Consider the following 60,948-nt stretch of genomic DNA (forward strand, 5'->3'; position numbering starts at 1 on the left):
TTAGGGCCAAAGCTGAGTACCTTTCGCACTCCTGGAGGCAAGGAGATGTCACCAATGACATGAAGAGGTAGGCTTTGGGTTCTTGTCTTGCGAGGAGTGATAGATCTAAGATGCTTTAGGGTGAGTCGCCACAGAGACTCAGTTGTACGATCCGTCAGGATGGAGTACTCGAGCCACACTCTTCCTCCATAGGGTGGACTCGCTTGGTTGTGCAAAAACACGTACAAACTGTTCCTATAAAGTCTTGCCTGTCGATACCACTCAGCTTGTAGAATCTTGCAAAGCCTTCTGCCGTGGCCTACGGACGGGGTAAAACCTCCGAACAGGACCTTGACTTCTGGAGGTAGAAGGTGTACTCGGAGGCAATAACTGAATGTCCGCGCTTGGCAAATACCAATAGCAATAAGGGTGACCAGGACGTTGGGATGCAAATGGTAAAACTGAACGGAGCCCGATGTACTAGAAATGAACTTGGTCAATACTTCAGCTTGGGCGAGTTGGTTAAACATGCTAATACTTCGCAGCGCACAACAGACAACACACCATCAAAACAGATACACACAAAGAAACAACACTCACACAGCGCTGACTGTCAACTCTCGGATATATTAATCTTCGTTCTTATCTTTCACCCTTACGCACTAAAAAAGAAGAAGAAATAAATGTTAACCACGGAAGAACAGCGAAAGAAAAATAAAAAGAAAGGGGAAAGATTAATATAGGAAAGAAAGATGGAAAGAAATGGAAGAAAATAAGATCTAGTCCTACTACAGTAAAATTACTGAGGAGGTTTTCCTAAATAATATAACTCTTTTCTTGATAAGCTAATCGACGGGGTACTAACGCATACTCCGTCTAGCAGGTCTATGCTCGCGGCTTCGATGATTTCTCGAGTTAGTTTGTTGTTGCTTCGTCCCAGTACTGTGCAATTGCCCAGAAGGGGGGAACATCCACAATCTCTACAATGAATGCCCAGATGGCCTGAGTTAGCGTTAATGGCGTTGCAGTTATGTTCCCGGAGCCTGTCATTGAGACAGCGCCCCGTCTGCCCAACGTAACACTTCCCGCACGTAAGAGGGAACGAATATATCACTCCCTCTGCACAGGAAACGAACTTGGTCTTGTGATTTTTCGTGCAGCACTCTGTTCGAATAGGCGGCCCATTCACCCGCTTGCACAGGCTGGAAAGTCTCTGCGGAGCTGAGAAAACCACGTCGACGTTGACTCTGCTAGCTACTTTTTTAAGCTTGTGTGACATGTTGTGAATATAGGGCACTATAACAGGCCTTGTAGTGCGTTCTCTTTTTCGGTAGTTAGAAGCTTCGGCTTGCTTGACCTCCTTAAGTAGGCATTCAGAGACTGAAATTAATATCGACAAAGGGTATCCTGCTGAAACCAAGCGAGTTGTTTGCGTTTTGAAGCTCATGTCGGTCATGTGCACGCAGGATTTCTTGAGGGAGTTTTTTAGGCAAAGTTTTGCAATGCCTCGTTTAACAAGTTTCGAGTGTGCGGAACTATGATGAAGTAGTGGCTTTTTTGCCCTCGGTTCATAAGACCAGCAGATGTGACAGTTTTTAAGGAACAATCGAAGGTCTAAGAATCTTATGGAATGCTCGACCGGAAGTTCGTGGGTAAGTTTTAACGGATCAAGGTATTTCTGGAAGGTAGAAAGAACATCGGCCACCAAGGTGGGGAAGGTGCGACTGTTACTGTCAAGAAAAACCAAGTAGTCATCCACGTAACGAAAAACACGCACTATTTTAGAACTGTCTAAGTTTTGCTGTAAGATTCTGTTGTGGAATGCCAGAAAGAGGTCGCTGAGCACAGGAGCTATACAGGACCCTATACATATTCCTGTTTTTTGTAAATATGTTGATCCATTCCAGGTGGCGAAGGTAGGATGCAAATAGGTCGATATTAGGTCCAGGAAACCCTTAATGGACACCCCTGCTGCATTTCGGAAGGCTATTACACCAAAGGAGTCAACACTGTCCTCTATGCACATCAGGAGCCGATCTTGAGGTAGGGCATAATAGAGATCCTTTACATCAATAGAAAAAGCCATGAGTCGTCTGTCCTTTGGTTCTTGAAGAAATTGCAAGACGTCATCCGAGCTTCTAATCAAATACGGATCATTTATGTCAAGAAGGTTTAGTTTTTCTTGAAGGAACAAAGCGATGGATTTTTGCCACGTGCCTCTTTCAGACACAATCACCCTGAGGGGGCACTCGGTTTTATGTGTTTTGGCATTGAAGAAAATCTCAAGGCTAGACAGTTTTTTACGGTCAATGGATGAAGCAAGTTGCTTCAGGTCCAGCGAATTACATAATTGCTTGGCTCTGCTTTTGATTGTACTTAAGGAAATGTCATAATGGCACTGAAAAACGGACTCTACGGCTGCACAGGCCTTAGTGCCAAACTCGCTTTTATGCATGAGCACGAAACCACCTTCTTTGTCCGCAGGAAGAAGAGATAGGCTATGCTCTTTTAAGTATGCTTCGACCTTCTTTATGGACAGTGGTCTTACCGGATGTTTATGATGTGAAAGAACGTCTACACCTTCTGAAATGCACCGATCAACGTCAGTGAGAGAGGCTCTCTGAGATACCTGCCGGACCAAAGATAACAGCTCAGGTGCCGACTTGCGGGGTTCAACCGCAAACTTAGGGCCAAAGCTGAGTACCTTTCGCACTCCTGGAGGCAAGGAGATGTCACCAATGACATGAAGAGGTAGGCTTTGGGTTCTTGTCTTGCGAGGAGTGATAGATCTAAGATGCTTTAGGGTGAGTCGCCACAGAGACTCAGTTGTACGATCCGTCAGGATGGAGTACTCGCGCCACACTCTTCCTCCATAGGGTGGACTCGCTTGGTTGTGCAAAAACACGTTCAAACTGTTCCTATAAAGTAGTAAAGTAAAGTAAGCGAGTACTCCATCCTGACGGATCGTACAACTGAGTCTCTGTGGCGACTCACCCTAAAGCATCTTAGATCTATCACTCCTCGCAAGACAAGAACCCAAAGCCTACCTCTTCATGTCATTGGTGACATCTCCTTGCCTCCAGGAGTGCGAAAGGTACTCAGCTTTGGCCCTAAGTTTGCGGTTGAACCCCGCAAGTCGGCACCTGAGCTGTTATCTTTGGTCCGGCAGGTATCTCAGAGAGCCTCTCTCACTGACGTTGATCGGTGCATTTCAGAAGGTGTAGACGTTCTTTCACATCATAAACATCCGGTAAGACCACTGTCCATAAAGAAGGTCGAAGCATACTTAAAAGAGCATAGCCTATCTCTTCTTCCTGCGGACAAAGAAGGTGGTTTCGTGCTCATGCATAAAAGCGAGTTTGGCACTAAGGCCTGTGCAGCCGTAGAGTCCGTTTTTCAGTGCCATTATGACATTTCCTTAAGTACAATCAAAAGCAGAGCCAAGCAATTATGTAATTCGCTGGACCTGAAGCAACTTGCTTCATCCATTGACCGTAAAAAACTGTCTAGCCTTGAGATTTTCTTCAATGCCAAAACACATAAAACCGAGTGCCCCCTCAGGGTGATTGTGTCTGAAAGAGGCACGTGGCAAAAATCCATCGCTTTGTTCCTTCAAGAAAAACTAAACCTTCTTGACATAAATGATCCGTATTTGATTAGAAGCTCGGATGACGTCTTGCAATTTCTTCAAGAACCAAAGGACAGACGACTCATGGCTTTTTCTATTGATGTAAAGGATCTCTATTATGCCCTACCTCAAGATCGGCTCCTGATGTGCATAGAGGACAGTGTTGACTCCTTTGGTGTAATAGCCTTCCAAAATGCAGCAGGGGTGTCCATTAAGGGTTTCCTGGACCTAATATCGACCTATTTGCATTCTACCTTTGCCACCTGGAATGGATCAACATATTTACAAAAAACAGGAATATGTATAGGGTCCTGTATAGCTCCTGTGCTCAGCGACCTCTTTCTGGCATTCCACAACAGAATCTTACAGCAAAACTTAGACAGTTCTAAAATAGTGCGTGTTTTTCGTTACGTGGATGACTACTTGGTTTTTCTTGACAGTAACAGTCGCACCTTCCCCACCTTGGTGGCCGATGTTCTTTCTACCTTCCAGAAATACCTTGATCCGTTAAAACTTACCCACGAACTTCCGGTCGAGCATTCCATAAGATTCTTAGACCTTCGATTGTTCCTTAAAAACTGTCACATCTGCTGGTCTTATGAACCGAGGGCAAAAAAGCCACTACTTCATCATAGTTCCGCACACTCGAAACTTGTTAAACGAGGCATTGCAAAACTTTGCCTAAAAAACTCCCTCAAGAAATCCTGCGTGCACATGACCGACATGAGCTTCAAAACGCAAACAACTCGCTTGGTTTCAGCAGGATACCCTTTGTCGATATTAATTTCAGTCTCTGAATGCCTACTTAAGGAGGTCAAGCAAGCCGAAGCTTCTAACTACCGAAAAAGAGAACGCACTACAAGGCCTGTTATAGTGCCCTATATTCACAACATGTCACACAAGCTTAAAAAAGTAGCTAGCAGAGTCAACGTCGACGTGGTTTTCTCAGCTCCGCAGAGACTTTCCAGCCTGTGCAAGCGGGTGAATGGGCCGCCTATTCGAACAGAGTGCTGCACGAAAAATCACAAGACCAAGTTCGTTTCCTGTGCAGAGGGAGTGATATATTCGTTCCCTCTTACGTGCGGGAAGTGTTACGTTGGGCAGACGGGGCGCTGTCTCAATGACAGGCTCCGGGAACATAACTGCAACGCCATTAACGCTAACTCAGGCCATCTGGGCATTCATTGTAGAGATTGTGGATGTTCCCCCCTTCTGGGCAATTGCACAGTACTGGGACGAAGCAACAACAAACTAACTCGAGAAATCATCGAAGCCGCGAGCATAGACCTGCTAGACGGAGTATGCGTTAGTACCCCGTCGATTAGCTTATCAAGAAAAGAGTTATATTATTTAGGAAAACCTCCTCAGTAATTTTACTGTAGTAGGACTAGATCTTATTTTCTTCCATTTCTTTCCATCTTTCTTTCCTATATTAATCTTTCCCCTTTCTTTTTATTTTTCTTTCGCTGTTCTTCCGTGGTTAACATTTATTTCTTCTTCTTTTTTAGTGCGTAAGGGTGAAAGATAAGAACGAAGATTAATATATCCGAGAGTTGACAGTCAGCGCTGTGTGAGTGTTGTTTCTTTGTGTGTATCTGTTTTGATGGTGTGTTGTCTGTTGTGCGCTGCGAAGTATTAGCATGTTTAACCAACTCGCCCAAGCTGAAGTATTGACCAAGTTCATTTCTAGTGCATCGGGCTCCGTTCAGTTTTACCATTTGCATCCCAACGTCCTGGTCACCCTTATTGCTATTGGTATTTGCCAAGCGCGGACATTCAGTTATTGCCTCCGAGTACACCTTCTACCTCCAGAAGTCAAGGTCCCGTTCGGAGGTTTTACCCCGTCCGTAGGCCACGGCAGAAGGCTTTGCAAGATTCTACAAGCTGAGTGGTATCGACAGGCAAGACTTTATTGGAACAGTTTGTACGTGTTTTTGCACAACCAAGCGAGTCCACCCTATGGAGGAAGAGTGTGGCGCGAGTACTCCATCCTGACGGATCGTACAACTGAGTCTCTGTGGCGACTCACCCTAAAGCATCTTAGATCTATCACTCCTCGCAAGACAAGAACCCAAAGCGTACCTCTTCATGTCATTGGTGACATCTCCTTGCCTCCAGGAGTGCGAAAGGTACTCAGCTTTGGCCCTAAGTTTGCGGTTGAACCCCGCAAGTCGGCACCTGAGCTGTTATCTTTGGTCCGGCAGGTATCTCAGAGAGCCTCTCTCACTGACGTTGATCGGTGCATTTCAGAAGGTGTAGACGTTCTTTCACATCATAAACATCCGGTAAGACCACTGTCCATAAAGAAGGTCGAAGCATACTTAAAAGAGCATAGCCTATCTCTTCTTCCTGCGGACAAAGAAGGTGGTTTCGTGCTCATGCATAAAAGCGAGTTTGGCACTAAGGCCTGTGCAGCCGTAGAGTCCGTTTTTCAGTGCCATTATGACATTTCCTTAAGTACAATCAAAAGCAGAGCCAAGCAATTATGTAATTCGCTGGACCTGAAGCAACTTGCTTCATCCATTGACCGTAAAAAACTGTCTAGCCTTGAGATTTTCTTCAATGCCAAAACACATAAAACCGAGTGCCCCCTCAGGGTGATTGTGTCTGAAAGAGGCACGTGGCAAAAATCCATCGCTTTGTTCCTTCAAGAAAAACTAAACCTTCTTGACATAAATGATCCGTATTTGATTAGAAGCTCGGATGACGTCTTGCAATTTCTTCAAGAACCAAAGGACAGACGACTCATGGCTTTTTCTATTGATGTAAAGGATCTCTATTATGCCCTACCTCAAGATCGGCTCCTGATGTGCATAGAGGACAGTGTTGACTCCTTTGGTGTAATAGCCTTCCAAAATGCAGCAGGGGTGTCCATTAAGGGTTTCCTGGACCTAATATCGACCTATTTGCATTCTACCTTTGCCACCTGGAATGGATCAACATATTTACAAAAAACAGGAATATGTATAGGGTCCTGTATAGCTCCTGTGCTCAGCGACCTCTTTCTGGCATTCCACAACAGAATCTTACAGCAAAACTTAGACAGTTCTAAAATAGTGCGTGTTTTTCGTTACGTGGATGACTACTTGGTTTTTCTTGACAGTAACAGTCGCACCTTCCCCACCTTGGTGGCCGATGTTCTTTCTACCTTCCAGAAATACCTTGATCCGTTAAAACTTACCCACGAACTTCCGGTCGAGCATTCCATAAGATTCTTAGACCTTCGATTGTTCCTTAAAAACTGTCACATCTGCTGGTCTTATGAACCGAGGGCAAAAAAAGCCACTACTTCATCATAGTTCCGCACACTCGAAACTTGTTAAACGAGGCATTGCAAAACTTTGCCTAAAAAACTCCCTCAAGAAATCCTGCGTGCACATGACCGACATGAGCTTCAAAACGCAAACAACTCGCTTGGTTTCAGCAGGATACCCTTTGTCGATATTAATTTCAGTCTCTGAATGCCTACTTAAGGAGGTCAAGCAAGCCGAAGCTTCTAACTACCGAAAAAGAGAACGCACTACAAGGCCTGTTATAGTGCCCTATATTCACAACATGTCACACAAGCTTAAAAAAGTAGCTAGCAGAGTCAACGTCGACGTGGTTTTCTCAGCTCCGCAGAGACTTTCCAGCCTGTGCAAGCGGGTGAATGGGCCGCCTATTCGAACAGAGTGCTGCACGAAAAATCACAAGACCAAGTTCGTTTCCTGTGCAGAGGGAGTGATATATTCGTTCCCTCTTACGTGCGGGAAGTGTTACGTTGGGCAGACGGGGCGCTGTCTCAATGACAGGCTCCGGGAACATAACTGCAACGCCATTAACGCTAACTCAGGCCATCTGGGCATTCATTGTAGAGATTGTGGATGTTCCCCCCTTCTGGGCAATTGCACAGTACTGGGACGAAGCAACAACAAACTAACTCGAGAAATCATCGAAGCCGCGAGCATAGACCTGCTAGACGGAGTATGCGTTAGTACCCCGTCGATTAGCTTATCAAGAAAAGAGTTATATTATTTAGGAAAACCTCCTCAGTAATTTTACTGTAGTAGGACTAGATCTTATTTTCTTCCATTTCTTTCCATCTTTCTTTCCTATATTAATCTTTCCCCTTTCTTTTTATTTTTCTTTCGCTGTTCTTCCGTGGTTAACATTTATTTCTTCTTCTTTTTTAGTGCGTAAGGGTGAAAGATAAGAACGAAGATTAATATATCCGAGAGTTGACAGTCAGCGCTGTGTGAGTGTTGTTTCTTTGTGTGTATCTGTTTTGATGGTGTGTTGTCTGTTGTGCGCTGCGAAGTATTAGCATGTTTAACCAACTCGCCCAAGCTGAAGTATTGACCAAGTTCATTTCTAGTACATCGGGCTCCGTTCAGTTTTACCATTTGCATCCCAACGTCCTGGTCACCCTTATTGCTATTGGTATTTGCCAAGCGCGGACATTCAGTTATTGCCTCCGAGTACACCTTCTACCTCCAGAAGTCAAGGTCCTGTTCGGAGGTTTTACCCCGTCCGTAGGCCACGGCAGAAGGCTTTGCAAGATTCTACAAGCTGAGTGGTATCGACAGGCAAGACTTTATAGGAACAGTTTGTACGTGTTTTTGCACAACCAAGCGAGTCCACCCTATGGAGGAAGAGTGTGGCGCGAGTACTCCATCCTGACGGATCGTACAACTGAGTCTCTGTGGCGACTCACCCTAAAGCATCTTAGATCTATCACTCCTCGCAAGACAAGAACCCAAAGCCTACCTCTTCATGTCATTGGTGACATCTCCTTGCCTCCAGGAGTGCGAAAGGTACTCAGCTTTGGCCCTAAGTTTGCGGTTGAACCCCGCAAGTCGGCACCTGAGCTGTTATCTTTGGTCCGGCAGGTATCTCAGAGAGCCTCTCTCACTGACGTTGATCGGTGCATTTCAGAAGGTGTAGACGTTCTTTCACATCATAAACATCCGGTAAGACCACTGTCCATAAAGAAGGTCGAAGCATACTTAAAAGAGCATAGCCTATCTCTTCTTCCTGCGGACAAAGAAGGTGGTTTCGTGCTCATGCATAAAAGCGAGTTTGGCACTAAGGCCTGTGCAGCCGTAGAGTCCGTTTTTCAGTGCCATTATGACATTTCCTTAAGTACAATCAAAAGCAGAGCCAAGCAATTATGTAATTCGCTGGACCTGAAGCAACTTGCTTCATCCATTGACCGTAAAAAACTGTCTAGCCTTGAGATTTTCTTCAATGCCAAAACACATAAAACCGAGTGCCCCCTCAGGGTGATTGTGTCTGAAAGAGGCACGTGGCAAAAATCCATCGCTTTGTTCCTTCAAGAAAAACTAAACCTTCTTGACATAAATGATCCGTATTTGATTAGAAGCTCGGATGACGTCTTGCAATTTCTCCAAGAACCAAAGGACAGACGACTCATGGCTTTTTCTATTGATGTAAAGGATCTCTATTATGCCCTACCTCAAGATCGGCTCCTGATGTGCATAGAGGACAGTGTTGACTCCTTTGGTGTAATAGCCTTCCAAAATGCAGCAGGGGTGTCCATTAAGGGTTTCCTGGACCTAATATCGACCTATTTGCATTCTACCTTTGCCACCTGGAATGGATCAACATATTTACAAAAAACAGGAATATGTATAGGGTCCTGTATAGCTCCTGTGCTCAGCGACCTCTTTCTGGCATTCCACAACAGAATCTTACAGCAAAACTTAGACAGTTCTAAAATAGTGCGTGTTTTTCGTTACGTGGATGACTACTTGGTTTTTCTTGACAGTAACAGTCGCACCTTCCCCACCTTGGTGGCCGATGTTCTTTCTACCTTCCAGAAATACCTTGATCCGTTAAAACTTACCCACGAACTTCCGGTCGAGCATTCCATAAGATTCTTAGACCTTCGATTGTTCCTTAAAAACTGTCACATCTGCTGGTCTTATGAACCGAGGGCAAAAAAGCCACTACTTCATCATAGTTCCGCACACTCGAAACTTGTTAAACGAGGCATTGCAAAACTTTGCCTAAAAAACTCCCTCAAGAAATCCTGCGTGCACATGACCGACATGAGCTTCAAAACGCAAACAACTCGCTTGGTTTCAGCAGGATACCCTTTGTCGATATTAATTTCAGTCTCTGAATGCCTACTTAAGGAGGTCAAGCAAGCCGAAGCTTCTAACTACCGAAAAAGAGAACGCACTACAAGGCCTGTTATAGTGCCCTATATTCACAACATGTCACACAAGCTTAAAAAAGTAGCTAGCAGAGTCAACGTCGACGTGGTTTTCTCAGCTCCGCAGAGACTTTCCAGCCTGTGCAAGCGGGTGAATGGGCCGCCTATTCGAACAGAGTGCTGCACGAAAAATCACAAGACCAAGTTCGTTTCCTGTGCAGAGGGAGTGATATATTCGTTCCCTCTTACGTGCGGGAAGTGTTACGTTGGGCAGACGGGGCGCTGTCTCAATGACAGGCTCCGGGAACATAACTGCAACGCCATTAACGCTAACTCAGGCCATCTGGGCATTCATTGTAGAGATTGTGGATGTTCCCCCCTTCTGGGCAATTGCACAGTACTGGGACGAAGCAACAACAAACTAACTCGAGAAATCATCGAAGCCGCGAGCATAGACCTGCTAGACGGAGTATGCGTTAGTACCCCGTCGATTAGCTTATCAAGAAAAGAGTTATATTATTTAGGAAAACCTCCTCAGTAATTTTACTGTAGTAGGACTAGATCTTCCATTTCTTTCCATCTTTCTTTCCTATATTAATCTTTCCCCTTTCTTTTTATTTTTCTTTCGCTGTTCTTCCGTGGTTAACATTTATTTCTTCTTCTTTTTTAGTGCGTAAGGGTGAAAGATAAGAACGAAGATTAATATATCCGAGAGTTGACAGTCAGCGCTGTGTGAGTGTTGTTTCTTTGTGTGTATCTGTTTTGATGGTGTGTTGTCTGTTGTGCGCTGCGAAGTATTAGCATGTTTAACCAACTCGCCCAAGCTGAAGTATTACTTCCATCTCCCAAGTTTTGCAGGCAGGCTTGCCTGCAGGCTTCGAGTGATCGGGTGTTCGAGAGGGCGGTTGCCGCTCTCGGCCCGATCCACGGGGAGGAGTGGAGGAGGAGCTGGGAAAATTGTCCTGCTCCATCGGTTCCACTCCATTAGAGCCAGGGGCGGTGCGAGAGTCGCGCCGCTCCCCAGAAGAAGAGCCCCTCCCAAGCGAGTTGGTGCGAGGGCTTCGCTCCTTCTCTCTCAGGGAGGGTCCAGGAGGGACAGTGGGCATGGCTGCCGCCGTCCCACTCTGTGAGAGGGCAGCTTGCGTGCTCCCTCGAGGCTTCTGAGGGTGCAGCTCCCTGCGTTCAGGAGTTGGGGGCTTGAGGGCCACTGCCAGCATCTCTGGCGAGACCTGGGTGGCCCTCGACTCCGAGCGTGGTGCAGGACCCCTGCGCACCACCTCGGCATAGCCTCCCTTTGAGAGGATCGACAACCTTTTCTTAGCCTCTGGGTATGTGATATTTTCCTTGGCTTTTAGTGAAAGAATTTCTTTTTCTTGTTTCCACAGAGGACAGGTGCGGGAGTAGGCTGGATGTGGTCCACTGCAGTTACTGCAGCGGGCCACTGCGTCGCAGATGTCAGCGACGTGGTCCTGCCCTCCGCACTTCGCACAAGTCTCTTTTCTTCTGCAGCTCCGTGAACTGTGGCCAAATCGTTGGCAGCGGAAACATCGTTGCGGGTTGGGGATGTAGGCACGAATGCGGCAGTTCAGGTAGCCTGCTTTGATTGTTGCGGGAAGAGCATGTTTCTCGAAGGTCAGGATGACGTGTCTTGATGGGGTTTCTCTGCCATCTTTTCGGAACATTATGCACTTTACAGCGACAACACCGGCGCCTTTAAGTCCTTCAAGGAGTTCTTCTTCTCTTGTTTCCAGAAGGTTGTCCTCGGAAAGAACTTTACGGATGGTGTTGAGTGTGCGGTGAGGACTCACCGACACTTTCACATCTACAATGTTTGTGAGCTTATATAATGCTTCGCTGTGAAGTTTTGTATCCACCTCAACAAGGAGGTCTCCAGAGTGCAGTTTCTTGGCCTTATACGGGAACCCGATAAGGTGTTCCAGAACCTTCGACACAATAAAAGGGGATATCTTTGCAACCGGTTTTTGTTCATCTAAAGAATGAACAACAGAGAGCTTGGTAAAGTTTTCCACAGGAGGGTCTTTTTCGATGGTTTTGTGCTCAAGGCAGCGCCTTTTCCAGGGCTGTCGTGAGCTGGGTTTAGGAGGAGGGTCAGTCATAAGAGGCGGAAAGTGTTCAGAACCTGTGGTGTGCCGCCCACCACGGAGCCCAACAAGGGAATAGTTAACGGGCCATAACAAAAAGGGCTTTGCTGGAGCCGTTACACTATTAGCACTGCCCAGGTACTATAACCAAGTGTGGTTTTGGACAAGGGGTCTGTCGCCACCCAAGATTACCCTTGCCACCAAAGGAGTTGAAAAAGGAAAGAAGAGAAATGAGGAGAGTGAAAAGTATGAGAAGATAAGGGCGAAAGAAGGGAGGGGATAGTAGAAGTGGCGACTGTCTGAATCATCCTGGTCAGACCAAGCCAGAACTCCCGTCTACGGGAAGCGGGGCCGAAGTGGTGTATTGCATCGCCCGGGGGACCACGAAGGGTCCGAACCTACCCCGGACTCGGCTCAACCACCAGGATGCCCTTTTCCCCGGACACGGGAAAGCCACGCGCAGCCAGACGTGGGCAGGCGAACCCGCACGGCTCGGGGTCTGTGGAGACGCCACTCTCCAAACACCTGCTTTCACAGGTGCCCCCTGCGGGGTTGTAGTGATAGCGAACAACCTTGCCTTACTAAGGATTTTATAAAAATAGATACAGAAAGGAAGTTGTTTAAAATTAGCATTGTGCTGCTGTTTTTTAGAAGAGATGAATGCGTTCGAATAGCATGGCTCCTATGTTTGGACGAAAAAGTATGATGAATAAGAAAGAATGGTTTTCACATTCAAAGGCTTTGGACAAGTCAAGTTAAACTATTGCCACTTGACCTTGCTCATCGGATACAGTCTATCATAGATCTTGCTATGTGTAAGTTTGAATGTTTATCTCTTGTGTACCGCAAGCGTGGTGTTCTCCGATTAGATGATGTGTTACGAGGTGTAAGCGTTCCTTTAAAACTTATGCGAATATCTTATAGTCCACATTACAGAGTGATATAGATCGATAAGCTTCAACCTTTTTGAAGCTATTGTGTCTTCTGTTTTAAGAATTAATACAGTGTGGCCACTATAAAAAATTGTCGGTAGTGTCTCTTGTTGCGGCTTTTAGGACCTCAAGTAGTAATAGACTCAACAGATCAAAAACTATTTTGTAGAATTCAGCGCTTAGGACATTAGGTTCACGTATCTTGTTTGAAGGAAGAAGTTCTCTGACATTTTAAATTTCTTGAAAGGTCAGAAGGCCCTCGACTATTTCTTTTTTGTCATTTGATAACAATGGCAAGAGGTTTGCAAGCTGTTCTATAACTGTATTTTTTGTTTATTTTTATATTGGTATGTCTTTCCCCAAAATGTCAGTGTAATAATCAACAAAGGCTGCTGAAATGTTTGACGTATCTATTCGGATAATATCATTTTGTTCAATTTCAAATATTCCTTTATTTAAAGCATACCTTCGCACATCTTTCAGGGATCTCCGCCCGGGTGTCTCTCAGTGTAGAAATGTTTGATAGCGCGATCAAATCACTGCGCCTCGATGTTTCTCGGCATCGTATCGCTCGAGTTGTGTTTTAGCCATGTTTATTTATTCTGTGAATGCACCGGGATTGTTACTTTCAAGTTCGTAAAGCGTTTATAACGTATTCAAAAGAGTCTTCAGTTGTCACCTTTTTTCGAACATGATAGTGCCCGGGCGTTCGATTTCCAATCTGTAATCTCTTTTTGAACATGTCCCATATTCAAAATACGTGTAGTCAAGGCACATGTTGCACGTGTAAAAACATTTCGGGGATACGATCGGCAAATATTTCGTCAGCGTGAATGGCTGTGCTCAGTTTCCATAGGCTTCATTTAGGGCGTAATAAATGCCTTCTCTTTTCGCCAATGGTACCTGACACAAGACCGTAGCCTGAAAAAAATACCGGTTGAACCGTGTAGTCTGAAATAGCCTTGTAAAGTTTCCCAGAAACGTATATTCGATCCAGTCATGCGTGAGAAGAGCGATCGAAATGTGTTTAACGCACTCTGCTCCCTTTCTGTTCTCCAATGTCCGCTACGTTCGTTGCGGTAATGAAAGACTGCAGTAAAGCTACAGTAGAGTCCACTTTGGTCGTAAATTTGAACGGCCTTTCATATTTATCACACAGTTGGAAATTAGAAGTTTAAGTCATTTTCTATCAGTTCGAATACATGGTTCTATGAGTAAAAGGAAGTCATTCTGTGCATTCACATCATTGGGAGCGTACACACACACACTTTATGGAACATTCGTCATTGCCATAAGTAAGATCGCATACAATGAAGCGCCCGTCCCGATCGGTGGTAAGAGCATTAGCAGTGGGACCCGCTCTCCTTTTCAGTAACAAAAACCAACCCGCCGACATGCCCGTTCCATGGGTGACACATGCATCAAAATCAATTATAAAAGATTTCAACGCGACTTTAGTTTCTTCCTCGCCGGACAATTTTGTTTCTTATGCAGCCAATACATGTACTTGTTGCAGGGATATAAGCTGAAGAAGCTGGCACTTCTATCGCTTTGCTCTCACGTTTAAGGTAGCTATACGGAGCTGAGAGGCGCAGGATATGCGATCGTTTATGTTCGAGCGCTATCGCTCAGTGGCTTGTCTTCGACAATTTGAGTGCCAGAAGATGGCTTCAAATACGGCTTGTGCAATGTTCCAGCCTGTCTTCCGTCGGACAGTTTTGATCTAGTCAAGAGGCCATCACTCAGTGTCGCATTCGTAGGTGCCTCAATTGCAAGAATGGAGCCATGTGCATCGTCGATTCCTTGCGTTGAGTGACCTTGCTCCTCCATCTCGGTGGTTGCTGTGTTTTGTTGATTTCCTGTGAACGTTTGTCCGTGTTCTGTCATATGAGAAGTTGTCAGTGCTATTTCTTGGATGGTAAGAGTGCCAGCGCGTTGATCTGCACTCACATCAGGAGAGGGAAGGAAGAGAGGGTTCGGTCGGGGGTGTCTGAAACGATGGACCTAGTGGCTCAGTCATCATGGGGATGTCCCCTCTCGATGCAAGAACCTCGCTTGCATCCATCAGGTGTTTTGTGGTTGAGTTCTCTCCTGCTCCGATTCTAAGCCTGTAGGCGTAGGTGAGGACGCAGTCAGCAAGATCGTGTACGTGCCTATGGCACTTCGCGCACCTCGGAGTCCTACAGTGGCGGCAGATGTGGCCCACGCGGTTGCATCGCCGGCACGAGGGAGGTCGGCCAGGGATCAGTACCGAGATCTGACACTCATGAATAGTCAGTAGGTGAAGAATCTTGCTCACGCTTATGTTGGCTCGGAGTGTCAGTTCTACCTTTCTGTTGAGGGTATCCATATCCTCCATTCTTTCGCATTTCCACTTCTCTTGTGCGATAGAGCGCACGGTACCGAAGGGTTCCTCTGCTTCAACAACTTCCCGGTTTTCGATGTGCGGAAGTAGCTACAGAAGTGTGAGTTTTACCTTTAGCTCTTCGCGGGCCGAGATTGCTTTTTGCGAGAGAAGTCGAACATACGACCATTCAAACATTCGGCATTTAGTACTCTCTTATGGCGTTAATGTCCTTTCGGTTCATTAAGCCACCGAGGGCAATCGAAAAACCTGAGCTCGGTAGGGTCGAGCAGCGAGATCTCCATGGAGGAATACTGAATAAAGAAACGAGGTTACCAGTAGGGGAACGTGGCATCAGCGCTCGGTAGTCATCCATCAGGGAGACGGTAGTAGCAGCAGCAGTGTACGTAATATTTAGGCCAGAGGCCGATTTGTTTTCTTGGGTGGAAAACATAAGAAATGCAGTCATTCGAAACTGCGTCTTCTTCGCTCTCCGGGACACGCAGAAACACTTGAAAGGCTTGAGAACGAGCGGGATTTATATTTGGCCATCGGGTTCCACTCTTAAAGGCGAAGCTAAAGAGACCTCCTGTAATTTGTGTATGGTGCATGAGCACTGTAACTGCCACGTAAACAAAAAGGAGAACATTTGAGATTGCCGTGTTCATAATCAATAACTATACAGGGATCTAAGACATAACACTGTCTCGTCTCGCTTCTTGAGCTGCCGCGATTGAGAAGCCCTCAACCACATATCGTGGAGTCGCTACTAGGCTCCTCCCATACAATTTGAGCACCATGCCTAACACCAAAACTTTCCCCGGGGACGGATCAAGAAATGTAGAGGCTCTGAAATGGTAAGCACCTGCCCCCTCCCAGTTATTCTAAAAAGAAATATATGCGTAAATGGCGTCGAAAATTAGTGTGGTCCAGCAATATCGCGACAGAGTGTCGGTGTTCGACGCTGTTTTCATTAGATGGACGTTTTCTTTTCCACTATTTTAATCAGAAAGGAAGAGCGTGGTGAAGAAAGTCTGGCAGTTCAGAATAAAAAAAGGGAGCGCACATCAAACCCCGGAGTTCGAACAGATATACAAGTGCAGCTCAAATGCTTCATCGCTAACAGCCTTTAGCGCGTAAAGCGTTCCTCACTTTCGTCCTTTCGTGAACAAAAATGTTTCCGCTTAACTTTGAAAAAAAGATTGGCCTTTACACGATATGCACTCGTCCCGAAACTTGCAGCAGTAATAACAGCTCCACACGTGGCGATCCAAATCTCATTATATGAGGTCTCGTATATTAGGCACGTTAGAATAAATGGGCCCCGTTCCCTTGCTGTCGGAGGTGAGGCCCTTAACTCCAACCAATTGATTCAGCGCAATATTTCTCCCTAGCCCAGGGACACCGCGACACCGTGCCTGGAAGCGAAAATTCGTCCACTCACCTGGTACTCGATTCAGTCAATTCCGCCTAAAAGAAAAGGCCTGCTCGTGACGTCATCATGAGTGGATCCCCAACCTACCTGAAGCGTGCAACACGCTGAAGCTTTACGAGAGTCGACGAAAAGTGGCAAACGCGTCCATCTTGGCGTCGCCGCGTTCTAGCGTTGCGCTCGTTGTGAGACGCAGTGAGACGCGCTGACGGTGACGCTAAGCAAGCTAAGCGTGGGGCCACTTTTGATGACGTCTGCGGAGGAAGATGCAGGCCTTGTCTTCTAGGTGATATTGACTGGGCGAAACAGAAACAAATGGCATAACAGTAACAAACAATATAATATGTGAGAAGTGCCTGAAGGAGCGTACTTACTTTGCTGAACGGTATACTGCAGAGAAGAAAAAATGCTCAAATTAATAATCGATTGCGTGGCTTGGACATCGCGTGCATTTCGAGCAAACACAGAGAAATGTGTTTGCTTCTCACTAGAGCACCTCAAGACAGGCGAGTTGAGTGACATTGTCACATCTGTGTGAAACACACGGATGTGACAATATTTCTCAACTTACCAAATTTGTAAAAATAAATGCTGCTTCTTCCTTCTTTAAATATTTCTGCGAACACACAAGGTCATCGCTCTAGTATGTTCTAATGAACGAAAAGGTATTTTTTTAGTTTTTTAATAGAGTACGAGTTAAGTGGCAACAAGGATTTTATGCAGTAAGATGCCTTAACTAGTGACTCTAGTATATCCATAATTATCTTAGTAATTGGCATATAAATTTCACGCAATTTCACACTCACCAGAAAGAGGAGAAGGAGGAGAGAAAACTGAAAACTTTGAGACATGTTGCCTCCCCAATGAGCCGAGGAATTAACACGTGCCCCCTTCCTTTTGCGTAAATGCTTTTCTGTCACTATCTTTTATACAAAAACAGAATCTAAAAAAATGCGGGTGCGCTCAAAAAAAAAAAAAAAATTGACGTCAATAAAGTTTTATTTTCAGGAGAAGGTTCGAGCTTTGTTTTCGAAAGGACGAGGTTCAACAGGGGGCATTCACCGGATGCCACATTTGAGTGCCTGGGCGTGCCTTATTCATCCGCTGACGTTTACAAACCAACCAGAGCGCCCCCAGCGGTACGGCACTAACGCCGTGCATGCGCGATGGGGTGTGAGCAAAAACGCCACGACCCTCATCAACAAATAATTGAAATCTGATGTCGTCGGCGTCGGCGTCAGTCTTCGTGCACGTTTTCGCGTTGGAAGTGCTGATTCTACGTCTTCCCAGCACTGTCTTACCACTCTAGTAGCCAGAACTAAATTAACCAGGCTCATTACACCGCAAACATTTTGTCTAAATAACGTGACGTGCGTCGATTCATTCAGCGTGAACGCCGCAGAATGTACGTTAAAGCAATATTTACAAACTAAGATTCTTGAAGGTGAACATTTCGGCAGACGTCTGCCTGGTTGGGTTAAATGTTATAAATGAATAAAGGGCAAACGCCAACCAATCCCTAAAAATCGTAGGGTCCCAACGTTTCGGTGCCGGCTCGGCACCTTCTTCAGGGGGGCTATTTAAAGGAGAAGCAGCTTCTTTCTTTTCTTCTGCGGTGAATGTAGCGCAGTATCTTCGTTTTTTACGGTGGTTAGTTTTCAAACCAGGTGCGGTACCTTCGTTTTCTTCGAAGTTGGCTATTTACAAACGAGGATCAGCATCTTCGTTTTCCTCTATGGTAGGGGCCTGTTTCTTTGGTGTTTTCTCTAAGTGTCGTAGTCCACTGACGTATGCTGAGGGCAAGGTGCCGGAGGATCGATTAATATTTCCTGGTGTGGTCTGTATGCGCCATGACTCAATAAAGAGTCGTTGCCGCCAGTTGGTTTCTACATCCAGGATTCGGGTATTTTCAAAGTCGATGCGGTGGTCATTGTCCTCGCAGTGTTCCGCAACAGCGCTACGCTCTCGATCAAATTTCCGTACGTCATTCTTATGTTGGCGGACTCTTTCCTTGAGGTTTTTTGTTTCGCCGACGTATGAAGCGGAACACTCAGCACAGGGAATCTGGTACACAATGCCTTGTGCTTTTTCTCTCACTGGACGGTCTTTCGGACGAGGCATTAGGCGCCCAAGTGTCGAAACAGGTTTGTGAGCCACCTGAATACCTTCTTTGGCCAGCGTACGAGCCAGAGTTTCGCTAGTTCCCTTTATATAAGGTACACAGACGCGGATGTTAGGGCGGGACTGCGTGCTATTCTGTGGGTGCTCGAGACTGCGACCAAGACGACGGGCAACACGGCTGATGAAGCTGTTGGTGTAGCCATTCTTTTTGAGGTCGGCGATGACAGCCTGTTCTTCACTTTCTTTATCTTTCTTTGAGGAGCAGATGTTCCGAGCTCTGGACAACAGGGTCGCAACCACCGACGCCTTGTGACTCGAAGGGTGGTATGAGTCAAACCGAAGGTAACGTCCAGTGTGGGTCGGCTTCCTGTATACAGTGAACTCCATGTCTTCACCTACCCGCTTGACAAGCACGTCCAGAAACGGCAAGGTGCCGTTTTTTTCAAGCTCTAATGTAAACTGGATGGCCGGCTCGATGGAGTTGAGGTGAGCTAAGAAGTTGTCCACCTCTGATGTTTTTAGGATACAAAAGCAATCATCGACGTACCGTAGGAACACTTTGGGGCTAGCCGGAAATGAGTGCAGCGCCCTTTGTTCGATTGCTTCCATCGTCAGGTTTGCCGTAGTAACCGAAATAGAAGCTCCCATTGCGGTTCCGCTGGTCTGGCTGAAGAACTCTCCTTGGAAGCTGAAGTAGGTGCTGTGAAGGCAGAATTCAAGGAGGCAGCATATTTCATCCACGCTAAGGCAGGTTCTTTCGTTCAGGTCTTTCTCCTTTTCGAGAGCGTTCCTGGCTGTGGCTACAGCCAGGGGCACTGGAACGCTTGTGAACAGTGAAATTACATCGAATGACACTAGACTGTCCTCGGTGGTGACCTTGAGTTCTGAAACGAGCTCCACGAAATGACCGGCGTTTCGTACGTTAGTTGTCGTTCTTCCGACGAGAGGGGAAAGGGTGCGATGGAGGTAGTTGGATAGCGCCCGAAGCGGTGACGTTGTAAAATCCACGATAGGCCGGAGGGGAACATTTGGCTTGTGGATCTTAGGGAGTCCATAGAATCCAGGAGCAGAACCATTTCGGCATATGAGCCGTAGGTAAAGGCTCTTTGATTCTGGATGTTTTTTGAAAATTCCCGCCAGAAGTTTGTTCAGATTTGTCTGAACTTGTGTGGTGGGGTCCTTTTTGAGTTTCTGATAAGCCGAGCTGTCCAGAAGATCCTTCACCTTTCGTTCGTAGTCTTCCCGATCTAGGACGACCGTCGAGTTACCCTTGTCCGCCGGTAAAAGCACAATTTTTGTGTCATCTCTTAGCTGCCGAAGTGCTGTCGACTCTTCTCTTGATATGTTGTATTGTTGACGCAAAGGAATTTTCGACAGAATGCTGACCGTTTTCTGTCGGACCCGTTCCTGGGCGCTTGAGCTCAATTGCGTGATGCCGTCTTCTATTGTGGCGACAATCTTTGGTATGGGCGGCTTTGTCGTCGTCACGTTAAAGCCGTGGCCTTTTGCCAAAACAGCAGTCTCGACCAAAGAGAGTTCCCTTGAGGAGAGATTTGTGACGAACCTGGTAGTATCGGAGCCGTATCTTGCTTCGCGTTTCTTTTTCAGCTTCAAGAGCTTCTCCTTCTGAGAATCCCGTCGTTTTTGTGCAGAAGTAGAAGCAATGTTTTCGGTGAAAGACTGAAGGGATGGGAAGATATCTGGGATTTGGTGTTCAAGCTGCCGACGAATGAAGAACAAGTCTAGCTCTTTCTTCTTAAGTGTTGCTTGACACTCGTGAATACGCGCTTTAACCAGACGGTGCTCTGCCTGGTCGAGTATCTTATGTCCTTCAGGTGTATGGACGAGGCGCTTGAGAAGAAGGCTCTGTGGAACTATGTGCGCATCTCGACAGGCTGTCGTAAAATCGAGGTGAGTCCTGAACGTAGAGATACTGCGGGCAACGTTTACATACCGCTTCGCTAGCTGTGCTGCTTTCTCTCCGAAGTCAAGGCGTATAGACTTGAAGGTGAACATTTCGGCAGACGTCTGCCTGGTTGGGTTAAATGTTATAAATGAATAAAGGGCAAACGCCAACCAATCCCTAAAAATCGTAGGGTCCCAACGTTTCGGTGCCGGCTCGGCACCTTCTTCAGGGGGGCTATTTAAAGGAGAAGCAGCTTCTTTCTTTTCTTCTGCGGTGAATGTAGCGCAGTATCTTCGTTTTTTACGGTGGTTAGTTTTCAAACCAGGTGCGGTACCTTCGTTTTCTTCGAAGTTGGCTATTTACAAACGAGGATCAGCATCTTCGTTTTCCTCTATGGTAGGGGCCTGTTTCTTTGGTGTTTTCTCTAAGTGTCGTAGTCCACTGACGTATGCTGAGGGCAAGGTGCCGGAGGATCGATTAATATTTCCTGGTGTGGTCTGTATGCGCCATGACTCAATAAAGAGTCGTTGCCGCCAGTTGGTTTCTACATCCAGGATTCGGGTATTTTCAAAGTCGATGCGGTGGTCATTGTCCTCGCAGTGTTCCGCAACAGCGCTACGCTCTCGATCAAATTTCCGTACGTCATTCTTATGTTGGCGGACTCTTTCCTTGAGGTTTTTTGTTTCGCCGACGTATGAAGCGGAACACTCAGCACAGGGAATCTGGTACACAATGCCTTGTGCTTTTTCTCTCACTGGACGGTCTTTCGGACGAGGCATTAGGCGCCCAAGTGTCGAAACAGGTTTGTGAGCCACCTGAATACCTTCTTTGGCCAGCGTACGAGCCAGAGTTTCGCTAGTTCCCTTTATATAAGGTACACAGACGCGGATGTTAGGGCGGGACTGCGTGCTATTCTGTGGGTGCTCGAGACTGCGACCAAGACGACGGGCAACACGGCTGATGAAGCTGTTGGTGTAGCCATTCTTTTTGAGGTCGGCGATGACAGCCTGTTCTTCACTTTCTTTATCTTTCTTTGAGGAGCAGATGTTCCGAGCTCTGGACAACAGGGTCGCAACCACCGACGCCTTGTGACTCGAAGGGTGGTATGAGTCAAACCGAAGGTAACGTCCAGTGTGGGTCGGCTTCCTGTATACAGTGAACTCCATGTCTTCACCTACCCGCTTGACAAGCACGTCCAGAAACGGCAAGGTGCCGTTTTTTTCAAGCTCTAATGTAAACTGGATGGCCGGCTCGATGGAGTTGAGGTGAGCTAAGAAGTTGTCCACCTCTGATGTTTTTAGGATACAAAAGCAATCATCGACGTACCGTAGGAACACTTTGGGGCTAGCCGGAAATGAGTGCAGCGCCCTTTGTTCGATTGCTTCCATCGTCAGGTTTGCCGTAGTAACCGAAATAGAAGCTCCCATTGCGGTTCCGCTGGTCTGGCTGAAGAACTCTCCTTGGAAGCTGAAGTAGGTGCTGTGAAGGCAGAATTCAAGGAGGCAGCATATTTCATCCACGCTAAGGCAGGTTCTTTCGTTCAGGTCTTTCTCCTTTTCGAGAGCGTTCCTGGCTGTGGCTACAGCCAGGGGCACTGGAACGCTTGTGAACAGTGAAATTACATCGAATGACACTAGACTGTCCTCGGTGGTGACCTTGAGTTCTGAAACGAGCTCCACGAAATGACCGGCGTTTCGTACGTTAGTTGTCGTTCTTCCGACGAGAGGGGAAAGGGTGCGATGGAGGTAGTTGGATAGCGCCCGAAGCGGTGACGTTGTAAAATCCACGATAGGCCGGAGGGGAACATTTGGCTTGTGGATCTTAGGGAGTCCATAGAATCCAGGAGCAGAACCATTTCGGCATATGAGCCGTAGGTAAAGGCTCTTACCTACAGGAAGCCGACCCACACTGGACGTTACCTTCGGTTTGACTCATACCACCCTTCGAGTCACAAGGCGTCGGTGGTTGCGACCCTGTTGTCCAGAGCTCGGAACATCTGCTCCTCAAAGAAAGATAAAGAAAGTGAAGAACAGGCTGTCATCGCCGACCTCAAAAAGAATGGCTACACCAACAGCTTCATCAGCCGTGTTGCCCGTCGTCTTGGTCGCAGTCTCGAGCACCCACAGAATAGCACGCAGTCCCGCCCTAACATCCGCGTCTGTGTACCTTATATAAAGGGAACTAGCGAAACTCTGGCTCGTACGCTGGCCAAAGAAGGTATTCAGGTGGCTCACAAACCTGTTTCGACACTTGGGCGCCTAATGCCTCGTCCGAAAGACCGTCCAGTGAGAGAAAAAGCACAAGGCATTGTGTACCAGATTCCCTGTGCTGAGTGTTCCGCTTCATACGTCGGCGAAACAAAAAACCTCAAGGAAAGAGTCCGCCAACATAAGAATGACGTACGGAAATTTGATCGAGAGCGTAGCGCTGTTGCGGAACACTGCGAGGACAATGACCACCGCATCGACTTTGAAAATACCCGAATCCTGGATGTAGAAACCAACTGGCGGCAACGACTCTTTATTGAGTCATGGCGCATACAGACCACACCAGGAAATATTAATCGATCCTCCGGCACCTTGCCCTCAGCATACGTCAGTGGACTACGACACTTAGAGAAAACACCAAAGAAACAGGCCCCTACCATAGAGGAAAACGAAGATGCTGATCCTCGTTTGTAAATAGCCAACTTCGAAGAAAACGAAGGTACCGCACCTGGTTTGAAAACTAACCACCGTAAAAAACGAAGATACTGCGCTACATTCACCGCAGAAGAAAAGAAAGAAGCTGCTTCTCCTTTAAATAGCCCCCCTGAAGAAGGTGCCGAGCCGGCACCGAAACGTTGGGACCCTACGATTTTTAGGGATTGGTTGGCGTTTGCCCTTTATTCATTTAAAACTAAGATTCTGCTCGCAATTTTCAGCCGCGACGTCACTCGGGCTGCGAAAGTGTGTACGGTAACTGCGATGCTCGACGTCGATACTAAAGAACGCAAGCAGAATCGATTTCAGTGAATCAGGCATAACAAGTCGTTGGTTGAAACTGGTAAAATTGATCAACATCTCACTGTATCTACTGTTTAGGCCGAGCCTACTTATTCGAAACAACCTTCAAGCTTAAAAGTAATTTGAGGCATGACTTCTTATCGCAACGTTTGCACTACTGGCGCCTGCGGTTTGAACGGGCAGGCGACAGTTTGAACGAGTTTGAAAGAGAATACGACACTTTGAACAATACCGCGGTCGTTTAACCGTGAAGTCGCACTGAACGTCGTCTGCGAGTGGTCCGGGCAACTTAACGTTTTTTTGTTTTTTTCGGGTTCATGTAAGAACAAAACAAATAGATCTAACGACCACAAATAACCGTGGATTCATCCCAAAGTGCTTCGCGTTCGTGCAATCGTGTTCCGACGGTGTCTGGTTTCCCTTTTCACAGCACCTATCCACGCTTTCGGGATAGCCGAGCATACAGAAAACGCGTGGAAAATAGTCTTCAAACCTTTACCGACTTTTTTGGTACAGCCCCAGTCGCAAGGTTTTGACCAGAATGCAAATTTTAGTATGGTTGCTTCCAATACAACACAGGAATGTTCATCCCGCATGGTAGCTTCCGTCCACGGCCCCAGAGCGGAAGTGCGCCTGACACGCTACGCCGCGGTGTAACTTAGCAGAGTTGAGTTGGTGCGTACTCAGAGAGAGCTCACACTTAAAGGCCGACGTACGTATTTGTTTTTTGCAGGGCAGAAAACCGGTTTCTAGTTTCCTTCTCTCCCTCTCCTCTTCATATAGCAGCGGGTCTACAGGTGTTAATATGATTGTTTTCATATTTGTCCCGTTTGTAGGGAGTATGTACAGTTATCTTGACGAGTGTTATAATGATGTTCAGGTTTAATTCAGGATGATGGGTAACTTTGTGGCAGAAGTATTCTGTCGTGGTAAACGTAGATCGAAAGTTTACATGTTCATACTTCTTGAAAGCTCGAACTTTTATGTTGCTCGAAAAGGGGAGATATATTAGCGTTATAGTCGAAATTGTTTCTTAGGCGAACAGCTTTCTTTTTTGTAGTGGGTGTAGCCATGGTAAACTTGCTTTCGCTATCTGATCCCAGGCAAAAAGGCAATAATATACCTCGGTGTATACGAGATAATCATAAACTTGATACTTTAATCCCGGTAATAAAGGTTCTACAGAGTAAGGCATGCTACGGATATAGAAATTTCTGCTTGTATTGTGCTCACACGGTGCGTCTAGATGATGTGTTTTGCAGCGGCAGCTTACACTAGAGTAACTGCGTAGGCGCCGCCTGCGGAGCAGACTATCAAATTAAATCAAATCATTTATTCCCATCTGTAAGGAGAGTTGCCGGAGCTACGGACAAAAAGCCAATCTTTGCTGGCTTGACGAGGTCCGGGCCACGAGTGCTTGGCTGATGGTAAAAGAAATGCTGGAAAAAATATCTGAGTTACCGATATGCAGGAAATACGTTAGCTAAATGGTTAACGTAACTTAATACATATTATACATAAAGTAGATATAGTGATTTACAATCGAAACAATAAATTTCAAGATTATTCATGGAGTATTTATTGAGTAATGTGGGTAGGTTATAATAAAGTGACTAAGCCATAATTGTTGACTAATGCGACACCCTCCATTTCCTCCGAGCAGCCGGTGCGGATGGTGTTTACATTTCTGGTGAAATTGAATTTATGACTAAAAAAGAATCGGTTCTGGTGATTAAAAACAAAATGACCTACTCGGGAGGTATTCATAAAATTGAGATATATTGACAATTTTGCATTTTTGAAATAATGATTCAGTGTGGAGTAAACACTGAACGTTTCCAAGAAAGCAAACACTCTCTTTTGAAGCAATAGTATTTTATTTAGATTTGATTTTGTCGTCGTACTCTAAATAAGATCACAATACGTTATTTGAGATTTAAATAACGCGTGCTATATTTGTAATTTTATATTTTCGGAAATAATGAAACGACACCGGGCATTATTACCGACGATATTGCATAATTTGCAGGTAATAGGTTTTGTACGTTAATCCCAAGGCAAATTATCTGAAAATGTAACACCCAACGTTTTACTACTTTTCACTAGTTCAACTGGCTTAGAATTAAAATGGAGAGTTTTGTTCAGAGCTGCATGTTTATTGGTTGACCTAAATAATATTGCTTCGGTTTTTGTTTCATTAATATTTAGCCCTTTTGACTTTGACCACACAGCGAATCTGAAAAGCATTTATATAAATATTAAAGAGTAAGGGCCCCAATATGGCCACCTTGTGGGACACCATATCTGATCGGCATCAAATATTTTAAATGTCCATCAGTGCACACACACTGCATACCATCTTCTAGATATGAACTCAAAAGTGAAAATGAGCATCCACAAATTCCGTAGTGACATAAGTTGTCAACAAGTATTTTTTGATTAATACAATCGAAAGCTTTGCTAAAATCTATCAATATTCCTAATGTCAAAAGATTGTTTTCAATGTTATGTAAAATAATTTCCTTTTGTAAGAGGAGTGCAGACTCCGTCGACTTTCCCTCTCTAAAACCGAACTGAGTCTCAGAAAGTACTGAGTGCTTTACAAAAAAAAAAAAAAAAAAAAAACTATATCAACGACACAAAATAATCTTTTCAAGCACTTTGGAAAGAATAGGCAGGACCGATATAGGTCTATAATTAGATTTATAATTATTTTTACCACCATTATACAGTACTGACGCTTTTGCACGTTTCGTTTTCCTAGGGAGATCTCCGCATGACAAGCATAGATTGAAGATGTGTACAAGATATGGCGTAATAATATCAAGAATATATTTAATCGGTTTATATTAGAGGCCATCAATATCACACGTTTTACTATTGTTTAAGCCCATAAATGTTTTAGACACAATCACAATGGTGCTCCCAGGGCGGCCATGTTGGATCCAAGGCCGCACTGCGGGTAGCGACCGTCGCTTCTTCAGGAGATTCGGAGGCGCGGATGGCGTGGCTGTGAGGCGGCGTGCTGGGGGGCGTGCGGAGCAGAGAAGCTATAGTGCGGCGACACGCCGCGCTTCCGCCGTCATCTCGTCATTTGTCTCCCGTTTTTTTTCTCTATACCATCGGTAGAACCATAGCCTCTTCTATACTGACAAAGCCTGGCAGATCGTCACGTGACGCGGCCGCCGAAAGTGAAACGGTACATATGTTTTACGAAAGTGAAACGGTAGAGCGGCAGACAAGAGTCATATAACGGGCGCCCCGCTGCGGCGAGACGCAGAAACACACTGGTCATGAGCGATGGAATATCCGCTCGTGCTCCTCGCGTTCCTTGCGTTGCCGCTTCTTTTCTCCTCGGGTTTGAAAACCACGTTTCTGGTCCTCGCCACTGCAAAGGTTGTGCGCTGAATACCGGACTCCCGAGGAATGCTCTGTGCTACCAGATCCTCGGGGTCTAAATCTGCGACCGGGCACCCAGTAGCTTCGTCATCGAACTGCCCGACTTTTTGAGTATAGAGGAGGCTATTGTTAGATCCAATTCGGCGCTCGTGACCGCTTGTTCGCCAATACGGAGTTGGAGGCGCAAAGAAAAGGAACGTGATACTCGGTCTCTGCAAGCAGAGCCTATACTGTTTCTCTAGTCGTTACGTGCCCATCCCCTCCGGTTTCGCGACGACGTGAGCGTAAACGAAAAGCTCCCCGGTAAATTTGGCGGAAAAGCCTCTGCACCAATTCCGTTTCCCCACTAAATTTATGGGACAAATTGACGTCATGTGTCCTATGCACCAATTCAGTTTACCCGCTAAATTCAACGGAAAAATTGACGTCACGTGACCAATGTACCAGTTCGGTTTCCCCCAAAATTCGGCGGAAAAATTGAAGTCACGTAACTTGACACCACGGGACCTCCAGACAAATTCAGGTTCCCCTCTTAACTTAGCGGAAAAATTTACGTAACTTGAGATATGCACCAGGTACGTTTCCCTGCTAAATTTAGCTGCAGTATTTAGCGACGATATGATGATCGTCATCGTCATATCGTCGATTGAGCAGCACAGCTGCCGCTCTCTAAACTCCATCACGCCTCCCATCGTCCTCTAATTGTTTAAACCGCATTCCGACAAGCTTGTGCTTAATTAAACCATAAACTGCAGACCCTTTCAAATTTGAGTGCGATTCTTGTTGGAATAAAACACTTTACTGAATAAAAACGGAATTCTTTTTTTCAAATTTACAGATAACCCATTTTCTGAGAGCCAGGATAAGATTGGAAATAACTATTTATTCACAATAATTTCTAACTAAGATTGCAAGCACTTCTGTCGTATCCATAAAATATCAATGTTCAGTACGTATAGAAAGATAGCCAGGTGAAAACAATAATAAATAAAAAAAAATTTAAATTAGATTGATTTGATATATATCGAAAAAACTGGATCCAAATACTACCTCCCTCATGATATATCTTTAATAAAGTTTTTCAGACAGACAGACAGACACAGATTAATTTGATTTAAATTACTATAGCTAGAAAATAGCGGCTCTTTATTACTATGTGTATTTTTAAACATGTCAGATTGGTCCATCAATCCGACCACTGATAGCATTGCAGAAGAAAGAAATATTGCAAATTTAAACTACGGTTTAATTACCTACCTTCTATGGCGATAGACCGTTCCATTAGGGTCATAGCAGAGAGGGTAATAGAGAAAAAAAAATGCCCCCCCCCCCCCTTCTCACCCGCATGTCGTCTGCTCCGCCGAGAGGGCTGTACTTAGCATCCGGCTGGCGCACAAACTCTGTTTAAAATCGCGTCATTTTGAAAATTTCAAGCGCAGATGCGCAGATTTTGATATGGCAGTTATCGTGTAATACTATGCTAGATAAAAAGACTAACAGGGTCCTATTGCGCTGTTACCTGCGTGCAAATAAAAAAACGAAATAGGGAAAACTGCGTCAGATTGGCCGGTCTCTTCGGCGAAAAGTAAATCCGGTTGCTGTACATTTTTTACTATGCAAAGTTTGCGCTGGTGTAGGCCTTTAGCGACTATGAGTGGTAGTCTGAAATAATAAATAAAAACGTGCTCTCCTGCCGCAATACACGCAGTAGTTGAGGGTAGTACTGCCGGCTGACTCAACTGCTATTTAAGTAACGGAAAAAAAAGATATCCTAGTTGATCATTTACCGAAATAGAACAAAAAGAGAGCTACAGGTTGATTTTGGAGTAGCCGTAACTATTCTAAAAACGCGAACCACTTCACAACGGCAGCTACGAGCGAGAGTTCGATGTTCCGTACCGCCCGCCGGTACAGCCTAAAGATAGAAAATGGCAACCTCCCGGTTTGTCGTCTGCTAGCGGAGTCGGGCGCGTGCTCTCTCTCTCGTTTTGCCCAGCCGAACCCGCTGAATTTCCCGGATGTATGGAGAGGGCGCTGCTGTCGAACAAAATGGTGCCGCCCAGAAAGAGCTAAATGGAATGGTCTATATCCTCAGCCATTCTGGAGCAAAAACAGCTTGATTTTTTTTGTTAGTTTTTGTTCTCGCTCTGATTTCCTTGCGATCAGACCTTACTTTTTCCAGTTTTTGTTTCTTTCCCGTTACAATTTGATTGCAATAGGGTGTTTGTATTCACGTCATGATGTCCACCGTTTTTGTTGATGTAGGCCGTCTGGCGCGGCGTGCCCGAGACGCATCCGACACCATCGAGTAGGTAATGCAGAAGGCCTATGAATTTTATAGTGCGGACACCTAACAACGAAATAGCGGATTGGCATCACGTGAAAACACCCTACAGGACGTTAAGAAACTGACGAAACAAGTGAAAGGTGGAAAGGAAACTCATGATCCGATTTGCTCATGAGAGCAGTGACTTTTGCTCGTATTCAGCCAGATGCCAATCTTTCTTGCTTGCGATTTTCTTTATTTCGGAAAAAAAACACATACATACAGGAAGCCTCAGATGGTAGAGAGACGGCAAATAATAAAAAAAATCGGAATTATTTTTGGGGAAAGGTTTCATTTAAAGCGACGGTGACAGGGTAAATATGCTTGCCAAGGTTTTCATTCGCACATGACATGTGAGAACCCAACTGCGCAGAACACAACTTACAGCTCGAAATTTGCTTGCTTTCCGCCCGAAAACCGCCGATTAGGAAATGGCTAATTTGAGTCACGCTCACTCTCTTCTCCAAGGTCACGTGCCGTAATTTATGGTTTAGACACACACACCAAATACAATCAAAGTAGTGGGTCATCAAAAACATACTTCAATGTTTAAAAAAATGATACCAATTTTTTGTGACTTCTAGAAACCTTGGAAATACGTTGATTGAAACAAAACATTTGCACAGAAAACCAGAGAGGGAGAAGGAGAGAGAAGAGAAGCATTTATTTGAAAACTCGAGGTCATCACTCTTGCGGTCGAGGGGATGATGTCCTCATTCCAGGACTCTGCAGGCCATGGCGGCTGGTCGAACTTCCTGGACAAGCGCTTCTTGGCCGAAGCACTCTGTGCATTCTCTCCGTAATTCTCAACATGGCGTCGTAATGCGGGGGTCACGGTGTGGACGGCTGAACGAGGTGGACTAAGCGATGGCGGCGGGGGACGGGCTTGCGACCTCAACTTCCGAGCTGTTGTTCGCGGTACTGGCGAGTCTGTCTGGCTTTGAAAGAGAAATCGCTCACCGATCGAAACAAATAGGATTTATTTCATGCGACACTCCGGACCACCAAGCTGATTCGCACAAAGACATCGCGGAGTCGTCGCCCCTTCTTCTGGCTGAGGGAAACGCTGGTCTTACAAGCACAAATTAGTAAGAGTTTAAAACACGCGCAAACGTCAAGCGCGGCTTGCTTGACTTTTAAGTTTTTCGTGCGACGTGCGTTTTTTTCTCTCGCCTGCTTTGCACCGACAGAAAAACCAAAAAAGGAGGAAAAAAGGGTAGAAAAAATACGCGGTCGTGTGCATTCACATGACTTCCGGCAAATATGCCCTCTCTACATTTCATATTAATTGAAAACGAGCGTGTTGGTGAATAGGTACGAATACTTGAAATGATTAAACATCGAGGACAGGGACTTGAAGCAGGACTTTTTTTCACTAAGCAACAATTTCATCCTTTCAAGTATTTGTACCTGCATTTCTGCTTTCTCTCTAGTTCACTTTCGGTTATGGTTTCGCGCAGTTTTCTTTTTTTTAAACTTTATTAAAGATAAACCTGACGCTGTAGCAAAATATTGATTGTTGTAGTCCTCCGACACCTTATTAAATCGCCCAACCAAAAATATTTTGCAGTGTCAGTGTCACTTTAAATCATCGTAGTTAAAGGGGCGGTGCAACGATATTCAATTGGAATGTTTTTCACTTTACACGAGCTTACTGGCACTAGTGGGACTCAAGGATACTCGCACGCAACGCCACTGACCAAGAAACTCCTTTGTTGCACTGTAATTTCGAGGACAAAACCGAGCGTTTTCATTCAATCTCTCCTCGCAAAACCTGATGACGTAGCTGGGCGGTAGAAATCCGCCCAGTGACGATATTTGAATGCAGCTCATAGATTGGACCCGAGCATTGCGTCGGCACTCGATTTGGGCTCGTGATAACTTATAGCTCGAGAAGCATTCGGGTAGTGTCCTGTGTCCAATCGCTGCAATGACGACAACAGCCGAACTATAACAATGTCTGGAACGCAGCGCGTGTCCCGTGCCTTGCCCACCTCAGCGCATGGCTATGATCAGCATTGGCGGCATATAATCGGCTCCAGATCATGTGGCCGCTTGTTCTGGCTACGAGTTGAGGGGGTGAGCTCTGCTCGTTTTTCTTAATTTTTTTCTGCGACTTCGATTGCGTGTGGTGAAAAACGAATGGGTATTTCACAGATCATTAACGTCAGGGATCCTCTCTAAGCGGTATTTCCGCAAAATACAAAACTCGTTGCATCGCCGCTTTAAACTGGCCTGATATAAACCAGCTTGAGTTTTATTCTCCAGCCTGATGTTAGGTATGTCAGTGAAGATGTTCTTTCTTGGAGATTGCGCCGGGACCCGACGACGGAGGCAGCTGATGGTCGCTGACGGAAGAGAAAACCAGACAGGACTCCGCGGATAGGAGGAAAAAAAAACACGTCTATTTACAAGCCAAGCTAATTTTCGAATCTCCTCCAAAAGGTTACCGCACGTGCTGTCCTCGTCTTCTTCTTTTTTCTCCCGTCCCCTGCGCCAGCTCGCACTAGCGCCGCCAGTCCACCCACACACAGGGGCACACGTGCAAACGCCAACACGCAAAGGAAAGAAAATGAAGCTCGGTCCTGTTCCCGCGTCCACTCACGGTGATGGCGGGGCCGATTCTCACACCTCCCAGCAAAGTATATTTTTTAGACCCAAATGTCGAAAATAATATATAACAACTAAACTCAAACGCGTACGCATATCAGACACACCTTACACAGAGTTTGTGACTCAACCCGTCAGAATCCAAACTATCAAAAATATTTACACCAAAACGCAAATCACACGCCTGTAAAGTGATTCTTACTGTGCCTGCCAAGGCTCCAAAGCAGCGACAAATCTCGCGCCGAGACTAGCGCAGCATCTAGCCTCCTAGCCTAGGCCTCTTTGCCGACAGGTTATTCAAGCCACCCAGATTTCGGCGGGGCTTGAATCGGACGGTGTGTAGCTGTTTCCGGAATTTCTCCGCGCAAGAGCGACGACAGTTTATACTCTGTCTTGATTTACGAATCAGGAAAGGGCCTCGCAGGTGGTCGCCGTCGTCGACGCCTTCTACACTCCCAGCTCTCTCATACGTGGCCGGCTGGCAGGTGGTCGAGTCTTCATCGGCGTCCTTAGCTATAATCTGGGACATCTTCATCTCGAAGACGGTGTCCTCGTCACTGTCCCCGCTTTCCCTGACACCTTCACCGGCCGGCTGTGACGTCAGCCACCCTAACAAGATGTCCGACTTCTTGTCGACACCCACTTCCTTGCCGTGGTCGTCATCAGCTTGCCAGAACGTCTGCCAACAAAGCAAAATATCCGGTTCTTTTTCGTCGTCCACGTTCACGTTCTCGTCATGGTCATCCTGCCGCCCAGGCGATAAGTTCGGTCCTTCGTCGTCCACGTTCTCGCCGTCGTCGTCCTCGGCTTGCCGGAACGCCTGCCGTTCAGACGATAAGTTCGGTCCTTCGTCGCCGTCCACGTTTTCGCCGTCGTCATCTTTGACTTGCCGGCATTTCCGCCTCCCAGAAGATACCCTCGGTTCTTCTTTGTAGCCGGCGCCCACGTTCTCAACGTCGTCGTTATTGGCTTGTAGGAACTTGTACAACCCAGGTAAGATGTCGGGACCGGCCAAGACGTTGTCGAAGTTCACACATGGGTCGTCCTCAGATCGCCGGGACGCCTGCCGCCCAGGCCAAGTGTACGGCCTTTCGTCGTCGACGTTCACCTGCTTGTCGTGGTCGTCCTGGGCTCGCTGGGACGTCCTCCAGGCACGCGAGAGGTTCAGCTCATTTCTGTCGTCAACGTGCGCCTGCACAGACACGCAGCAGCGATTGTTCTTCGACGACCGTTTCGTGTCGTCGGCTTGTAACAGAATCTGAGGCACCTCGCGGACCGATGGGTCCCACCTCTTCTGATCTTGGTTGTCCAAGTTGGTACTGTCGGTCTTGCCCAGCTCGGTCGTCACCTTGTCGGGCTCACGACTGGAATCTTCCTCCACGGTGACATTCTTGGCGTCTACTCTTTTCTTGTGAAACAGAAGTTCTTCTGGTGTCTTCGTCCGGGGACATTCGCGGGAATAGTGCCCCAATTCTTTGCATTTAAAACACTTCACCCGATAATTTTCCGGTACGATGCCCTCCCTTGGGCTCTCGCGTTTTTCCTTGAGAGAAGTGGTGGTTTCAATAAAGGGCCTCCAGACCTCAGCTCGAGACAGTCCGAGCTCTAACAAGACCCGTTCTTTGACCGCACCATACCCACTTCTCTCACCCGTGTTCACCCTATTCACTAGTGCACGCATGCTCTCCGTGAAATAATGTCGCACAAGATATCCTCTGAGCCGCTCAGGGACTTCATATGTCTCGAAGACGCTTTCTACGCCATCAAACCAGCTCGGCACTAATTTTTCGGACGACGGCATAGAAGTCAGTACTCCTTTCATCAATCTTGAAAAGCTAAAAACTTCATCTCGGAGGTTGAACTCCATGTCGCCTCCACTGGCTCGCCTTCGGTTTTCTGAGCGTAGATGTTCTAGTTCTAGCTCGAGGCGTAACAGCCGTTCTTTCTCCCTTATAAGTTCTATCTCCTTTTCAATTGAGCTGTATGATCGGACTCCTCCGTTCCCATCCCCTTGTGTCTGCGAGTTTGCCACTAATCTACTCAAAGGTGACAATTCACCAGGCCCGTCAACATCCCTATTCCGACCCCTATTCTGCTCTGGCGTTAGAACCGGCATCCGCCGTTCTGTGCTGTCTGTATCCATGGCGGGCACACGTCAAAGAACCACCTGACCGTAAGGTCAACGACTGCCGCTGGATCACAGACGCAGCCCGCTGCTCAGAATAGTCACGCACGAAAATGATGTCCGAGCTCTAGATTCAGGCGTTCCTCGCTAGAGTGGGATGGCATCAGGTCCGAGGTAGCTCTGTCATCACGAAGTAGCTCGGTGGTCCAATCTTCAAGGAGCTCGGTGGTCCAGTCTTCTCTGTAGAAGGCTCCACCAGTGCCGCGTCAAGTCGCTGTCCGCCGATTCCGTTGTGAAGATCACGCCGCCGGGGTCCGCTGACGCAATCCTGTCGACTGCGCCAGTGAAGATGTTCTTTCTTGGAGATTGCGCCGGGACCCGACGACGGAGGCAGCTGATGGTCGCTGACGGAAGAGAAAACCAGACAGGACTCCGCGGATAGGAGGAAAAAAAAAAAACACGTCTATTTACAAGCCAAGCTAATTTTCGAATCTCCTCCAAAAGGTTACCGCACGTGCTGTCCTCGTCTTCTTCTCTTTTTTCTCCCGTCCCCTGCGCCAGCTCGCACGAGCGCCGCCAGTCCACCCACACACAGGGGCACACGTGCAAACGCCAACACGCAAAGGAAAGAAAATGAAGCTCGGTCCTGTTCCCGCGTCCACTCACGGTGATGGCGGGGCCGATTCTCACAATGTCATTACTATAAATAAGAACAGCAAAGGTTCCAGTATTGAACCTTGAGGAACGCCATATTTTATAAAAACGGCAAATGATTTTTGCCATTATAGACTGTGTATTGCATGCTAGATGTAAGATAAGTTGTTAAAAGTTTATGTGAAGTTCCTCATACACCATATGCTCTAATTTTTGAAAAAAGTATTTCATGTTTGATGGAATCTAAGTCTTTATGATGATCAAAAGACAAACCAATTGTGAAGAGCTTGTTGTCAATATTGTGAATTATATCTTGTCAGAATGATGAACATGTGAGTGTTCAGGGATAATAGGCATAATAGGCATAACTCTCGAATATTATCTGCGCAAAACAAGTGCTTTTAAGTTTATATTGGATGATCGTTCACGAATACCAGTTTGATTTCAGCGCCTGAGAATCCAATCGCTCTGGTGCTTATTCTCGGCTTGGGGACGCAGCAAGCAACACTTTTGTGTCTTGAACCCATCTGCAATATTGGCACGAGTGTCAGCGACGGGAAAAAACCACCAACGAGACCGTCAGGACTTCTTCAGCCTATTGCGCCACCATCCGCCCCATTCCAGCAAATCGGAATGGACTTACTTGGCCCATTTCCACCATCGACGCAAGGGAACCGATGGATAATCGTCGCAACCGATTATCTCACACGGTACGCCAAGACAAAAGCGCTTCCATCAGGAACGGCTGTTGAAGTCGCAAAGTTTTTTTATCGAGTCCATTGTCCTCCGGCACGGCGCCCCCGAAGTCTTGATCTCAGACCGTGGATCCTCGTTCATGGCCCAGCTGACAGAGGAAGTCCTTCGTCTCAACCACACCAGCCATCGTCGCACCACGGCGTACCACCCGCAGACCAACGGGCTGACGAAAGACTGAACAAGATTATCGCCTACATAATATCCATGTACGTCGACGTGGAGCACAAGAGATGGGACGAGGTGTTTCCTTTTTTTTATTTTTGTGCACAAGCTCGCCCCATTAAACGTTCAGTTGAGGCGAACTTGTGCCCAAAAATAAAAAAAGGAAACAAAAGATAACTGCAGAGCGTCGCGGGCGTCGATGTCGGCGAAACCGCAGGATCGAGCGCTGGGGCGAGACTGACCCCGCTCGCCTTGCGGAGTCCCTTATGTACCCTCCTCCGTTTCTGGATAATTCGGTGTAGAAATTTCGGTGCGTAGAATATTCGGAACTCGATCAGCCGAGAATGTTCTCGAACTTACGATAAGGCCAAATTGAAAGAATGAATAAAATGACAGACTGAAATCGAACCCACACCTACCGCGCGAAAGTTCAGCGCGGTAACCACTCGGCCACGCAAGCGCTTGCTCGCCGACGCGCGTGGCTATATTATGTTCTTGTTTTCGCAAGAAGGAACAGCTCTAAGGACGTCGATGTGGGCATCTTCGAGCGGGACGTGCGCAAGAGCGCCCGTCCCGCTCGCTTCTTGCGATCTCAGGAGCTTGCTAAACGCTATGTATGGGCTAGTTGGTTGATGAGCATCTTGGTTTAAAACTGCGCGACAAGGACAAGGTAAAGACGAGACAAACCCCTAAACGCACAGTAGAGTACCTAAGAGAGAGAGAGAGAGTTCATTTACATTGTTGCCAGCACACAAAAAAGGCGGATTTGTAGTGTGGAAAGTTTCTGAGTCTAATCATTCTGTCCTTGCAAAGCTGTGGCGACTTGCCGTTGGTCAATGTTAGAAAGAATATTAAAGGGCTATGTTAAAGCTTGAATCTGTAACAGACATTGGGAGCGATGGATGCAGAATAAAAATACCTGTGTTTAGATATGTTCTTTTCGGCAAAAACATATATATTAGTTTGCCCGGAACGGGTAATAGGGTCCGAAAATGAAACTTAACTGGCAGAAGTCCATAGCGCAGTGTTTTTACAAGAAAACATGAACTTACTTAACAATGACGACCCCTTTTATGGTCAGGCACTCGAAAGATGTCATAAAAGTTTCAAGTGAAAATTCAAATAGGGGCCTTTAAGCATTTTCCGTCGTCATAAACGTTCCGTACTATTCTATTCCCGAGAACAAACTAATGCACAGCGGAACTGAAAAAAGAGGGACGGTAGCGTTAAAAAACGAAAGGTGTATCCCCACAGAGAGCGTTTTAGAATTACTTCATGTCTATCTCAACTCGATTTTCGCGGATTGGGACAACGACATTTTTATTCAAAGACAAAGAGTATGCATTGGCTCCTGCATCACCCCAATGGCGAGTGACATTTTTTTAGCCAATGTTGCCTGGCTAATTGCGGATTGTCTACACGACACCAAACTAGTAAAATGTTTTTAGATTTGTAGATGAATTTTAAGTGTTCAAATAGTGCGAGAAATTATAGATTGGACCCGAATTCACTCCCACTTTGGCCATTTCTAAAGACTGACTTGCATCCTTGCAACTGACGCACGAATTAACAGTCGACAATTTCAAAATATTGTTAGTAGTCCGCTCCAACTCAAGAAGGAAAGGGGGAAACCTCCTTCTCTCCATAGCGTTGCGTCTGCTTCCTCCTCCCCGGCCCGTCTTACCCACGCCATACCTTCATGAGTTGGAACGGACTGTAGGTCTGCAGTTGTCAGCCGGACATGCATGCTGGGCCTTTGATCCCAGAAGTAACAAGCCGAGCCTCTTGCTCACCTCTGCGCATTAAAAGATTATGAAAAGAGGAATTGGGAATTCATGCTTTCATTTCGCATATTGTAAATCGTGTCACCACCGCAGGTCGCACAGCTTCTTAAAACAAAAAGACAGACTTGCGAATGCCGGCTATCCAAAGACGCTTTTAACTTCAGTGGCCAAAAAATTTCGAAAACACACATGGTACAGACTTTCAGGTCGTGCATGTAGTCTTAGACGGAGTGTGTCGAGGGTTTTTTGCGTGCTTCTCAGTGAATCAGTTACCAAACAGTCTTTTCCCACCATCAAACGTCTTGTAATCAGTTGGGAACATGACTTACTGCCCACTTTGTACCATTTTGTGTCGTCACACTTCAATGTTGCCAGTAGGGGCTCCCGGATTGAGAAACACGATGGAAACGAAATTTGAAAATTCAATAACTTCGCGAATTCTTTTTTTCTTTTCACACAATACTCGGGGAACTCGTAGAGCCGTGTCTATCGGTGCGTTGAGCTCATTTTGAGGCAAATCAGCGACAATGAAAAAATCGCCGGAGTCCCCCTTTAAAAGGGCGTGGAAATGAAATGTTTGACATTTTATTTCTTTGTCTAGATGCGGTTCTTGTTTTCCGACCGCCCGAAAACACTAACCTGGTCGAGTGGTTCTGGACTGCACGCAGAGAAGTCAATAAAACTAATTTAAAACGAATCAACAGATTTCAAAATTGCGTCTGGTGGTGGTCTGTGAAGCATCGTCGTAATGCCGTCACGTCATGAGTTCCTAAGGAGCAGCGGCAGTTAGCAGAATTATAACTTTCTCGTGGAGTTACTTAGTACTGAATGTGACTTGGCGGAGAACACTCATAAGCTGAGACTGCAACCCAAACCACAAGCGCGAGCTAGCACGCCCTCCTGGCTTTGAGACATGGATTTCTAGGGGAAGCGCTCGATCGTTCTGCGTAACAACGCTTCAAAGCAGCGACCTGAAGTTCTCGTGGTTGTGGCATTGACTGCAGTCTCAGCTCCCCGGTGCTTCTGCAACGTGCATCCCACACCGTCGAGATCGCCGTTCTCTGCAGACGTTAGGTAGGAGCTTGATCTGAGGATGCGGGGACCTCTGTCAGTTCAACTAGCGATACTAAATAAGCTTAACGACACTTGCACATATTTTGGCTTAAACTCAAGGCTGTCAGTTATCTGGAGCTTTATCTGAAATCACAGAAAACGCTTTGCCGCCCATCACAAATGTTTAAACAGTTCGCGACAAAGCAAAACAATATTAGATGAACTTCCGAACACCGAAACTAATGCTGAGGAAATCGCAGTTTTTAATCATGACGATCGGCAGTTGCGTCTGCTTTGCACATATCAATGCTGAATGCTGGGCTAGTTGGTATTGGTTTTGGGTATCCAAAGGCGTGGTAGCGCTTTTTAGACGAGGACAAAAGAAAGAAAGACAAGACAGACACGAACAGAAGAAAGAACAGACAGACACGAGCTCGTGTCTGTCTTGTCTTTCTTTCTTTTGTCCTCGTCTAAAAAGCGCTACCATGCTTTTGGCAACCTAAGATGCTTTGCACAACAACCAAAATGGCGGCGCCCACACCATTGTCGGGGAACAGAGCGCCGATGCTCTAAGCGCAGCTCATTTAGTGACTCTGAAGACAACTATACGCCATTGCTGCGTACTGACAGATATTTCTACTTATTGGTTCCCACGAGTCACAACCTCTGCGGTGTGAAATTAACACGGCGAAGCGAATGCTCGTGGCACATAAAATACTGGCGTGGCCGCAAATGATGTTACGGGCAAGCAATGTACAGGCCATAGGGCGTACAGTCCTCGGATATTATCATTAGGCGAGATTTTCTCGCGTTGACGCCACCAAGCGGCCGTGCGAGAACTATTGCGTCTCGAGCGCGATACGCACTGCGCTTTTCGCAGGCCCACTTTGAAGCGAGGACTAGCAAGGTCGCGGGCTCAAGTCAATTCGTTTCGTGCCCCTTTAAGAGTTGTAGCTGACTTCATAACGATCGCAACCTCTGTTCCAGCACGGCGTGGAAACCAGAGCTGCCGCAATTGCAGCAGACACGGACAGCGCCTGTCCGAACTTGTCCTCGTCTTTAGCGCTACTTTTAATTTCGTAATGTAAACCCAACTAGCCCGTCACATGATCCTTGTACAATCGTTAATGGCCTTGCGGCTTCTGCCGCATTCTGATGAGCGCTTTGAGAGGTATTTTATTTAATTGTTTATTCTCTTTGGCGGTCGAAGACAACCTCCTGTATGTTTTATTACTATTTTTTTTTCTTTCTGCGCCAAGTGTTGTATGCTCCAGCAAGAGACGCATGGCAACATTGTAGGACAAGCAGCGAACGTCCTGACCGGAGAGTGGTTCCGGCTTACCTCGGCGAACGGTTCGAGGTTAAGCCGGGATTCCACTTGCAAGGGTGTATATCCTAAGTTATAAGGTGCTGTGAGTGCGTGTCTTTTTGTGAGTTTTTAGAGCGCAGCTCTTAGGGGCCCGTTCCCGGCTTGAGCGGCGTCGGCGTCGCCGTCGGCGTAACCAAGGTCATCCCAAGGTCACTTGAACACCAAGGTCACGTGACCCCAAGGTCACGTGACCCGACCCCAAGGTCACGTGACACCCAAGGTCACGTGACCCCCAAGGTCACGTGACACCCAAAGTCACGTGGCTCCCCAAGTCACGTGACCCCCGATGACGTCATCTGTGACATCACTGATGACGTCACAGGCATCCGCATCGTCGGCGTCATCATCACTGATAACGTCATTAGTGACGTCACTGACGACGTCACCGGCATCCGCATCGTCATCGTCATCATCACGGATGACGTCACCGGCATCCGCATCGTCATCGTCATCATCACTGATGACCTCACCGGCATCCGCATCGTCATTGTCATCATCACTGATGACGTCATCAGTGACGCCACTGATGACGTCACCAGCATCCGCATTGTCATCGTCATCATCACTGATGATGTCACCGGCATCCGCATCGTCATCGTCATCATCGCTGACGACGTCACCGGCATCCGCATCGTCATCGTCATCATCACTGATGACCTCACCGGCATCCGCATCGTCATTGTCATCATCACTGATGACGTCATCAGTGACGTCACTGATGACGTCACCGGCATCCGCATCGTCATCGTCATCATCACTGTTGATGTCACCGGCATCCGCATCGTCATCGTCATCATCACTGATGACGTCATCAGTGACGTCACTGATGACGTCACCGGAATCCGCATCGTCATCGTCATCATCACTGATGACGTCACCGACATCCGCATCGTCATTGTCATCATCACTGATGACGTCATCAGTGACGTCACTGATGACGTCATCGGTATCCGCATCGTCATCGTTACTGATGACGTCATCGACATCGTCATCGTCACGTGACCCCTCTAGGTCACGTGACCCCCACCCAAGGTCACTTGACCCCCCCCCCAGTACCCTTCCCTCCTCCTCCTCAAGAGCTGCGCTCTAATTCGGCGTTACAGGGAGTTGTAAACGGCTTTCACTTTTAGAGCGCAGCTCTTAGGGGCCCGTTTCCGGCTTGAGCGGCGTCGCCGTCGCCGTCGCCGTCGCCGTCGGCGTCGCCATCGGCGTAACCGCGCGGTGCATCATGGGAAATGTACCATAATGCACCGCGCGAGCGCCCCCACCGGGGTCACGTGACCTCGTGGGGGGTCACGTGACCCCCCCGAGGTCACGTGACTCCCCTGAGGTCACGTGACCCCCTCCTCGAGGTCACGTGACCCCCCGAGGTCACGTGACCCCCGCCGATGTCGCGTGACCCCCCGATGACGTCATCGTCACTGATGACGTCACCGGCATCCACATCGTCATCGTCATCATCACTGATGACGTCACCAGCATCCACATCGTCATCGTCATCATCACTGGTGACGTCACCGGCATCCACATCGTCATCGTCATCATCACTGATGACGTCACCGGCATCCGCATCGTCATCGTCATCATTACTGATGACGTCACCGGCATCCACATCGTCATCGTCATCATCACTGATGACGTCACCGGCATCCCCATCGTCATCGTCATCATCACTGATGACGTCACCGGCATCCACATCGTCATCGTCATCATCACTGATGACGTCACCGGCATCCACATCGTCATCGTCATCATCACTGATGACGTCACCGGCATCCGCATCGTCATCGTCATCATCACTGATGACGTCACCGGCATCCCCATCGTCATCGTCATCATCACTGATGTCACCGGCATCCACATCGTCATCGTCATCATCACTGATGACGTCACCGGCATCCACATTGTCATCGTCATCATCACTGATGACGTCACCGGCATCCACATCGTCATCGTCATCATCACTGACGACGTCACCGGCATCCGCATCGTCATCGTCATCATCACTGATGACGTCATCAGTGACGTCACTGATGTCGTCACCGGCATCCGCATCGTCATCGTCATCATCACTGATGACGTCATCAGCGACGTCACTGATGACGTCACCGACATTCTCATCGTCATCGTCATCATCACTGGTGAAGCCATCAGTGACGTCACTAATGACGTCATCGGTACCAGCATCGTCATCGTCACGGATGACGTCATCAGTGACGTCAGTGATGACATCATCGGCATTGGGGGTCACGTGACCCCCCCCCTGGTTAGTTTACCCCCCCCCCCCGTGCCCTTCCCTCCTCCTCCTCAAGAGCTGCGCTCTAATTCGGCGTTACAGGGAGTTGTAAGCGGCTTTCATTTTTTTTAACACTGTTTATTTGGCTGTTGGTCATGTGTATATATACAGGGAGCGGTGGAAATAAACTTTCAGTTGATAGCACTGTCGTCTGTCTCGTCTTTATTTTGTCTTTGTCCTGTCGGGGGGGAAGAAGACGACGACAGCCTGGCGTCTTGCTCTCATTTCGTGTTCCGAATATTTAGCCCCGACACCTGGCTTTCGAGTTTCACCTATTGAAATATTCGTGCAGACCGTGGTTTCGAGGCTTCCAGTTCCCGTTTCACATCATATCATCGGTTGTATGTCTTAATTTTTCGGATTACCAGCGATCTACAGTTCCAAGGCTTCGGTAGCCCCGTTAAACCTTGCGTCGTCAGCGCCTGACGCCTGACTTCAGAAACCCGCCCAGCAATGGATGCCACCGAACTGGAACCGACGGCCTCAACATGTGTAGGCACGTCGGCTGCTGAAGCTACCTTCGACACCGAGTCGATGCACTACTCCGACGAATTTCACCAGGCAGAAGACCCGAACGAGGGGTGGATCACGCCCCGCAAGTCCAGGAACCAACGCACCCTGCCGCGCCAGGTAAATGAGCTCCATACGGTGGTGGTGCCAATTCCGCATAGCCTGCAACTCCAAGACATCAAACGGTACGATCTCCTCCCTTTCTTCCTGGCCGCAGCCTCCCTGCCACCTCACGCTAGTGAAGAGGTAAATATCGACGTCCGCCTCCAACAAAGAGTCATACTCCTTAAAACCGCCTTTGAAAGTTCAGCACGTCGCCTCAGCCAAACTAAACGCATTCGTGTCAGGAATCAGCTCCATGAAATCAGCCCCTACCTAGCCGCCCCGATAAATTCCTGCAAAGGGGTCATCCACGGTGTAGAAGCGGGACTCACAACCAATGACCTCATGCACTCTCTTGAAAGCTTTCAAACCACCATTATCACCGCACGCATGATGGGGGACACTGAGTCAGTCCTTATCACGTTCGAAGGAGCCAACGTCCCCCGCACCATCCTCTTTCGCCGGGCAACCTACCGGTGTCACCCACACCGCCCACGTGCCCTGAGATGTGAGAAGTGCCGTATGTACGGCCACCGGACCTTTAATTGCCCAGAGAGCCCAACATTTTGGAGATGCCCCCCATGCGCCGCGCAAATACCTCACCAACAAGCCTCTCACGCTTGCTCCCCTCGGTGCTACCACTGCGGGGGTGAACACTCTTCCTTCGACTCGACTTGCCCGGTCCAGCGCAAAAAAGATCAAGCCAGCATGAAAGCGGCATACGAACATCGTGTGCATCTCCGAAAAACCCTTCCACGTAATATGCAAAAGCCCCCAGCTTACCCCGTGCAGACTGCGAACAAAAAGCAATCGGCGGCTCAACACAAGACGGAGCTGAGTTCCTCAAACTCATACCAACCACCATCCTTAAACAAGTACCATCTAGAGGCACAAGCGCAACTGAAAGCATCACTCCGCAACGCGCAAAAACCGACAAAATCGCAAACCCGTAAGGGAATGTTACCTGCAACGGCCACCTGGGGGCACGCCTCTGCGGGCTTCTCAACGACTCCACGTTCACCGTCATCCCAGACTGAAGACTTACCACAACAACGGTCACTTCTGCACCCTGCCGACCTAACAACGTCTCAACCAAAGTCTGACATAGTCTCCCAAGAACCGAACCACACGAGCAAACCTCACAGAACCAGCACCATCACCGCCATCGATAGGTGCTCCTGCTCCATCACTTACTCCCTCTCCCTGCAAGCGTTCACCTGCACTCACTTCGCTTACTCCCCCCGTCTATGATTCTCCTAACTACCAACGACACATGGAGCATGAACTCATAATGTTAAAAGAACGACTAACCCCATGTGAAGAACAAATCGCCCAACTCACAGAACGTATAGCCAACATCGAAACACTAGTGTCCAACATATTAGGCACAGTAAACCCTCTCGTATCCCGCATTGAAGAACTAACAAAGGCGGTAGCATCCCTCGAAAAAGCTGTCGGTATGCTCTCTGCATCACCCATACCCATGGAAGCAACATCCCAATCTCTTAAAAGACCCCTTTCTCCTGAATCCAGTGACATAGCCTCCTCTATACGGAGAAAGCCTGGCGCGTCGCGTGAAAAGACGGCCGCCGTAAATGGGAAAGGAGGGGCGGAGAAACGGGGGCGGAGAGAACCTTGTCCGCTAGCGCCACAAAAGAGCGAGCGGCCAAACGCAGAAACAATCTTTTTTTTTTTCTCTCTCTTTTCTTGTCGCTATCGTGGAGAGGAGAAACTCAACGTCCACCCTTTCCCGTTTCTCCCTGCGCCCTTTCGAATCGCCGCGCCCGTTTCTCCCGGAGCACGAAAACGACGGTGACGAAAACACAAAAACAAGCGTGGTTCGGGGAGCGGCCGCTCATGACCCAAGCGCTCGCTGTCTAGGTCTGCTCTTTCTGCTCTGCGCTACCATATTGGTCACCGTTCGGCGCGCTCCTCCTCTCCTTTTTCCTGCGGCCGCGCGCTCCATGGCTCCGTCGTCGATGTGCCAGGCTTTCTCCGTATAGAGGAGGCTATGCCAGTGAACACCCCTGTTCCCTTCAAAGGGCACACCCTCCTGCCCCCTCCGCAGTCACGACCTCATAATGGTAGCAAATTCCCAGTTCCAAGTCATCCAGTGGAACTGCCGGAACATCAAAACAAACCGCACTCCCCTTCATCAATGGCTCCTTACCCTAGATTCTCTTCCCCATATTCTACTACTCCAGGAGACACGCTATGCAGTTTACATACCAGGATACCGAGCTTTGCATGGCCATCCAAACGAGGCCCCTTTAGTTTCCACATTCATAAGACGGGATATCCAGTATGAACCACTGATCATCCCTACATCTCTCAGACAAAATGTAGTGGCATGTGCTTACTATCCCTTCCCTAAACACAGACCTATATGCTTCCTCAACCTATATAATCCCCCCACAGAGCACCGCCTATTCAAATCACTTTTCGACTTTGCTGCAGAGTTGACACCTAATTACGAGGTACTCCTGGGCGGTGATTTTAATGCCCCAAATGTCAGCTGGGGTTACCTATCCACACTTCGCCCAGGGCGACTTCTGCAATCGTACATTTCACAGCGCCAGTTCACTGTCTTAAATACTCCCGACATGCCAACCCGACAAGGCACACGCCAGCAACACTGTACCACCCCAGATCTCTCACTATACCACGGCAGAAACTCGAGTGTCTGGGTTCATACTCAAGAGAGACTTCTAAGTGACCACTTCATTCTCTCAATATCACTCAGCATCTCTAGCCGCTCACGGAAAATATCAGTCAAAAATACAAACTGGGATAAATTTCGCAGCATCCTTGTTTCACCCGGGCAGCAATCAGGCTCTTACAAGACCTGGATATGCGCCATCAAACAAGCCCGAACACAAGCCACAAAAATAGAAAACACCACAGCCCCGGCGATACGGCCAGACCCGCATCTAGTGCGCCTCTGGAGACGTCGTAAGCGTATCTTAAGATGCATTAGCCAGCAACCCCACAATCAACAACTCCGAGAACGTTTACAACACCTAGATGCAGACATTACTACACACTGCAGCACTCTCGACATCTCGAACTGGAACAGAGTATGTGATCAGATAAACGGTACCCTCCACCAAAAGACCGCATGGCATCTCCTCCGTTCACTTCTAGGGCCTCAGCCACCTCCCGCTCCCACGCTAGACAAACACTTAGCTTTACAAGGTAGCACAGACCTTATCCAAGCCTTACAGAACCTATACATCCCTCCAGCATTGACATCAAACTACCCCTCCTACTCGGGCCCTGAAAACCCGACTTTAGACAGCCCTTTCACACTAGCAGACTTAGACTTGGCCCTAGCAAAAAACTCACGAAAATCAGCCCCAGGAGAAGATACCATCACGTACTGCCTCCTCCGTAACCTTCCAGAAGCGAATAAAAAACAGCTCCTGACCTACATAAATGAACATTGGTCGGAGGGTACATACCCAAAGGAATGGAAATCTTCTACTATTATCATGATCCCCAAACCTGGAAAACCCCCATCACTTAATAACCTCCGTCCCATTTCCTTAACCTCTTGCGTGGGCAAGACGATGGAGCGGATGGTCCTCGATCGTTTTCAAGAACATCTTGAAGCCACTGCATTCCTGCCACACACCCAAATCGGCTTTCGTTCCCATGTTTCCACTCAAGACCTATTCCTTTTACTCCAGCACACATTCCTCTCCCCATCTTCCTGTCAGGTGCATGCGCTCGTCACAGTAGACGTTCGCAAAGCATTTGACAACATAAGTCATGATCACATACTCGCTTCAGTTCGAGAAACAGAATGCGGACAAAATTTGTATACCTACATCCAAAACTTCCTTAAGGACCGCACTGCATGCTTTCGTATAGGGGGCGAGTTGTCCCAACCACTCTCACTCACACGAGGTACACCTCAAGGGGCTGTCCTCTCCCCTATTCTTTTCAATCTGGGTATGGCCCAGCTAGCTCGCTGCCTGCAGCAGATACCCCACCTTTCCCACATATTTTATGCTGATGACCTCACCCTCTGGTGCACTCACGGATCACCAGGGGAAGTTGAATCTACTCTTCAGAAAGGTCTAGACACCATAACTGCGTTCCTAACCCAAGCAGGGCTGAAACCGGCCCCAGAAAAATCGGAATTACTCCTGCTGTCTCAAACCCAGTATCAGCGCTCTGTAAACCATCTCATTTCTCTCTATTTAGACCATCAGACCATCCCGCGAGTATCTTTATGCAAGGTCCTCGGCATCCATCTCCACGATCGATCAAATCAGGCTAACATCACTCCGGCGATAAACACGTGCCACTCGGTAACACATCTTGTCCGCAGAGTCGTGCAAAGACGTGCGGGCCTCAATGAAAAACAAGCGAGTCAATTGGTTCATGCATTGGCTCTTAGTAAAATTCTTTATTCGGTTCCATATTTCACGCTCACACGACAGCAACTTAATAAACTCAGCTCTGCATTAAGCACTCTGTACAAGGCCTCCCTTAACCTTCCAATCCATACCTCAACGCAAAGACTCTACGAGACCGGCCTATTCCTTCCCCTCTCCTCACTCCTACACCTCCATCGTGACCGACAGCTAGCCCGCCTCTCGGGGTCACATCAAGGGCGCTGGATCCTAGAACAAGCTGGACTCTCACCAATTGATTTTTACTTGCACTTACCCGCTTCGCCTTTGCCCTCTAATCTGCGTTTCGCTCTTCTGCCCCGCCGCATGGCTCCGGGCCTGGACGACGGTCGCAGAGATGCTCAGGCCTTGCATCATAATCCACCATTTCAGACACAGACGGTAGCCTATACCGACGCTTCCATCTTGGACACCGGCACGGCTGCGTACGCAATCTACATACCTAAACATTCCTTACCTATTCTTCACACGTGCGGTCCATACAGCGACCCCCCGTCAATCACCACGTTAGAACTTGTCCCCATTATCCATGCCATCATATCATTCTCCCAATTGCCGCGCACGTCCGCTTACACGGTCTACTCTGATTCTATGGCTGCTATACGCTCCTTGCAACAGAGACAAATTCCTGCCGATCTTCGAGAGGACCTTGAAATGGCCCTACACTCTCTCTCCTCATCCTCGGTCACGGTTCGATGGGTCCCTGGTCATGCAGGGATAGCAGGTAATGAGCTGGTACATCAGCTCGCCCGCGAATTTCACAGCCGGGCACCTGCAATCCCCTGGCTAAGCCCCCCGACCAATGACGAGGCAGCAGAGTACAAAAAAACACTCAAGTTACATTACAAACAGATCCGTATATCTCATGAACTTCTACCTCGACCACATCCACAGCTTAGTGTCGCGCAGACCCACATTCTCCGTAAAATCCAGACAAACACCCTCGTCACACCTGCTCGCCTTTACCTCTTCCGCTATCGATCAGACCCTTCCTGTCCCAACTGCCCAGCTCCCTATGCCAATCAAGAACATTGTCTTCTTCATTGCCCGGTCGCCTACACCACCTCATTTCTTCCTAACCCCCCACCACCCTCCTGGAGTGCATGGTTGGCGTCGCCGCAACTGGAAGATCAGCTCGCCCTGGCACTTCAGGCGGAGGATATATTGGGTACTTAATCTGTGCTCTAATTAAAGTGATTTTCTCTCTCTCTTGTCCTGTCGCACTGTTTTAAGCCAAGATGTTGTGAAACGCATGGGCGCTGTTTCCTTTGGAAATCCGCTTTATCTCTGCGTTGGTCCTTCTGCTGTGCCAATCAAGGTTTTGGACTTTTTTCCGAGTGTTGAATAGCTACTCCCTTAGCCAGTGTTTTTCATTTGTTAGCTCGCCACGACATCTTGAAGGCTGTTAACATCTGTACGTAGGTGTTTTATTTCGTGAAGTGACGCCTTAAATTCACCTAGCAGTTACACAGGCGTCGACACTTAAACAAGGGGATCGTATTTTCGGTTGCACTTCTTGTTTGAAATCTCTTATGGCCTATAAAATTTCAGCTATTTCTTTACTACTGGAGACACTCAATATCACAAGCACACCTTTTGTCGGCAGGAGCAGCACGCAATGTCTGGAAGTGTGACAGGAGTGTTGGAGCGTTTAAGTGGTTCGTAATAAGCCATATCACTGGCACGAGGACATCGAAGACGAGGAGAAAATCGACCAGAGACGTCTTAAAAGGGAGCGCGTGGCAAGGAGCTGGCGGCCGGGGGAGCGCGTGGCCTGGGCGCGAGACGAGGCTCGTGTTTGGAACGGTTGGGAACGACACGTCAGATCGCATCGCTTGCAGCTTGTAGATAATGTAAATAAAAGTTTGCTTGAATGTAACCATCGACGACTGCCAGAGGTTCCTACATTGGTGCCGAAACCCGGGAGGAACGACTGAACGAAGGGAACCTGGTGGTTTACAGCAACTTTTCAACAAGCCAAGCCAGAACGATCGACGATCATGGACGTCCACAAGAAAAAACGGAAGACGCATCGGATGCAAGTGACACGACTGACTGGTGAGGCCGACGCGTTACTACTCCTAGCTACGCCAAGCGTCAACGACCTCGAGGTTCTAATCGAGCGTATTCATCTGGCCCGCGACCAACTGAAGGACGTGGACGCGGCGATCGAACCTCTGATCACGGGACAAGATGCAGAAGCAGAGTTCAGTCATGCGATCGAGTATTCGGACAAGATCGTCACGTACCTCACCAAACTTAAACAAAAGATGAAGAGCGTGGAGGGCAGCCACCCAGCAAGGGGACCATCGAGCGGAGATCGGAACGGAGGATACTCGGTGACATAAAAAATCAAACTCCCAAAATTAAAACTAATCCAATTCAACGGGCACCTAAAGGACTGGCAACCCTTCTGGCAGCAATTCGATACCGCCATTCATCAAAATCCGGAACTCACGCCATCAGAAAAGTTCAACTATCTGCGATCAGCGCTGACCGGCGATGGAGCAGCCGCCATCGGTGGATTGCAGCCGACCGCTGAGTGTTACGCGGACGCCATCGAGCTCCTGCAGCAGCGGTTCGGGAAGCAAGAGACGCTTATCCAGGACCACATGGAAGGTCTCATGGACATACAGCCAGTGCCACCACAACGGAACACCCGAGCCCTACGGCGTTTATACGACACTCTACAGGCGCACATCAGAGGCCTTAGAGCGTTAGGGGTGGGCGAAGAGGCGTATGGAGCTATGCTCTACACAGTTCTTTTGCGAGTGCTACCGAGAGATATCACTCTCGATTTCAACCGGAAGATGTCGGCGGAGGAGACCGGGAATGCCAACGCCGCAAGGGCATCAATGACAGACGCCAGTTTGGAATCCGCCCCACAGCAAGTACATCTGAGGGCTCTGCGGTTTCTCCTCGACTTTCTACGCATCGAGGTGGAGAGCCGCGAAAGGACATCAAAACACCAGCTGGAAGACGTCGTCGGTAAGCCCAGACCTTCTTCTCTGACGCATGGCTCTGTGAAGAGGTCAACGATCAACGCTCAGACTCGCAGTTCCACCGCGGCGGCATTGCACGGCAGCGTGGACGGCTTAGAGTGCTTCCTTTGCAAGTCAAAAGCGCACGGAACACCGGAATGTAACGCAAGAATCGAGCTAGTGGAGAAGAAGCGTAAGTTGCAAGCAGACCGGAGGTGCTTCCGCTGCACGAAGGCCAATCACACGGCAAGATTATGTCGAGGAGCACCCAGCTGTGGCAAATGTCAGGGCAGGCACGCGTCCACCATGTGCGACCCGAATTACGCGCCGGGAAAAACGTCCACCAGATCGAATGAGACGGAACCGAAGGAACCGACACCGGTCGCTATGCATGTACGTGGTAGGAACCGCAAGCCGGCAGTGCTCCTACAAACGGTTACTGCGTGGGCAGAATGTACAAACAGAAGGAAGCTTGCCCGTATTATCTTCGACAGCGGCAGTCAGCGCTCCTTCATAACTGAAGAACTGTCTCAGCGACTGGACTGCAAATTGCTCGGGACAGAGATCCTCACAATAGGCGTGTTCGGGGGCAAAAGCACTGAACGTACGTTTCGCAGGGTTCAAGTAACTTTGCGAGACCAACTCTACAACAAAAGATATGACATCGACGCTCTCGAGACACCTACCATATGTGAGCAGGACCTTCCGAGCCCAGATGAAGCCATCGTGGCAACATTAGAGGAACTTCGCTGTCCCGTGGGAGACAACATGACCGGACTGGAACAACGCGGCGTCGACATACTGCTGGGATCAGACCACTACTGGGGGTGCATCACAGGAAGAATTCATAGACTGAGCGGATGCCTGACTGCAGTAGAAACTGCATTCGGTTGGGCGGTCCAGGGAAGGACAGGCTCGGAATCGACCATCGTGAGTTGCTCCCAGGCGACCGTGCTAATAGCAACGCTGCAGGATCTAGAAGCCACATCGGTTCTCCGACATTTCTGGGAGCTAGAAAGCGTGGGAGTTACCGACCCGCCAGTAGAGGATTCCTCGGACAGCGCCGTGAGACGAGAGTTCGAAGACAACATTACGAAGACCGCCGTTAGATACGAAGTATGCCTTCCATGGAAATCGGACGTAAGGCTGGCAGACAACATGGAGGTGGCAAGAAGGAGGTTGGAGAATCTACGTAAGAAGTTGACTAAAAATCCCGATCTTCTACAGAAGTATGACGAAGCAATTCGGCAATACCAAGTCAACGACATGGCGGAGAGGGTCGATGAAGAAACACAGAACGAAGGTGCAGCAAGGGTGTATTACATGCCCCACCAGGCTGTTCTCCGCGAGAACAGCAGCACCACCAAACTTAGGATTGTGTTTGACGCTTCCTCTCACGGCGCAAACTGTAAATCCCTGAACGAAAACTTGGAGAGTGGACCGAACATGAATCCAGATCTCGTCGCCCTACTTCTGAGGTTTAGGACGCACCGAGTAGCGTTAGTGGCGGATGTGGAGAAGGCTTTCCTGCAGATCGGAGTCAAGGCTGAGGATCGTGACGCACTGCGGTTCCTCTGGTACAAGGAACCGCCGATCCAAAATCAACCGGTACCAGAGGTAGAGACCTGGCGAATGACGAGGGTGACTTTCGGTGCAACGTCGAGCCCGTTCCTTTTGGCGGCTACCTTGCGGCACCATTTCGCGGCGATGGAGAACACATACCCAACAACGGCCGAACAATTAAGCAAGTCCGTGTATGTTGATGATCTGTTGACCGGAGCGAGCAACGAAGACGAGGCTAAGAAGTTGTACGCCGAGGCGAACGAGGTGTTTAGGCAGGCCGGTATGAGACTCCACAAGTGGGGTTCAAATAGCGCATCACTAGCGGAGGTGTTCGAGGAGGACGGCGCAGGCCAAAAACCACTCAGACAAGTCGCGAACGTGCTCGAGGTGCTCGGAGTAACTTGGGAACCCAAAGAGGACAGTCTCATGTTTTCGCCGGAGCACGTGATGGAGACTGCTCGCCACCAAGAAAATACGAAGCGCTTCGTGCTGCAAACGACAGCTCGCCTTTACGACCCTTTGGGATTCTTGGCACCCTTCGGCGTGAGAGCCAAGATCTTGTTCCAGGAAATCTGGAAACTAAACCTGGACTGGGACGATGTGCTACCAGATCACCTGCAAGACGAGTGGACCGGGTGGTGCAGCGAACTTGTCGAGCTAGAAAGGGTCAAGATCCCAAGGTTTTGCGACGACGGATTGCAAGGCAAGGTGACCCACCGATCACTGCATATCTTCGCCGACGCCAGCACCGCTGCCTACGGAGCCATGGTCTACCTTCGCACTACCGACGACACAGGAGCGACGACGACGACGTTATTGCTCGCAAAAGGCCGAGTTGCGCCCCTCAAGACTGTCACACTGGCGAGATTGGAACTGATGGCCAGCTTGATCGCCTCAAGGCTGTCCAAATACGTTCAAACCTGCCTTGAGCTTGAGGTGAAGGGCGTTCACTTCTGGACGGATTCAATGATCACGCTTTACTGGATCAGGGGAGAGGCCTCCCGATGGAAGCTGTTCGTCAAGAATCGAGTGCAAGAGATCCAGAGCAATTGTGAAGGCGCGACGTGGCACCACTGCCCGGGAAAAGAAAATCCCGCTGACCTCATGACCCGAGGTCTGACCGCATTCCAGTTAGTCTCCAGTTCACTGTGGTGGTCGGGGCCGAGTTGGTTGCCACTGCCAGCGACAGAATGGCCCAAGGAAAGGTGCGGAGAACTCCCTCGAGACGCCCTCGAGGAGAGAGGATCGAGAGCAGAAGCGTTTGAAGTCACAGTAACGCCCATTCCAGAGTTGATCGATATCTCGCGATTCAGCTCTGCTTCAAGGATCAACAGAACAACGGCTTGGATTTTTCGATTCCTCCACAACGTCAGGTCAACTGAAAGACGAACGGGACCACTGACAGCCGAGGAGGTCGAGGCAGCGCGAACTCACTGGATAAAGGAGGCGCAGCGCTCGGCGTTCGCTACCGAGCTTCGCTGCGCGACCAACTCTACGAAGACCCCGCCGGGTTCTCCCCTTCAAGACTTCACCACTTTCATCGATCAGCAAGGTGTACTTCGTATTCGAAGTCGCCTCCAGTCTGTCAACATGACGTATGACGAACGAAACCCGATCGTCCTGCCCAAGCAGCATCGATATTCAACTTTGCTGGCAATCGACGCGCACCGACAGCTGCTGCACGCGGGAGTCAGAGATACCCTCGTGCAGCTCCGTAACCAGTATTGGATTCTGCGGGGCCGAGAGCTGGTGAAGAAAGTAGTGCGTGCCTGCGTGACCTGTCAGCGCTTTAGCGCGACCCCCGCGAGTGCCCCCACGGGACCCCTGCCGGATGCCCGGACAACACGAGCGGACCCTTTCGAGGTAGTCGGCACGGACTTTGCGGGCCCCCTCTACGTCAAGGGCAAGGACCTCACATGCAAGTCCTACGTGGTGCTGTTCACGTGTGCAGTCACGCGGGCTGTGCACCTGGAGTTGGTTCCAGACCTGTCGACCCGGAGCTTTCTCTTTGCCTTCCGTCGATTTGTGTCGCGCCGAGGGCTGTGCCGCGTAATTTATTCCGACAATGCGTTGACCTTCAAACGAGCGTCGAAGGAACTCACGGAACTGTGGAAGACGTTGCGCCACCCAGACGTAGTCAACCACTTTGCGAACGCGGGTATCCAGTGGAGGTTTATTGTCGAGAGAGCCCCATGGTGGGGAGGATTTTACGAGAGGCTTGTGCGCTCGGTAAAGGTGTCCTTAAGAAAGGTTATCGGAAGGAACTGTCTGGACACAGAGGAATTGACCACCGTTCTGATTGAGGTAGAGGCCGTGTTGAATTCGCGGCCATTAACGTTTGTGCACGACGCGGTCGGAGAGGGGACCCCGCTGTCGCCGGCCAGTTTCCTAGTTGGAAGGCGGCTGACGACACTTCCGCCGACGGGTGGGGACACGCTCGCTTCCACACCGGAGGAGCTTCGCGTGCTCTGGCGGCAGCGAAAACAACTGCTTAACCGATTTTGGGGAACATGGAGGGAAGAGTATCTTCGAGCACTCAGATCAGCGTACGCCACTCAGAACAGGCAGTCTGCGCCCATCAGAGAGGGTCAAATTGTTCTGTTAAAAGAGCCGCTTCCACGCCTGCTATGGAAGCTCGGGCGAGTAGAAAGAGTGTTCCCCGGCCGAGACTCTCAGATCCGGTCGTGTGAGATCCGAGTGCATCGCGGCACCATATTGCGAAGGCCAGTGCAGCTTGTGTATCCGTTGGAGTTAATGGAAGTTTAGAATGGACTTCCATCCATTCGGTGGGGAGTGTGTTGGAGCGTTTAAGTGGTTCGTAATAAGCCATATCACTGGCACGAGGACATCGAAGACGAGGAGAAAATCGACCAGAGACGTCTTAAAAGGGAGCGCGTGGCAAGGAGCTGGCGGCCGGGGGAGCGCGTGGCCTGGGCGCGAGACGAGGCTCGTGTTTGGAACGGTTGGGAACGACACGTCAGATCGCATCGCTTGCAGCTTGTAGATAATGTAAATAAAAGTTTGCTTGAATGTAACCATCGACGACTGCCAGAGGTTCCTACAAGGAGAAACAATAACCAAAAAGCTTAAACGGAGGTTATATGACGCGTCAGTGTGCCGATTGCTGGTAAGAGGTGGCTGGCCTTCTAACTTTTTTTAATGCATTCTGCACTTCCAAGGCCGACTTTGCTACTGCATAAATTCCTATCGAGTTGGTTTTTGAAGAAGTTCGAATAACCTACTCTGATTTATTTCGGGAGGCATGCGACGTCGCCACATTATCACCTCTGCGTTTGGAAGATTTCAAGGTCGGCGACCGACATTCAGCGTTTGTCTCTTTAGCTAGTAGTAATAAGAAAGACTATTTCACTTTTTTGCCTTATAAAAAGCTGCGATGAAAGTGTTTAGGTTATGGTAGTGGGGGACAAGGGCCTTTATTCTTATTTGCTGTCCCCGTAGGTGCAACGGCGTCAGAGGATAAATGTGCGGTAGTTTCAGGCTTCGTCTTGGCTCTGGGCTGGGTGATGGAGAGCTGAGGGCCTTGAAGCCACGTACCGACAGGGGGAGCTGCAGGGTCAAGGAGGTACTCGAACAGCAATCGCCAGAGCTCGATAGCGGTCGCTTTGGGGGATGAAGGGTCCTGGCAGGCCCAGGCATGCAGTGAGGTAGTACTGAAACCCTGCTGGATGGTAGCTAGGGCGCAGGTCCGTTGCTCCGAGTATAGCGGGCAATCCCAGAGCTGCTGCTTCAGATGAGCGTTTTTCTCGCACAATCCGCATGTACCAAAAAGGGCGTGGTAGCAGCACCACTCTCCCTTTCGTGGTGGCTGCTGCTGCGTTGACGGAGCCGCTGTAGCAGATAAGGGACGAGGATGGTCCCGGTCTGAATATGGCGGGGTGTGACAAGCTGCCGGCGAGAAAAGAGGAGAGAGGGAGACAAAGGTGCAAGGAGGCTATTGGCGGTAGCCAAAAGGTAGGCTCTGCGATAGTGCCGTGCCTTCAATATGTGTTTCCCTGGGTCGGGTGGTAGTGCGCGGGACTCTAATTATTCGCAAGGAAGGCAGATTGTATCTTGGAATCTTGCTCTGGCCTGCAAGGATAGTAAAAGCGCGCGTGCAAAAAGGTGAGCTTTCTCGATCCTGGGTATTCCAGAAATTGGGTTGTGTGTGTGTTTATACAGCCTAGAACTTGGTCTGCCTCACAGGGGCGACGAGTCTCCCAGCTGTAGATGAGAAATTTAGCCAGTGCGGTACAACCGCTAGCCTGGGGCCTTTAACGTGCACCACGCAGTAGTGATACACGACCGCACGCCGGTACGATGCTCATCCAGATCGAAACGGGCAGGGGTATGTCCAAGTACCCAGTGTATTGTGAGGTCGCGCCCGAAAGCCCGTAAGCTTTGCACGGCGAGTTTGAATTGGAGAACTGCCTAACATCCGCACAAGCCCGATGTGCAGCTTGAGAATCTGTAAAAAGGTGGAAATTCGTCTTAGCGTTGCTGTTGTTGGAGGAATCGTTGGTATGTCGAACTTAATCAATACTAGAGTGCATTTCTGCTTGTGTTATGTAAACGGGTTCCATTGTGGCAGGAAGGAGTCGCCCCTGAGTTCATATAGTGGTGTCAACCCAAGCCGTGGCAAAGTCTCTTCTCTCTTGAAGACAGCTGCGTCCGTGTAAACCATGCGGATATAGCCTTCCAGGCAGGCGGTTTCGGTCCACTTGATATGTTTCTTGACGAATGTTCGTCTTGTTTATACTTGCTCGGAGGCATATACTGCGGCGGCGGTGTAGGATCGGTGAATTCGATGGGCTGTCAGGGCGGCGATAGTTGTGCGAGGGCTGGAAGCTTGGTAATTTCATGTCCACGCATGCCTAGTGTGTGCCTTCCCGCGTGGCTGAATCCAAGGCAGACCTCTTCTGTGTAAATGTCTCTCTCGATGAGCTTTGTGAGGTCATTAATTCCACTGCAAATTTTCAGAGCTGCTAGTTGTGTGTAACGAGAGATCCCAATGATTATTCGCCTTGCCTCGTGGTTGAGACGCTCTAGGGCCTGAGGATGCGTCCTTGTGACGGGTGGTATGGGAAACGATAAATACTCTAACGTAAATAAAGGACGAGAAAAACTGGCGAAGTTTCCGGTCTTCTACCCTACCCGTCGCGCCCCCCCTGTACGGTTTGAAATTCTGCGCAGGACGTGTAAAATGTGTTTAGTGGTTGCGGCACTACGGTTGTACCAGGAGTTTGCTGTGCCGTTTTCGTCGATGAGCATCCCGAGCGGTCACATGGAGTCCTAGAGAGCGGTGGGCTGCTCTCCGCTTGATAAGTTGATGTTTTCTTTGTCGGCTTCCTTGGATTCGGTATTTCTGCTTCCATGAACCACGAAGGACTCCGTTGTGTCCGGTGTCGTAGCCAAACCCACTTCGATTAAGTATGCATGTATGGTATCAAGCGCCGCTTGGAGGGCTTTTTCTTGTTTGCCTAAGCATCCCGTGTGGGTCCACACGGAGACATCGTATTTGTATATGGTGTGTTCGATGTTCGGAATCTCTTCCGGTATTTGGGACATTGATATGTTAAACAACGGGGTGGCTATCACAGATCTCTGGGGGATCCCTACCCCGTTATGGTGAGTGTTGCTGGTTTTTTGCCCGATTTAGACTTAAAATGATATATTCTTTAGGAAGGCAACAGTGAAGTTGTCGATCTTTCCTTTCTGTCCGAGATCGCGAGCTTTGGCTAGGACCGCGTCATGAGGAACACCGTCAAAGGCTCTTCCGATATCCACTCCCACCACGATCCTGGAGTGTGGGAAAGCGGTTTCCATGACAGTTTCTTTGAGACAAAGAAGGATATCCTAAGTTGACAAACCAGAACGGAAGCCATAGTAGTAGGAGAGATGAGCTGTTTGTATTCAATAGCCTTGTTATAGTTTGTTTGGTATATTCTGTTCAGTTACCGCAAATTGAGCGATAACAATGCTTGTTATTTGTGTGTTCCTTAGATGACTTGTTTTTATATTGTATGTTGAGTATAGTATGTATTCTCGTTTTTTACATTCACAATTCTTTTTTGATCTTTATATATATGGTCTTTATTGTTGCATATGTGTTAAGTATATGTCTTAGTTCCGTAAAAGTTTTATCATGTTTATTATTTTGTCAGATCGAATGCCCTTCCATGTTATTATTATATGTGGACTGTAAGGAACCGGCGCCACGTCAGGCCTTTTTAGCGGCGCGAGGGCTTTCAAGGCGTCTGACTAAACAGGCCGACCATAGAGCATTTAAGGCTCCTGCTCTGAAGAGTATGCCGGTCGTTGTCCAGCTATAATGGTGTTCCCGCTCTTTTCAGTCGACATAACTTGGACGCAGCCACGTGCCGCGGCTTGCAGATGTCCAAATTCTTAATATCCGCGCAGGATATCTGGTCCCAGGGTCCAGTAATTGTGCTTTCAACGTAAACTTAAAAAGAAGAGATGATCGTTGTTATTCTGAGTGTGTTTTTGCCACTTACAAAGGGGATTGGACAAAAATTTGATAGGCAAGATCAAGTTATTTGTTGTTGTTGTTTGGTTTGAGTATCCAAGCTGTAGGCAATAAGTGAGTTCGGAAAGGTTTAACAAAGTAATCATCTGGAAGCTGTAATAAATCCTCAAAAATTTACGCTCTCTAACGGTCGATCTGAAAATAGTGCACAGTGGCGTGCGTAAAAACACTCATAGTTCCTGATCTAAGTGGGGTAAGACGAAGCGAAAGCCTGCTGCACCAGTTCTTGCCTATGAAAGTACTTAATATGCAGACCCAAGCCACCCTAAGGGTCACCCATAAATCCGCCCCTGGAATACCCCAGTGTTTGCGGAGCTTGATTTTCAAGAACACAAATCTAATCCTCACGATATGTTTGGGTCTAACCTATGAGCCGCATTCAAATATCGTCATTTGGGAAATTGCCAACAAACCTTGCTGCTAAGAGTGCGATCTCCAAGCTACCTCATAAAGCTTTGCGAAAGAGGGATTGAAAGAAAACTCTCGCTTTTATCTTTGAAATTACACCGCAGCAAAGAAGTTTTTTGGTCAGCGGCTTTACGTGCGAGCATACTTGGGTACCACTAGTAAGGGGAACATATATTCCAAATTATTATCGTTGCATCGCCCCTTTAACTTTGTAATGCGGATGTAGTACTGGTACTTTCAACAGTAAAACCTGTGGACAGTTACATTTGATTATGTTGGAAACATTGTCAACTTTTCAAACGCTTTTCCTTTTCTTTATGTGGAGCCCAAGTAGCTGACTCTTGTGAATTAGCCAAAAACAGTGAAGTTAAAGGCCATAAAAATAATGAGTGTGGTAGGGTTACGCAGAGTGCAAGCTTAGGGACTTTTCGCAGATCGGTATGCTGAGAATTTAGAGCAGTGCAGTCACGTACTCAATCTGCACTCGAAGTGGCCGCACGAGCTCCCGCTAGCAAAGGTGAACGATCTACGAAGGGTCACTCTTCACATCATTCGTAGTTGAAATGTGCTTCAATAGAATTGGCATTAAAGCTTGCCGTGTGTCAAACAATCTCCTACCGAAAGGTCAGTTTGTAGTGAAACACATTTCCGGCTAAGTTCAATAAATGTTTCCGTGTGATAAAGAACAATAGATGCAGTTGCCACACACAAAAATAAAATGCTCTTTTCATCGACTGTTTCGCCCCGAATTTTATACCCCTTCCGAACGGCAAAGTTCAAGGGGCGATGCAACAATTTATTTTTTTCAGTAAATACCACTTAGAATTATTTCTTGACATCCTTAACTTATGAAACACGCTTTCATTTTTTTCTCCACGCCATGACAGTCGCAAAACAAGTTTATCCCGTAAATGATGACGTCACAATATGGTTCCGTGCTCGAAACAACCCGCTGCTTGGGCTGCTGTTATGCACAAACTCATGGGTGCTCGACGGCAGGTTAAGACTTGTCTGATAATATGGTGAATATCTTTGTAATCATTATATCTTCTCAATATCTAATTGTGAAGACTTTGTCCTCTCAGTGACCCATCAAAGTTTGTAATAAAGCTTTACATCCGGTTTGGCCTTGATAGCAGATGGCACAATAGCATCGTGGGATCAGTGGTTCTTTCTTATGGAGCTGGCAGTTGTGTTGAAATAGTTTGGTGATGAACGACTAAACCTTTTTTCTCGGGGTCATGCTTCCGTGAGATTTCAGAAGCTATCACCGCCCATGTACAGCATTGATCAACCCTTCGGGTGCGCAAGCACGTGAACGCCGGCCCGTAGGGGCGAGAAGGGTGAAACGTAATGCTGATACAAGTTACGACGACGACGCGGTCTGTATCATTGTCGAAGTGCAGGTCAGCACGCGTTTAAAAAAGCATAGCCTCGTCTATACACCAACTCAACTCTCCTACGTCATGCCGCGGTGATGGCGCGTCGGTCGCACTTCCGGTCTGGGGCGGTGGGCAGAAGTCGCCGTGCGAGACATGCGTTCTTGTGTTATTTTCGGAGAAACCAGACAAAAAGCCTGCGTTCTCGTCAAAATGCTGCGACGGGGACTGTACCAAAAGAGTCTGGAAAGGTTTGAAGATCAGTTTTCATGTGTTTCTGCCCGCTCCGTTCGTCCGAGTACGTGGATATAGTAGCCGTGAAAAGGGTAAACCAGACGCTGTCGAACTATACGATTGCTTGCGCGGGCAACACTTTGTAGCCGCCAGATGTATTTGTTTTGTTCCAACATGAACGAAAGAAAACCGCCAGGTTGTCTAGGCCACCTGCGGGTTCAGTGCGTCTTCAAATTCACACGACCGCCTGATCGTTCGAACTTTCGTCTGCTCCTTCGAACTTGTCTGCTTTTTGTGGTCTGCTCGTTCAAACAAAAGCGGCCCGTAGACCAAACTTTGACCCGGTGATTGCAATAAGAAGTAATTGCAGGCCTCAAAAGACTTAAGTAGGCTCGGTGTAACAGTAGATACAAGATTTTGATCATTGGTACCAGCGGGCATCACCGACTTGTTACGCTTCGTCTGTTTCCGCTTCTGAATTTCAGTATCGACGTCGATCCTCGTCGCTACCTCTTACACTTTTGCAGCACGAGCGACCTCGCGACCGAAAATATCTAGAATCTCATCATGGTTTTTGCGTTCATTCTGTGGTGTTCACACGAATTAATCGCCGCATGTCAAATTATTTACGCAAAGTTTAGCGGTGTAACGAGCCTTGATAATTTC

General features: G+C 48.1%; 1 protein-coding gene across 1 annotated transcript; it reads left to right on the plus strand.

The window, feature by feature from the left end:
* The first annotated feature begins 46,092 nt into the window (after positions 1–46,092).
* On the plus strand, positions 46,093–48,349 carry LOC121834522. Its single transcript, XM_042288221.1, has one exon. It carries the CDS (start codon positions 46,244–46,246, stop codon positions 48,347–48,349), a length of 2,106 nt encoding a protein of 701 aa, XP_042144155.1. The 5' UTR covers positions 46,093–46,243.
* Positions 48,350–60,948: the final 12,599 nt, after the last annotated feature.

The sequence above is a fragment of the Ixodes scapularis genome, unplaced genomic scaffold (assembly GCF_016920785.2).
Source record: "Ixodes scapularis isolate PalLabHiFi unplaced genomic scaffold, ASM1692078v2 ptg001274l_1___fragment_1__unscaffolded, whole genome shotgun sequence".
Classification (NCBI taxonomy): Eukaryota; Metazoa; Arthropoda; class Arachnida; order Ixodida; family Ixodidae; genus Ixodes; species Ixodes scapularis.

Coding starts and splice junctions, on each gene's coding strand:
- LOC121834522 (XM_042288221.1), top strand. CDS start 46,244: ATGATCCCCAAACCTGGAAAACCCCCATCACTTAATAACCTCCGTCCC.